We start from the raw sequence: 72,089 nt of genomic DNA on the forward strand, positions 1-72,089 counted from the left end.
CGCTACGGGACCCGCGGAGCGGCCCGCGAACAACAACACAACGGGAGAGGACGGACAGGACCAACGAAGGACCTTATGACACAACAAGAACGGACAATAGAGTTACGAGAACCAAACAAGACAACCACGTCCACTCGTAAAGAAAACACGAAATTCAATACGCTGTCTAACGCGAGGCGATATGTCCTGAGACGTACGCAAGGTTAGACTGGTGGACTGAGCGACAGGCAGGCGCTCAAGTACTCGATCGGGGACGCCGCTATTGGCCGCTGCAACGACGTGTTCCACTGTGGCGCCCTCACTCTAAATGCGGGCCAGGTGGCGCGCGCCGCAGCAGCTTACGGCGCGGTGGTACAGAGACCACTATGAATCTTCGTCGTCCGGGGATTCAAATTCCGCGGCGCGCGGTACCAGAGACATAAATGGTACAGAGGGAAAAAGCCAGATGAGGGAGGAAAAGGCGAACTGCTACAGCTTGAAGGTGGGTAATCAGGGAGATAGGCTGACTATGAATGTCATCCCATATGAGCAGCATGACGCCCCAATGAGATGAAATGCCGACCTCAGGGGGAAGGTCAAAACGAAACGGTAAGAAACGTGAAAGCTCAAAGCAGTCGTGAGGGCGCAATTCCGTTTCCTGAAGGCGGCGAACAAGGGGACGCTGCGATGGTAAAAGCAGCCATAAATCCTCTTTGTGGACCGAAGGCCGAGAACATACCATTGGAGAAGAGTTATGGTGACGGAGCTATGTAGGGGTGTCACCTCGGCGGCTGCCGTGTGACAGCCTGTGAAAAGTCGCTACTACAGGGCATAGAAGCATCAGGATCCTGATCCATGAGGTCCACAGAAGCATCGGCTTACTTGTGCTGTCGGTCTGAGGATCCAACGCTGAAAAACGGTTGGTGGTGCGCACAGGCGACACGGAGGCTATCTGCGCTATCACGTGGCGACACCGTCTAATAGGATCTTCCAGTTGGTGAAGAGGACCGTTTGCCTTTGGTGGACTTCTTTGAGCCTTTCCGGTTAGAGGAAGACTCGGGTGTTGGTTGGCTGGAGGGACGTAGGAAGTCCTCACGGGCGTACTCCTTCTGTCCTGTCCGGACTACAGGTAATGTAGCTGGTGGCTTCGCCTCTTGAGGCGAGAGTTTGATGGCTTGTTGCACAGCTGGATCGGGCGATGGCGATGCTGCCTTGGCGCTGGGCGATTTCGCAACCTCAGAGCTGAAATGGAGGTCGCATGTCTGTGTGGTCATGTCCTTCATGGAGCGAGGGTATCAAGAACTATAGGTGGCAGAAGGGAGAACGCAGGGTTGCAACTAGCAATAACTTGCGGGCGACTGGCTACGGGACTTTTTCTTTTACCTGGATCTCTTGGACAGCCCACTCATCAAGATACACGGGACAATCCCGAGAGGGGGCGTCATGGCCGCCATTGTAGTTGATACATTGGGGAGAAGGATGGGGCAATCGCCCTCGTGCACATCCCTACCACAGGTAGCTGTTCTTACTTGGTTCAAACGATGACAGTGGTTGTAGTGCATCGGATTATGAATGTGGGGCCAGACTGTGATAATTTCATAGCCTGTTTTGATCATGGACATAAGCGCCACTCTATCAAATGTGAGGAAGAGTGTGGGTGGGCAATAAGGAGGAATCTACCTATTTCACTACCTGGTGGACAGCAACGGCACCCTGATCAGAGAAGTAAAATTGATTTCGGCCACAGTTAGATCATTGAGCAGCCTAGTGTAAACAACACCACGGGCGGAATTCGAAGTTCTATTGGCCTCAACACGAACAGGGTAGCCATGGAGAAGCGAGGCGGCAGGCAGTTGTACTTGAGAATCAGAAGTAGCCTCCAAAATCAAAGATCCATTCCGTAAACAAGAGCAGGGTTTCACAGGGCAACTGCAATAATACCTTTCTGAATAATAAATGGATTTACAGTGGGGAGGGACTGACCATCCTCAGTATGTGAAACCCCAAGGAACAGTGGTGCAGCGGGAAGGGTCTTTGAATCGTTTGCTTCATGTCAACGTTTCGTAGACGTTGATTGGAAGATGATTGACTCATTGCGAGGAAATCCCCATGAATGCCAGCGTCTTTGATGGCATGATCCTTCCAAATGGTTGCCCGCTTCACACGGGGGCGCACCGGTCTTACGTGATTGATCACACGTCAGGTCACACGTCACGAACACATGACAGAGGGACCAATCGGCAATTTGGGAAGGTTGCAGCTCAGGTAATTACCCATCCCTGGGCCTGGCCTGTACCAGGGGGTACGCGCAAAGCCTACCTGTCGATCTGGCGCTGGGAATTGCGCGTTACCCAGATTCCTGTTGTGCGTGAGACGCGTGAACCGATCTTCGGGAGCGCACACGGAGGAAGAAGAGAAAGAGGAACCTCAAACGCCAAAGCGCAGGAACGAGAGAAGGGAAACAAAGAAAGGAAAATGGAACGAAAGACAGTGGTGAGGCTGTTCTTACGTCAGTGACAGATAGTGCAGAACATTCCCAGTAACACCCCAGACACCTTCCCCAAAGGAGGGAAAAAGTAGCAAGAGAATAGTCATGCAGACGGAAGGGAAACGATGCTGCAAAGGCTGCTGCCCCATGGTAGCCAAGCACGAACCTACCAAAGAGTGGCGAGCCCCCTGGGGGAATCTATCCAAGGGGACTGTACAATCCTATAAGCAGCTTGTTTTTCCTCGACACGATGGCATCTATCACCAGGGCGATGCCACCTGTCACACGGCTCGCAGTGTACATACGCAATTCGAAGAGCACCAGGATGAATCGCCACCAAACTTCCAGCTTTTAATCCCATTAGAGCATCTCGATCAGGCTGTTCGAGCCATGGATTCCCAACCGAGTAACCTAGCGCATCTGGCCAAGGCACAGTAATCAGCACGACTACACATCACTGTCGTTTCCTTCTTGAACCTCATTGACCTTCTCCTTACGCTCCTCGCACTGGTATGCACTGCAAAAGATGGTTATTCAGGCTTCTGATGCATGGCCGCATTAAAGTGACTGCACAGTGCACATCTTCCAGTATAACAATATCTCTGATAACCCTTTCTTTGACGAGCAAAAAATTTTTCGATGCTAGTTAGGCACATAATCTGTCCGTCCACTTATCGTACCTGGTTAACTTCCGCAACATCTTCACTTATTGCATTTTTATATTTTCTCCTTTCATCAGTTAAATTCAATATTCCTTCTGTTACCCAAAGATTTCTACTAGCCCTCGTCTTTTTACCTACTTGATCCTCTGCTGCCTTCCCTACTTCATCCCTCAAAGCTACCCATTCTTCTTGTACTGTATTTCTTTCCCCCATTCTTGTCAATTGTTCCGTTATGCTCTCTCTGAAACTCTGTAGAACCTCTGGTTTACTCAGTTTATCCAAGTCCCATCTCCTTAAATTTCCATCTCTTTGCACTTTCTTCAGTTTTAATCTATAGTACATAACCAATAGATTATCGTCAGAGTCCACATCTGCAACTGGAAAAGTCTTACAATTTAAAACTTGGTTCTTGAATCTCTGTCTTACAATTATATCAGCTATCTGATGCCTTCTAGTATCTCCAGGGTTCTTCCATGCACACAACTTCTATCATGATTCTTGAACCAAGTGTTAGCTATGTTTAAGTTATGCTCTGTGCAAAATTCTACCAGGCGGCTTCCTCTTTCATTTCTTACCCCAAATCCATAATCATCTATTACGTTTCCTTCTCTTGCTTTTCCTACTATCGAATTCCAGTCAGCCATGACTATTAAACTGTCGTCTCCCTTCACTATCTGAATAATTTCTTTTAATTCATCATACATTTCTTCAATTTCTTCGTCATCAGCAGAGCTAGTTGGCTTATAAACTTGTACTACTGTAGTAGGCGTGGGCTTCGTGTCTATCTTGGCCACAATAAGGCGTTCACTATGCTGTTTGTAGTAGCTTACCCGCACTCCCAATAGAACGCAGTCTTTGGTTAGTCTTGCCCACAGCATTTTCTGTGTGTTCTTTCCAACTTACGTTGTTCATAATTGTAATGTCTAGGTATTTAGTTGAATTTACGGCGTTTAGAGTTGACTGATTTATCGTGTAACCGAAGTATAACGGGTTCCTTTTAGCACTTATATGGATGACATCACACTTTTCGCTATTTGGGGCCAGTTTCCAATTTTCGCACCATACAGATATCTTTTGAAAATCGTTTTGCAATTTGTTTTGATCTACTGATCAAATAAACGACAGCGTCATCTGCAAACAACCTAAGACGGTTGCTCATATTGTCTCCCAAATCGTTTGTATAGACAAGGAACAGCGGAAGGAATATAACACTACCTCGGGACGCGCCAGATATCATTTCTGTTTTACTCGATGACTTTCCGTCAATTACTTCGAATTGCGACCTCTCAAACAGAAAATCATGAATCCAGTCACATAGCTGAGACGATATTCAATAAGCACGCAATTTCACTTCAAGGCGCTTGTGTGGTACAATGTCAAAAGACTCCCGGAAGTCAAGAAATACGGAATCAATTTGAAATCCCCTGTCAACAACACTAAACACTTCGTGCGACTAAAGAGCTAGTTGTTTTTCACTAGAACAATGTTTTATAAATCGGAGTTGGCTGTGCATCAGTTGACCGTTTTCTTCGGGGTAGTTCATAATGTTCGAACACAATATGTGTTCCAAAATTCTGCTGCAAATCTAAGTTAATAATATAGGCCTGTAATTTAGTATGTTACTCCTAGTACCTTTCTCTAATATTGGTGTGACCTGTGCAAATTTCCAGTCTTTGGGTACGGATCTTTCGCTGAACGACAGGTTGCATGTTAAGTACGGAGCTATTGTATCAGCATACTCTGAAACGAACCTAACTAGTATACAATCTGGACCGGAAGACTTGCTTTTGATAAGTGATTTAAGTTGTTTCACTACACCGAGTATATCTACTTCTATGTTACTCATGTTGGCAGCTGTTCTTGATTCCATATTATGTAATATTTAGGAAGTCTGTGTTTAGTAACTCTGCTTTGGAATCACTGTCTTCGATAGTATCTCCATTGCTGTCGCTCAGAGAAGGCATTGATTGTGTCTTACCGCTAGCGTACTTCACATACGGCAAGAATCTCTTTGGAAGTTCTGCCAGGTTCCGAGGCAAAGTTTCGTTGTGGAAACTATTATAAGCATCTCGACTGAAGTTCCTGATAAATTTCGAGCTTCTATAAAAGATCACGAATCTTTGAGATTTTGCATCTGTTTAAATTCGGCATGTTTTTTTCGATGTTTCTGCAACAATGTTCTGACCCGTTTCGCGTACCATGTAGGATCAGCTGCGTCATTTGTTAATTTATTTGGTGTAAATCTTTTAATTTCAGGAGGTACTATTTCTTTGAATTCAAGTTAATTTGGAAGGCATCAAGTGGATTTTTTTCTGTTTATTTGCAAAGATACATTTTACGTTTGTCTTTGGAGGTTTTCGGACATACAATATTCAGTCTCACTACGACTATCTTCATTAATCCCATTTTCCCATTTTATTCTAGTTAAGAGCTCAGGATAATTTGTTGCTAAGAGGTTAAGTGTGTTTTCACAACCGTTTACTATTCGTTTGGGTTCATGAACTAACTGCTCGAAATAATTTTAAGAATCGTCGTTTAGCAAAGTGTCTGATGGTGTTTTATGTGTTCCTCTGGATTGAAACCTGTATTTTTGCCAACATATCGAGGTTAAAATAAAGTCACAACCAACTATAGTTTTATGACACGGTTACGTGTTTGAAATCAAACTCATGGTTTTTTTTTGTTTGTTTGTTTTTGTTCCTTCCAGCAATTGTATCATCTGAATTGGGAGGTCGGTAAAAGGTTCCAATTATTATTTCATTCTGGTTGCCAAGAATGACCTCTGCCCATACTAACTCAGTGTAACCATCCTCTTCAATTTCGCGACAAGGTAAAATACTTGTAACAGCAAGAAACACGCAACCGACAACTACGTTTATACCTTCCTCGGGAACCACCGTTAGGTTCTTCGTAAAAATTTCGGCTGAACTTATATCCGGCATTAGCCGGCTTTCAGAGCCTATAACTACACTACTGGCCATTAAAATCGCTACACCAAGAAGAAATGCAGATGATAAACGGGTATTTATTGGAAAAATATATTATACTGGAACTGGCATGTTATTTAATTTTCACTCAATTTGGGTACATAGATACTGAGAAACCAGTACCCAGAACAACCATCTCTAGCCGTAATAACGGCCTTGATACGCCTGGGCATATAGTCAAACAGAGCTTGGATGGCGTGTACAAGTACAGCTGCCCATGCAGCTTCAACACGATACCACAGTTCATCAAGAGTAGTGACTGGCGTATTGTGACGAGCCAGTTGCTTGGCCACCATTGAACAGACGTTTTAAATTGGGGAGAGATCTGGAGAATGTGCTGGCCAGGACAGCATTCGAACATTTTCTGTATCCAGAAAGGCCCGTACAGGACCTGCAACATGCGGTCGTGCATTATCCTGCTGAAATGTAAGGTGTCGCAGGGCTCGAATGAAGGGAAGAGCCACGGGTCGTAACACATCTGAAATGTAACGTCCACTGTTCAAAGTGCCGTCAATGCGAACAAGAGGTGACCGAGACGTGTAACCAATGGCACCCCGTACCATCACGCCGCGTGATACGCCAGTATGGCGATGACGAATACACGCTTGCATTGAGCGATCACCGCGATGTCGCCAAACACGGATGCGACCATCATGATGCTGTAAGCAGAATCTGGATTCATCCAAGAAAATAACGTTCTGCCATTCGTGCACCCAGGTTCGCCGTTGAGTACACCATCGCAGGCGCTCCTGTCTGTGATGCAGCGTCAAGGGTAACCGCAGCCATAGTCCAAATTGCTGCTAACGTCGTCGAACTGCTCCTGCAGATGGTTGTTGTCTTTCATTCGCCCCCATGTGCTGACTTAGGGAACGAGACGTGGCTGCACGTTCCGTTACAGCCATGCGGACAAAATGCCTGTCATCTCCACTGCTAGTGAAAGGAGACCGTTGGGATCAAGCACGGAGTTCCGTATTACCCTCCTGAACCCACCGATTCCATATTCTGCTAACAGTCATTGGATCTCGAACAACGCGAGCAGCAATGTCACGATACGATATACCGCAATCGCGATAGGCTACAATCCGACCTTTATCAAAGTCGAAAACGTGATGGTACGCATTTCTCCTCGTTACACGAGGTATCACAACAACGTTTCACCACGCAACGCCGGTCAACTGCTGTTTGTGTATGATAAATCGGTTGGAAACTTTCTTCACGTCAGCACGTTGTAGGTGTCGCCACCGGCGCCAACCTTGTGTGAATACTCTAAAAGGAGAATTATTTGCATATCACAACATCTTCTTCCTGTCGGTTAAATTTCGCGTCTGTAGCACGTCATCTTCGTGGTGTAGCAATTTTAATGGCCAGTAGTGTATTTGATCATCATAAGTTTTGTAATGTCTATCCATTCTCTGTTTTATTTACGGTTTTTGTTTTCTTTACACTGATTTGCGTCCGATAGTTCTTTCTTTTAGGTTTGAAGTCATCCACAGTGTCGTGCAATTCTTTTTCATCCGTTACAGAACATGTCGACGGCAAACATCAAACCCAATACCCTTCTTTCCTTCAGCATTTAGCCTTTGTCGTATGGTGGGCAGTGCTAAACCGTACTGTTGCTGAAAGGGGTGAGTGGCAGGTAGCAGCCTTGTGTTATTCTTCTTAGTAATTCAGTCGGATTGGTGCTTTGTATTCCCACTGACGCTTTTTGCTATAAATGTTGTGAGATTATAAGTTGATTTATTTTCGAGCCACTTTCTTATCCCTCATAATATCGGAAAACATACTCCATTTCTCAATATAAAATGCTTTTCGCGAAAGTTATAAAAAGTATGTATAATTCTTCTCCGTTCGCTGCAGATCTCTGTCCCAAAATTCGCAAAAATTATTTTGCATCTCTGTGCCCATAATCAAGTGAAACCGAACTGGAAGGTCCAACCCTTTTCTACGCTGATGGAAAAAAAAAAAAAAAAAAAAAAACCTCAACACCAAGATACAATCAATTTGTGCCTGCGACACTTCGGGAAAACATTTGTCTAGGAAAAATTCTTAAGTTATTAACGTTCTAAGATCAGAGGTTAATGTAGGCTCTAGGAAAGCCATTGTAAATGTAAGATGCTGCAACACTAATAACCGGTATCACAGCCAGAGCGTTAAATGCAAACGTACAAACCTGCACGCACTGTGTCGTACAGGAGCCGAATGTCAGTCTGTGGGGAGTTCTAGGCCTGTTGCATCAATACAGGGACCGTTAGTGCTAGTTGTGGATGACGCTAAGTTGTTTCTGGTTTTCTAATGGCATTTCAACTAAGAAAGACCGCAGATCAAAAGGGTGTCGTCGAACATTTCTTAAGATGTTGACCCCAGTAACCATGCACAGGATGATAGGGGTCAGAAACATCAAGAAAAGTGACTCTCATGCCCTGTAGAATCCCGAGGTGGAAATCAGATCTAGATCCAATTTGATCCACTTAGGGAAGTGGTGAAGACCTTCATTTGAAGTCTAATTTACTATGAATCGTATTATTACAGAGAAAAAACGTCCCTTTTTATCTGCCTACAGAACTCAGCATCAGCAAACTAAGGAGAATGTTCAGTACAGAAAGAGCGACACACACAATTTAACATCGGATTATCTTGCCCAAGTAGAGATGAGTTTAGCAACTGTATTGAACTAAGAAACAGAATACCAGCAGTACTAAATGAAAATGAGAAGTCTGGATTGCAAATTAAACTGGAGCTACGCAAGAAGAAATCAGAAGCTTTCTTCCTGCACTTGCATATGAAAACCAACAGTTTGTTTTGTCTTGAGCTCCTACCGTTAAAAGAGCATTCTTGTCCTTAAGGTAGAGACCAAAGTGTCTCCTACGTCAAATAATTTTTTTGCTACAACCTTCCAGTTTTTCAGGACTTGTCAAGTGCTAATGTGTTAATAAACAGCTCAATGGAAGATGGAGGCGAGAAATCCTCGAAGCAGGTGGCTTCCATCACATGCTCACATGCAATAAGATGAAAGCTGTTGGATCTGGCGGATGGATGTGCAGGCCAAATGTTTACCGATTTCCTGGCTAGCTGAGCAGCTGCAAACATAATGAATACTGAAATAGTTCTTCTAGTTACTGGGTAAATGGTTCAAATGACTCTGAGCACTATGGGACTTAACTTCTGAGGTCATCAGTCGTCTAGAACTTCGAACTAATTAAATCTAACTAACGTATGGACATCACACACATCCATGTCCGAGACAGGATTCGAACCTGGGACCGTAGCGGAGCGCGGTTTCAGACTGTAGCGCCTAGAAACGCTCGGCCACCGCGGCCGGCAATTACTGGCCAAACTTTCCTAAGTTAACAGAGTATTTGGTTTAATAGAAAGAGATCTAAGGAAAAAGTTACCATATTTAATGAAGCTGTGTATCACATAGTTTTTAGAAGTATGGAATTCTGGAACAATTTGAGGAAGTTGGGTATCTCAAGATTGGAAAAGAGCAAACCAAGGGGCATACGAAGTCAGTATGTCAGCTCTACTTCAAGCTGTCAGCAAGCAAGCGCAAAATTTTCCAGAAAACGAAGACTGGAAAAAATGGGGATCAAAGGAAATTTTGCTTACAACATAGATATTGGAGCAGTGAAACTAGTTCCAAAGGTCAACAGTAAACTGGAAAACATAAACTGTTTCAACATTCACATTGGTTTACTAGTCAAGACAGAAAAACTTCGAGATGTTGATAGGTTGCTACTCAAGTATTTTGGAGAAAACTGGAGGAATCTTCCCACTCATGAGTGGTGCAAAAATGTACTACAGAGACCAGCTCGAGAATTAGATCTGCCTCACGATCAATGTGAAACATACACAGCCCTATGAAGTTAATTGGTGTGCAGTGGATATCTACACATTCTGGTTTAAAAGGCGGACACCTGTGTTTTCAAACATAATTTTAAGGGGTTTATTTAATTAAAATGGTATTGGGTACTTTGCAGATACAATTCCTGCAGTACTAAAGTTAATTTTGCTAAATCATCATAAAAATGTATCAACTGCAAATTTCGTAAGAAAAAATGACGTTTATCTAAATTTCTTGCAGTTGACAGACTTCCATCTTTGCTGTCATGCTACCCTCAGTAGATGTTTATGTAAATATAATCGCCATTTATGATCACATTGTACACTAGGTAATGAACACCGACGGAAGATACTGACTGAATAATCGACATTCAAGCAGTACGAATATATATTAAAACGCAGATCTGGCCATGTAGGCAAACATGCTGTTATGGTAGATGATGTTACGCTTCTTTTAGTAACCAGTCCATATTTTAATGATACGGAGAGAATTCTCTTCCACAACTGTAAAAGTTCGTTTTGGCGGACTGTAATCACTTTAACAATTTCGTTTTTGTACTAAATGTTCTACACTCATACCAGAAGAGAAAAAGACTCTTTCGCGCTCGACAAAATGCGTCGAGAATGTGTTGCGTTTAGAGGAAACATTTCATCGTGGTGCTCTCTCAAACCGCCGGTTCTATTACAGGGCTGTTTGCTGTGGGGCAATTCTTGCTCACCGCTTCCACGGCAAGATTGCAAGCAGAGTCAGGGAGCACAGAGCCAGATGAATACTTTTCAAACCGCAGAAAAATGCGAGCCGACAGCCGACCCACTAGCTGAAGGCTGCTTCCTCGCGGCGCATAAATTCAAATATGCGCAGGCGCTTTCATCTTGATGCGGAACGCTGGGAATTTGAATAACGGCGCGTGTCACTGCAGCCGCGGTGGCAGCCCGAGTCCCGGCTGACCACGTTGACATGCAAATCCCCCCTGCCTGGCGTGCCTGATCGACAGCAAGTTAACTCTGCTAAGTTTATCGCCGCTCAGGGGCATCCGAGATGTGCGTCGCGTTTCTTTCTTTTTTAACATTTAACACGCAAAGATATCACAAAGTTTTCTTTTAATGAAACATTTACGTATGAAGAAGGCAATACTGTCTCTTACTTGCTGTTAAAAAGACGCCGTTTATCTAACGTGGTCATGAAGATCGAATGCTTCAACTGGAGAAGCATTTATAGAGGACTAAATACATTCAAACAATTACATAAAAGGAAACAACTATGCCAACGCCAAGAACGTGTCGTGAGAGATAAACGAAATTTGGTAGGCGTGTTTCTACAGTTGGAAGTCTACCCAAATTTCCAGTCACATAAGAGAAGCGTTAGAAGTGCCACTATGAGGATGTACGAGTATATCAGGATTTTTCTAAATACGGACTGTAAGCACTACCAGAAGGGAAGACCGTCGTGTTCAGTGTTTAGTGGATGTCTGTGGCGCTTCGTACCGCGTCTGCAGCAGCAACTCGAGGAGAAATCGACAGGCCAGAGACACAACGAACTTTTACAAATCGGTTAATTCAAGTAGACAAACAGCCTGAAGCGTGCATTCCACTGACCCCAGACACAGCCGTTGGCGAATTCAGTGGTATCAAGCAGGAGCTTATTAGAGGGCAGTGTGGAGATCTGTTGCGTTCCCTGACGAAAGCCGGTTCTGCCTCCGTGCCAGCGATAACCGTGTGTTGATTAGAAGGACGTAAGGTGAGCACCTGCAACCGATATGTCTGTCGCCTAAACACACTTGACCTACACCTGGAGTTATAGCCGGAACGCGATTTCGTTTGATAGCAGGGCCACTGTCGTAGTTATACAACGCACCCTGACTGCAAACCCTACTGTGCTGCCATTCATGACAGTATTTCAGGGGTGCTTTTCAATAGGAAAACGCTTGCCCATGTACCACTGTTGTAACCCAAAAAGCTCTTGAAAGTATCGACATGTTACCTTGGCCTGCTCGATCATAAGATCTGCCTCCAATCGAGCACATATGGGATATGATTGGAGGACAGCTTCAGCGTCATCCACACCTAGCATTAACTGTCCCTGTATTGACAAAGTGCAACAGGCCTAGAACTCCTTCCCACAGACTGACAAAAATGGTTCAAATGGCTCTAAGCAGTATGGGACTCAACATCTGATGTCATCAGTCCCCTAGACAGAACTACTTAAACCTAACTAACCTAAGGACATCACACACATCCATTCCCGAGGCAGGATTCGAACCTGCAACCGTAGCAGCAGCGCGTTTCCGGACTGAAGCGTCTAGAACAGCTCGGCACCTGTACGAGGCATTGCATGCAGGGTTGTACGATTGCATTCAACGCTCTAGCTGTGTTAACGGTTATTGGTGTTCCAGCATCTTGCATTTACAATGGCTTTCGTCGAGCCTACATTAACCTCTGATCTTGGAACGTTAATATCTTAAGAATTTTTCCTAGACAAATGTTTTCCCGAAGTGTCGTAGCCACACATTGATTATATGTTGGTGTTGGGATTGTTTTTTACTATTTTTTTATTTTAATTTTTTTTCATCAGCATAGAAAAGCTTTGGACCTTCCATTTCGGTTTTATTTGATTATGGACATAGAGATGAAAAATAATTTTTGCGAATTTTGATACAGAGATCTGCGGCGAATGGAGAAGAATTATACATACCTTTTATAAATTTCGGAAACGGCCTTGCCGCAGTAGATACACTGGTTCCCGTGAGATCACCGAAATTAAGCGCTGTCGGGCGTGGTCGGCGCTTGGATGGGTGTCCATGCAGGCCGCCATTCGCTGTTGTCATTTTTCGGGGTGCACTCAGCATCGTGATGCCAATTGATGAGCTACTCGACCGAATAGTAGCGGTTTCGGTCAAGAATACCAACATAACGACCGGGAGCGGTGTGCTGACCCCACGTCCTTCCTATCCGCATCCTCCACTGAGGGTGGCACGGCGGTCGATAGTCCCGGTAGGCCACTCGTGACCTGAAAAAGGAGTGCTTTTTATAAATTTCACGAAAAGCATTTTACATTGAGAATTGGAGTATGTTTGCCAATGTTATGAGGGATAAGAGAGTGGCTGGAAAATAAATCAATTTACAATTTCGCAATATTTATAGCAAAAAGCGTCAGTAAGAATGCAAAGTACCAAACCCATTGAATTACTAAGAAGAATAACAAAGGCTGCTACCTGCCACTCACCCCTTTCAGCACAGTACGGTTTAGCACTGCTCACCATACGACAAAGGCTAAATGTTGAAGATAGATGGGTATGGTGTTTGATGTTTGCCGTTGACATGCTCTTTATAGTAACGGATGATAAAAGAATTGCACGACACAGTGGATCTCATCGAACATAAAAGAAAGAACTATCGGATGCAAATCAGTGTTAAGAAAAAAAAACTATAAATACAACAGAGAATGGATAGACATTAGAAAACTTGCGAAGCGTAAATAGTTGTAGGCACTAAAAGCTGGCTAAAGCCGGAGATAAGTTCAGCCGAAATTTTTGCGGAGAACCTAACGGTGATCTGGGCGGATGGGCTAAATGCAGTTGACGGTTATGTGTTTTTTGCTGTTACAAGTATGTTACAAGTAGTTTACCTTGTTGCGAAAGTGAAGTAGATAGTTAACGTAAGTTAGAATGGGCAGAGGTCAATCTTGGCAACCGGAATAAAATAATAATTGGATCCCTTTAGCGACCTCTCAATTCAGAAGATGCAATTGCTGAAAGTGTCAAAGAAAACATGAGTTTGATTTCAAACACGTAACTGTCTCATACAATTATAGTTGGTGGTGACTTTAAATTAACCTCGACATGTTGGCAAAAATACATGTTGAAATCTGGAGGAACGCATAAAACATCATCAGAAATTGTGTTAAGCACCGTCTCTGAAAATTATTTCGAGCTGCCAGTTCATGAGCACAAGCGAATAGTAAACGGTTGTGAAAACACACTTGACCTCTTAGCAACAAATTATCCTGAGCTATTAACTAGAACAAAAATGGAAGCAACGATTAATCAAGATAGGGATGTCAGAGCGAGACTGAATATTGTAAGTTCAAAATCCTCCAAAGACAAACGTAAAATACACAGTTGCAAATAAAGAGATAAAATCCACTTAACGCCTTCCAAATTTAACTTGAATTCAAAGAAATAGCATTGGCAACAACTAAGAGATTTTTCCAAATAATTTAACAAACGACGAAGATGATCCCCCTTGGTACACAAAACGGGTCAGAATACCGTTGCAGAAACGTTGCAAAAAAAAACATGCCAAATTTAAACGGACGCAATATGTCCCAAATTGGTGATCTTGGACGGAAGCTCGAATTTCAGTGCGAGATGCTTATAATAGTTTCCACAACGAAACTTTGTACCGAAACTTGGCTGAAATTCCAAAGATTCTAGCCTTATGTGAAGTGTGCTAGCGCCAAGAATCAGTCAATGCCTTCTCTGAACGATAGCAATGGAGATACTATCGAAGACAGTGATTCCAAAGCAGAGTTACTATACACAGGCTTCAGAAATTCCTTCACCAAAGAAGAAAAGGAAATATTCCAGAATTGTAAGTAAGATCAGCTTCATCCATGAGTAACGTAGACGTAGGTATCCTTGTTGTAGTGAAACACTAACAAAAGCTCTTCCGGTCCAGATGGTATACCAGTTAATTTTAATTTTAATAACTAACAGCCTCAGTTGCACCGTTTACCTAGAATTTACCTTCTTCAGAATAACAGTAACTACCGTTTGTCCACAGTGGACATCGTCAAGCTAAAACTACAAATCCATAAATTATCGTCAGACTGTAAAAACGTATCTGAAACTGCCTCGGCCCCACTTCGCGACCGCGATGCGGCAGTCACGACTGCTGTACTGGACAGTTGGAGACTACTAGATGTGAATGTGGCGGAGATTTCGTCACAACTGAATGTGCAGATTTTAAGAGTTATACATCGAACAAGTTAGCCAATTTACATGCTACGTCACACGATAATATATCGTGAAATAACTGTCTGATAGACGTTTTGATAATCAGTAATCCTAATATTTATTCCTTTTCTCAAATGTAGCATTGTTCCAGTATTTTTTTTCTGGTATTGCCAATTTTATCCGTGGAACTCGTCTTCGTTTCCTCTTCATCCAGAATTAGACGGGATTTGGGACATTTGTGGTATTTCCGTGCTTCACTTTGTTTTCTTCTACAGCTGTTTTGTTCCAGACCAAATTGGTTCTTCCTAAACAGGTTTTGATCTTGTCAATATCTATTGCTTCGGGTCTTCATCTTGTAGTGTAGCCCTCAAACGTGGCCTCTTCATTCTCTTTGGTATATTTCGTTCTCTTAACGGATACGAGCCATTTCAACCTACTCCTCTCAAAAATATTATTCACTTTTTCTAGTTAGGTTTCCTTCAAATCTTCATAATATTTTGGAATAAAGAAATTCGCTTTTTTCTTTTTTTTTTTTTTTTTTTTTGCGAACGACTTGTTGTCGTCACTAACTTTGTCAACATAACTTGAAGTTCATATATCAACAAACAGAAGCTAACTGGAACACAGCCTGCTCGCTAAAGGGGCAAAAGGTCATACGCTGTATGTGTAAGAATACAAAATTAATCGAGAAAAATAATTAATTTTCTTTCAAATAATGCTTTATCCCGAAGATATTCAGCTGCACTTCAAAGGGTGACATAGAACATTAAGTAAAATAAACTCACTTTAACCTTTTTTTCTTGTTAGGAATTGGATTACTAGTTTCAGTTAACGATCTAGCCGTCTTCAGATCAGAAAACTTTCTTGATTTTAGCTTCTATTACGGCGTCGCACATCTTTCTTAACATGCCAGTATCAATACATGATATAACTAAAAACCTCTTTTAATTGGTCGTGGCCAATGTAATTGAGCGATGGTCATAAAACTGAATATATTTATATTAACAGAGAGGAGAGGCTGTGAATATGAAACAATATTTGCATATTGAATTAGTCACTAAAATGATTAAATGTAAAAGATATCGTCTTACCAAAGGCATTACGCCATTACAACTGACACAATCAGAAAGTAAATAATTTCGTAACAGAGATCACAATTTTTACGTTGCAGTGGTGTGGCACACGTCAGCTAGTATGGCAGCTGATTCTCATTAAAAAGTTTAGAACGCAACATTTGGCGTATACGTAGTATAATTATGTGAGACCGGTGCCATACTGGGGGACTAAATGCAGCTTACTGAGAAAATTAAAAGTCGTTCGAATACAAAACAACGTCTGATATCCAATGGCTAACTACTCTGATATAAATAAATTTCATTATAGTACAAGTAATTTCCTTCACGTTTAAGGTACGCTTATTAATTCGGCATATAACTAAAGATGCTGCGAACAGCATGATATCTTCTCCAGCAATCATTTGTTAGAAAGACCTTTAAATTGCAGCAGCGCATTCTGAGAGCTAAATAAATTTGTCATCGGTTTGCATTAACAATAGGATTCTCGAAGCTCGAAGTGCCATTTAATTTTGTTGTGTGTGTAAGTTTTACAATATTTACTTCATTTTAATGTGTACCAAACAGCAGCGATCTTTTCCATTTTGTATGAAATGTGTCAAATAAAATATACAGGCATTAACGGTATCTGCGTTAGAGGTAAATAAATACCATCCGCATTGCAGAGGCCGTACCGTTCGGTGAAAAATAAATGGGAACAGAGACAAGTGGTCCAAGCTTGTGTGACCCGATTTGGAAATCATAGCTCCAACATGTTCGATCACTGAGTAGTTCACAGGGCTCACAGGCCTGTCTGATGTAGTGGGTGATTCCGTGTCATTGATGCAAACCTTCAGGTAGAATTTAATAGGATACCTGTAACAATTTGAGGTATAGAACTACTGTCCGGAAACATTCTAAGTGAATATCGTTCTGATATGTCTGACATTGGACCTCTTCTACTGGAAGCTCTGTCCCTTCTATATTTTAGGAGGAGATAGTGTGGGCTCTACAGTGCATACTTTAAGAACAACGGCCACTCGTTCACCTTTGCTGCTACGGAAACACATCCCTTCTACTGAATAAGCGTTCAAAGCTCTTAAGGTATGCGCTTTCTTAGAGTCGACGTTTACTGGAAAATTTTGTTTTGTTTTGGTCCATACTACCTCCTCCGACAACATGGAAAACGAAAAGGTTGCAGTTATGAAAGATCGACTATCGGATGTATGACTACTATTTTCACTTATAACTTTCGAATCGATCCTTTCCGCATCAGGGTCCCTTACATGATATTGATGCTTTTACCATTTTTTTCGTTCCACAACCTGCGACACAGTCGCGAATTGGACAGTGACCCTAACATAGAATAAATTTCCTTTACTTCACGCCTATGGTCACAATTTTCTTTTTGTCATCAGGCTGCCGGTTTCCGTCTATAAAGATCAACTTCAGATCTGTTAAAATTTTTTTAAAAAAACATGTCCAGTATATTAGGACACGTTTTCATAAGAAAGAGCAGGAGATGGTCTTTACAGACCAAAACCGGTAGTCTCATGACAAAAAGTTTGTGACCATAGACCTGAAACAAAGGAAATTTATTTTTCATCATCCCTTAAAGTTTGTGACGTCTTCGCGGGATCACCATGTATGCAAAACTAACAGTTTGTGGTTGGTGGTTAGAGAATTTCATTATACGACCTTTTGGAAAGTTTTCAAGTAGTAAAGTAATGTGACTATCAGGGCACCGAGAATTTGTAGAGTATGGAAATAATTTTCATTAGTCGCATCGTTAAATGAAAGAACCGACTTTTGTCCAGAATTTCACCACCAAGCCTTCTGAATATAGGAGTATGACATAAATTATACCCAATGTCATATATCGTGTAAAATAGAAAACTTATTGCTTGGAAAGGCGATCCTGGATCGATAACGTTTTTAGTATAAGAAAAATAAAAGGAATGCGAGCTTCATAAGAAAGGCAGTCGTATTCACAAATGAGTCAAAGGCTTTCGGCAACGTGCAGCGAAGAAATACATAGAAAGTAGGGAACATATGTGATACACCACTGCACTCGATTCATACAAAGTATTCATATAGAGTGTAAAAAAGCCACGTGCACTGAATTTTACAGGCTTACAGGAGACAAACAGGAATATTTCTTTAGATAAAAATGTCACAGGTGGAACGTTAACTCCGCTGGTGGTCATTGAAGGGTTTGACTCTAGTGTTGTTGAGAGACGGTGTTCAGATTTCTGTGTGATGACAAATGTTTTGGAGATGTTGCTGAAAATGTCGTCCGCGTATATTAATACACAACTGACATCTTCATCTAATGTTTGTCCGTCACACTAGAAGCAACGAGTTGCATCTCGAATAATTGCTGCAGGTTCAGCCAAAAGGACAGCCGACTCTTCTTTAGTGTCTATCGCCGTCTCACGCACCAGACACTTCAGCTTCCCGCACCGGAAGAAATCCGCAGGAGTGTGGTCGGCAGAACGTGAAGTTCACTGTACTGGCCCACATCACCCAGGTCAAGAATTGGGGATCGTCTAAATGTTCTCCGGCGTAGTAGTTTCCTGACTGCTGACAGGACATTCTCCAATAGGTACACGCCCCAAAAGAGCTCGTTGCCCGCTCTGGTGAATGCTCAGCCATTATTCGTGAAACACTGGCAGTTGTGAACCTATTAGGTAATCATCAGTGCAATGATGCCAGTTTAGCATGAATGTAAACGGACGGCATTTTCAGCAACATATCGAAAGCAATATTCTTCACACGGTACTTAGAGCACTGTCCTTGAAGATCACTAGCGTAAAAACCCTCATTTTCTTCATGCAGTAAAAACTGTTCCTGCATGCTCTAAACACACTAAAATTTAGTACACTTGTTTCTTGAGCCCTGTGTAATGCAGGGCATAAACGAAGATACAGGAAACTACACGCAGACGTAAGGCTGGACCAAGTTAATATCTGAAACTAACACCTTGATTCACAAGTACGTGAATTATCTCAAACACAGTATCATTTAATCTTTAACTATGCTGCGTCCGTTCTAAGGCTGAGCGCGATCGGTGTGTCCTACAATTATGTGAAAGACCAGCGTTCAGCTCTTACTTTGGCCGGAGAATGTTTCCTATAGGGATGGCTGGAGTGGGATGTTTCAATGTGCCTCATGAGGGCAGTTGACGTGCTACATGAATGAGAAGCAAGGATTGTACGGTATGTAAGGTGACGAGGGGTACTGATTCCATGCCCTCCATACAGGACCAAAATGACGCCGAAAACAGCAGGAGTCGGCCACCGTTCCGCTACGCTTCGCGCCTCATTGCGTATTTGCTCTTTAAAATAATGCTGTGAAGAAGACACGTAAAATCAGTATTATTAAAGTGGAGTAAATATTGTTGCAAGTGATAGTATTTCTTTCATTAATTTACAGTGAGGTGAGAAAAGTCGTGGGATATCTCTTAATGTCGTGTCGGAGCTTTTTCAGTCAGGCGTGGTGAAGCAATCCGACGTGATGTGTACTCAACATGTCGTTGGCAGTCCCGCGCGAAATTTTGAGCCTTCCTATTTCTATAGCCGTCCATAATTGAGAAAGTGTTGTTAGAGCAGGATTTTGTGCATGAACTGACCTCTAGATTATATGCCACTAATGTTCGATGGGATTAATGTTGGGCTACCTAGGTGGTCAAATCATTCATTCGAATTGTCCATAATGCTCTTCAAACCAATCGCGAACAGCTGGGGTTTGGTGACACGCTGCGATGTCGTCCATAAAATTCCATCCGTGTTTGGAAACATAAGGTCCATGAATGGTTGCAGTGTTCTCCAAGTAGCAGAATACACCCATTTGTAGTCAATACTCGGTTCAGTGGGACCAGAAGTCCCAGCCCTTTTCCACGTACAGCCCACACCATTATGGAGCCACCGCCAGCCTGAGCAGTGCTTTGTAGACAACTTTGGTGTACGGCTTCGTGCGGTGTGCGCCACACCCGATCCCTACCGTCAGCTCTTTTAACGCCAAATTTCGCCACACTGCCCTAACGGATACGTTCGTCATTTGTCCCCCATTTATTTCTCTGGTTATTTCACGCAACACCGCCAATTCTGTGGAAACGTCGCTGCTCTGGATCGTTAAGCGAAGGCCGTCGTCCACTGCATTATCCACGGTTAAACGTAATGCGTGAAATTTGGTATTCTCGGCACACTCATGACACTGTGGATCCTGGAATACTGAATTCCCTAACGATTTCCTAAATGGAATGTCCCATGCGTCTAGCTCCAACTATCATTCCGCGTTAAAAGCCAGTTAATTCCCGTCCACTTCCCATAATCACATCGGAAACCTTTTCGTGTGAATCAGCTGAGTACAAACAACAGCTCCGATAACGTACTGAACTTTCATAATTTGTGAAACCGATAGTACCGCCATCTCTCTTTATGGGCATACCGCTATCCGACGACTAGCTTCAGTGTAAAAGCTTTATGCCACTCTCTTGCCAGACTGACGTCCACAATCGGAAGCTAGACGACCAGAAGGCTCCCATGACCTTCAACAACCAAAAGCTGGAAAAACGCTGAGCTGTTGCGAAAAAACTCTTAAACTAATGTAGCCATTCTACAACGAGTAATTAGTGTTACAAGCGACAATTTTCAAGATATTCTATTCATTTGCAATTTTACTTTTGGGTCACAGTATTTTTTATTTCCTTCAGTCACGAATTATCTTCGCAGTGTTTTGCGTGTTTCTGCTATAGTCAGTTTCTATTAGTACAAATATGCTCAATGAGCAATCTCCTCCTGTAGAAAAGCAGGTTTTAAATGTTCTTACATTGTCAAGAACTGCTGTGGAGTCAGCTGTGAAAACGTGCCGTAATTTTTATGCTAAGAAAGAAGATACGAAGTAGATTTTATGGAAATTATTGAGGAAATGGACGTCCAATGTGACCAACGTTTATACTCATATAACATAATTAGTAAACGGTGCAGTTTTATAAATAAGCATCAGTCACGACTGAAGTATTCTGGAGCTTAATTTCGTCTAGTGATATACGAATCACAATAGATGCATGCTCAGAATCACCTGATAGCACGCATAGTCATTGAATACTGCGAATCGAGACGTTCAGTTGCAATGTATACTATTACACATAATATAACAGACCTATACAATCAGGAACTGAAATAAAAGTGCTCAAAAACTTGCTATACTGTCATTTAGCGCTAGATCAGTTAACTTAGTTATTTTTGACGAACTGTAGTACCCATGGTATTGGGTGCTGAATAAAAGTTGTCATTATCACATTTTGTGCTCTTTTAAAAAAGGAAGTGGACGCCAAAGCGCTAAGAGCACAAGAAACAAAATTTTTGGAAGTTCCTTAAAAAAGTTCCAAAATTTGAATGATTCTTGACTACAGCAACCTTAGCGGCCTAGTTCTCTTAGTAAAACTTGGTTTCCCAATAATTCCAACCATATGACCGAGCTAGAAAAGTATAATCTTCTACCCCACCTAATCCAAGCAATATTTCATACCTTACTGGACCACTGGCACTTGCTAAGTTAGTGCTCGAGTACGCTGTTATGGTCTGTGGAAACACCACTGCAGGCACAATCAAGTCGCTGCAAACAGTTGCGAAACAAAGGCTTCAAGCATGCTTTGCCAATTCAAAGGGATTTCCCGACAAAGCAACTAGACCATATCGTTTAAAGATTCCGGCACGTGCAAGAGAACCCTACGCGTCAGTGTGTGAATCAGCAGTCTGGGAAACCACATCCAATGTCGGCCACGTACAAGATAGCAGGAAGCCTCAACAAAGTCAGAAGCGCGCATAAATCGTGACCGTCAGTTGCTCCTGAAGGAGAAGTTGGTGGTAATCGTCGAAAGCTTGAGGCCTTACCCAAACTTAACGCGGCAAGACGCCCAAGGCTGTTTATCGCCACCTATTTTTCACCGTCCTGAATTTTATTAAGGAGATGAGACAAATAATCACCTGTTTCGTGATAATATTCAACAGGTTATTGTTCATAATAAATCCAATACTTATTCACCCATCTACCAATGGAAACTATCATAAAAAACTCCGTACTTAGTGGCTTCCCCCTAATCGGCGATGTATATTTCGGTATTAGACACACTATTATCTAGCATAGTGACGTACAACACATTTTTCCGTGAGTACGTGGTTTTCGTTATATTAAATGTATGATGTATGACTTATACGTTTACATTTCTTGTTTATTCCGATTGATGATACTAATAGACCTACAGAATACACTTCGTGATTTATTTTTTTTTTTTAAATGGCTCTGAGCACTATGAGACTCAACTTCTGAGGTCATTATTCCCCTAGAACTTAGAACTAGTTAAACCTAACTAACCTAAAGACATCACAAACATCCATGCCCGAGGCAGGATTCGAACCTGTGACCGTAGCGGTCTTGCGGTTCCAGACTGCAGCGCCTTTAACCGCACGGCCACTTCGGCCGGCCACTTCGTGATGTGAGCGGAATGTCTTTACAAAGAGAATTTTCGTGTGACATCTCGTTATTCTTTGCTGGCAATAGGAATATCCGTAAACTTTCAGATTCGAAAGTTGGCTTTCGGACTTGTGTATTGAGTAAACCTATTGAATCTTATTGTGGGAACCATAGCATCCGCACAGCGATTTTTACATTGCTGCGCGGCAGGATTAGTGGAAATTGTAAGTTGGTGGTGACGGTGAGTGCCTGGATTGGCTGGAAATGGAAGACGGTGTGGAAGTTAGGGCGTTTGTGGGGAGGCGTGCAGTGAGAGAGCTCTTCTGATCCGACTCCATTCCCTGAGCCTTACGTCTGGTCTACCTTCTGCGGCACCAGCGAAAAATCTCGCACGCCTTTGGCGTGTTTGCATAGCCTTATCCACACCCGCTATTCATCGGCAGCCGGCGAGATCTTGCTCCTGTTGGATTTCACAGCGTCAACATGAGATGCGTCTCGTCAGAAGTAGAGGAGGCCAGTGAAAAAGTTAGTCTTCGGTGAGCCACTGTTCCTTTCGGTTTTTCACGGAATTTGCCTCACACTATTTACGGAAATGACGGAGAACCTAAATTAGGACAGCTGGTAGGGGGACTGAACCGACGTCCTCCCGAATGCGAGTCCTCTGTGCTGGCTACTGTATTACCTCTCTCGGGACTTGTATGAAAGTTTTAAGTGATATATTTGAAAATAAGTGACGAAATATAGAAAACAATTATAACCCGGCGAAAAATAAGACTCTGAAACTAAGATGAGAGAGGTGCGAATTGAAAACTGTCTCTTTTATTTGGTAATAGCAGCAGCAGAAAAAAGGACAAACTATACTTGCAGCCAGTGATCCCAATATGCAAACTGTTTACGGAAGAACTTAAGTTTCGTATATAGTTACAGATTAAAACATTAAAGAACTATGGAAAAAAAAGATAAGCAGCAATACAGTCGAAAGACAAATAAATCCGAATACAAAGTTCGCTCCTGTCCTAGATTGATTATTCATATATTTCTACAAATACTGATCAATACTATTTGATTACCGACGCACAGTGAGGTAAATATTTCCAAATGTTGAGCTGGAAAAGCGAAGCTGTCTGAATCATCTTATTGCTGTTTTTGGGAAATAATTTTTCTGGCTAATGTTTATAGAATGATTCATTTTGCTCAATTTATTTTATTTCATTCTATTTATTTTATGTCATTTATCCCAAAGAACCACAGAATAAATTAAGCACTGTATTTTTAAGCAGAAACTAGAGGTAAATAAATGCAATACCATATAAATTTAAAAGAAAAAAAGAGCGTAGACTCGGAAAAAGAAAGAGATACTAGCCTGCTGAAATGTGCGAATGTTTGCAGTAACAATTGACATTACAGCTGGCTGTGCAAGAAGGCAGTGAGACAGAATATCAAAAACTTGTTCTTTCAATACAGTCAATCAGGTTAACTTTTTACCAGTCAGGGTATCCTTCGACCACTCAGCAATTTTGTTTCAAATGGCTGCTGCTCCACCTACTTGCCATATTTAGCTCTGTGCTTTCTAGTAAGCATATCAGTAGTCCTTCCAACTTCCTACAACCTCTCAGGCTTGTTATTATGCTTGAATTTCTTTGGCTGTGAAGGGAGTTTCTGCGACAGTGGTTTAAGTTGAGCAATGCACATTTATACAAATATCCTGATACTTCAAAGTAAGCATGCGTTACGGAATTAACACTGTTTACGTTTACTTCTTATTAACGCTTGATATCCTTTTGAAATGACATAAATACTCCAAGAGCTTTAGATATAACAAAAATTGTACCTTTTTAAGACTGGTCCAAATTCACACTGAATGTTATCTTAAACAGTGTCTGTTGCAATGTGTAACTTCTTTTGCGTCCAGTATTTTCAAAAACTGGAAAAATGCGATACAATATTGACCTGATTTAGTGCGGACAAATCGTTCGCTAATATTTCTGAAATTGAGTATCTATTCCTATATTATACGACTAAGCACTGTAAATAGGACTTGGTGTAAAATGTTGTCAGTTAAAGGGGCGGGAATTAACTAGGATAAAAGCGTCTATATTTTACGACTGATGTTGGGTGGTATTAATCTTAGGGAGGCACTGACTACTTACGACTTGCATAGCATGCTGTTAGATGGCGTAATGCGGTCATACAGTACAGTATGGAGAGTATAACTCTTATACAGCAGTCTCGAGTGACGCCAGCCAGAAGCAACTTGTTGCTAATTAAATACAGCTGTCATAAATTAGCTGAATGTATGCAGCACGAGAACTTGAAGCTTTTTGCTCCGGATGGAAACTTATTGGAGCCTTGAAAGGCAAGGACCGGCGCTGTAGCTTGAGAAGCATATCGAATGTGCTTTTCTTTGTGAGTTGCTTTTAATATATTGTGGAGTAGGATTTCAGTACTTTTGGCACGTTCGTGTGGAGGCAGGTTTTCCAAGTCGTTTCTAAGTTAAGTCGTAATTTTTTTTTGCTAACATCACACTTAGAAACAAGGTGGAGATTTTTCTAAACTCTGGCATTTCTAAAGCTACAGTTAGCACATACAGGACTCTAATTCAATTATATATCCTAAAACTACCGGTTCGCTGTCCTTGAAGTGGTACAACGATGGGAGTGGAAAGCTATTAATTTGAATGCAGCCGAAAAGAACGAATAAGGTACAGGCCTTCAACTATAAAGGCCCATGACGTTTCTTGCACATAGATGTATATTTTGCAGAGATTTATGAATGTGAAAAAACGTACGAGAATAAATTTCCGTCGCAGTTCACACATTTAGAACTATGACTCGTTTCACTGTTTCTTTTTCTGTCCTAAGTACTTCTATTTTAGTTTTTGAGGCCCAATGATTAATGTAATTCTTATGTGGTGCAGCACATACGTGACTTTTTTTATCATCAGTTTTGCCACCTCGGCACACACTAAAACTGATAGGCATTATAACAGTATTACCTTCTGTTAAGTCATCACTAAATTTTACACCACTGTTCAGCATGGTCTTCCCTTCAGTTAAGCCTTCACCAAATTTTACACCGCTGATAAAGATAAATTTCAATTTAAACTTCACGTTCTTTCCCGTCACTGGCATTTGATTAGTTTCGCTGACTGACGATGCATGTATTTCTAAAAATGATTCAGTAACTGTAAAATTCACATTAACAATCTCCAATCGCTCTGATTTACTTTGAACTCGTTGCTAAATGCAACTGAGGGCTGGTTTCCCAGATTAACTCTGTACAGACCAAAAACAAAATTTTTTCCTCGCGTGCGTTTAAAGGGCTTAATTTACGTGATTCGAAATCACACCTAATTGTATGGCAGAGCTTTCATAGAATAACTTTCAGGCTATTTATTTAACGTTCGAAAATGAACAGCTAACTATTTCCTTGCGAGCTCTGAATACTCTTTTCTTTATTACGGCGGTCATTTGCCTCTAGCTTGGCGCTCCGAGGAGAGAGTTGGTGCTCGAAATTGAGATTGCTTCCTTTCTTTGGACCTTATTGATGATACGGCGCAGTAATTATACTGAGGAGGACGGAAAAGCATGGTATAGGCACTCCCTTAGGTCTGTATGTGTCATGTCAATAAAACGTAGTCATTTTCTTTGCCCTCCAAACAATATTCTCCCCTCATGTTTCATTTTCATTTGTTCATAATGCCTAGGTTTCTTGCCGTCGGCGACTATTAAACTCTGTGATTTACCTTACAACCGAAATTTAAACACTTGTACAACTAACAAGTTACATTACGTGGCATGCTTTTCGTTTCTTACGTATCTCTACATGGTTTCGTCAGGATGTGTGTGTTCAAAACTGAAACTAGGACAGAGCCACTTAAGGGGGAGTAGGACGTCAAACAGACCGACTTGGAGCAGGAGAGGCATCTCAGGACAATTTAATTTCCAGTGTCTATACTTTTACAAATAAATTCATAAAACTTTGTCAGCATCGCCAGGAAGGATTCAGGATTCACACTCATCGCAGTGGAAGTTCGACAACATTAGAAAATAATTTATTTTTTTTTTTTTACGTGAGAAATTTCATCATGTTTTCACTTACTAATGGCTGCATTTGATGCTATAGGTGCACTTTTCTTCATAAGTTAGAGAGATTCTTCGATGAATTTTGCACAGCATACATACCATACTCATAGGTGTATGAAACTCTAGAATTTATTTAATTTATGGAAAAACGAATGAACTGTTGTATTTTAAACTTCATGTTTAGAAAAAAACACAAATTTTATAGTTAATTACCTCAATTTTTACCACAGTTTTTAATAGATTTGGATAATTCTAGAGTTTCATACTTCTTTAAGTATGGTCTGTAGGCTGCGCAAAATTCATGGAAGAATCTCTCTTATGAAGAAATGTGTACCTACAGCAACAAATGCTGCTATTAGTAACTGACAAAATGATGAAATTTCAGAAGTTAAATAATTAATTCGTTATGTTTTAGAACTTCCACTGCTATTACTGTAAATTATGAATCCTTCCTGGTCATGCTGAGAAACTTTTATGAATTTATTTGTAAAAGTATAGACAGTGGAAATGTAAATGTCCTGTGGTGCCTCTCCTGCTCCAAGCCGGCCCGTTTGACGTCCTATCCCCCTTAAATTGGGATGCCGGACAGTTCTGCGTATGGCTTCTTCCAGAGCATAAGAATACAGTGAAAGTTAAGTTTTGTTTGGAACAAGTTTTATGTATCAATTAATTTTATGTCGTTGAACTGGGGGATCCATTTTCTTTCCCAAGTATAAAAAGATCGCAAAAATATATTCTGAGGTACTCATATTGTGCTTTCTGCATAGTGTCATACCGAATTATGAAGTAGCCAGCTACAAATTTTAACAGACTGTTCGCAATGGACACGTTCGTCTCACATCGCCAAGCCGTGAAATGTGTAGTAGCTGTGGTGAAGTAGGTGTAGGGAATTAGCGCAGCACTTAACTCATTGAGGTCGGCAGCTGTATCGGAAGGCACGAACAGGCGAGCCTGGCCATTCATCGCGCAACGAGTGCCCTCCATCCAGACAGCCAGCACTTCCTCCCAAGCGGCGGCAGAGGATTTAGAGCGTCTGCGGGTGAAACCTCTCGATGTTGATCCAGTCGTCGCGAGGCGCCTGACAGAGGGCGGCGGACGGGGAACCGTCGGGCCGGCCTGGGTCGTCAGTCAACACGGGGGAGGCCTGCCCCTGCCGCCTCTCCCTTTTGATACCGCCCCACCCACCCCAACCACCCAACCCCAGCTCCTCCCCGTTGCCAGAATATTTGACGTCAGCAGCGATGCCTCGCCTCGGTTTCTGAAATACTGCCGCGCCATTCAGTCGTCGGCGAACACAAAGCTGGTGCTGACGCCATTGTGGGTCCTTGATCTGAACTAGCAAGAGAAAAGGCTAGATTTCTAGTCCAAGAGACCTCACTGTTTTCTGAAAATGGTATAACTTAAATATAATTTACGAATAGCATCAAGGACACTTCAACTACCTCTTTACGTATTGTAACAGATTTGTATTCGGCACTAACATTACAGCCTACAATAGTCAATGTAAGTAGGATAAGTGAGGTGACTTTAATGATCTTCCAAGATAAGTTACACGATACAAAAAAATCAATTGATGAAAAAATTTTCGACTTTTGTTTAATTGGGGTTCTGAAATACTGCCGACAGACGAAAATTTGTGCCAAACTTGAATTCGAAACCGGATTTCTTGCTTCTCACGAATGGTCATCTTAACCGCTTCGGCTATCCGAACACCTCTCCCTACTGACCCAAATCTCCACATGCCACGCACTACAGAGTAAAGTGCGCTGACTATTTCTCCCGTAGCGCTACTGCTTTCGTACGAGAGGGTGGACATTATTGTGCATCTGCACTGGAAAATCTATATACCGTGAAGGGGACTTATTATACAGAGTGTTACAAAAAGGTACGGCCAAACTTTCAGGAAACATTCCTCACACACAAATAAAGAAAAGATGTTATGTGGACATGTGTCCGGAAACGCTTAATTTCCATGTTAGAGCTCATTTTATTTTCGTCAGTATGTACTGTACTTCCTCTATTCACCGCCATGATTTCATACGGGATACTCTACCTGTGCTGCTAGAACGTGTGCCTTTACAAGTACGACACAACATGTGGTTCATGCACGATGGAGATCCTGCACATTTCAGTCGAAGTGTTCGTAAGCGTCTCAACAACAGATTCGGTGACCAATGGATTGGTAGAGGCGGACCAATTCCATGGCCTCCACGCTCTCCTGACCTCAACCCTCTTGACTTTCATTTATGGGGGCATTTGAAAGATCTTGTCTACGCAACCCCGGTACCAAATGTGGAGACTCTTCGTGCTCGTATTGTGGACGGCTGTGATACGATACGCCATTCTCCAGGGCTGCATCAGCGCATCAGGGATTCCATGCGACGGAGGGTGGATGCATGTATCATCGCTAACGGAGGACATTTTGAACATTTCCTGTAACAATGAAGTCACGCTGGTACGTTCTGTTGCTGTGTGTTTCCATTCCATGATTAATGTGATTCGAAGAGAAGTAATAAAATGAGCTCTAACATGGAAAGTAATCATTTCCGGACACATGTCCACAGAACATATTTTCTTTCTTTGTGTGTGAGGAATGTTTCCTGAAAGTTTGACCGTGCCTTTTTGTAACACCCTGTATAGGTTCTTGGTCTGTTCTTTCGAACGTGGGTGTCCGAAAGAACAAACATCAGATTTATATAACAAAAAGACTAATAACACAGCTGTATATTATATCTGGATTTCTCCGAAACTAAAAGAAGTATACAATGTAATTTAACACACGTAATAAACACTCCCAGAGGACAAATCAGGCTAATGCCGTGTAATGCTGCTTCTAGCCATTAAAATGCCCTCATAAGGAGATGTAGAGAGTCCACAGGTTTCGTCAGCTATGCCAAATCGAGTAGGAAGAACAGCGCTTGTAAAACCAAAACCGTGTTCATGTTCACTGTAACAAGAACGAGTTTGCCCAAGTCTCTTACCACAGAGCAGCCAAAGAACGGAAAATGTTGTGTATTATTAACTTCTGTAACTGTATTACGCACAAATTTTTTTTAAGAAAACGTAAAAACAGTTTGAACAGTAAAACGAAACCAAAGCAGCCCTCTTCATGCATAATCTATACTTTTTTTTCATAATTTCCAGTTCCTTACCTCGAAAGTAGGTGAAGTCGCGAAGACAACCCGGAATTTAAATCCTGACACAGTTGTCAATTATACCATAACAAAGTACAATGTACATCCTCCTCCTCCTTCGTGTTCATCGTCCTGCTGATTATAAACGGTTAGCGCTGCTTCTCCGCCCCCAGTCGCCGTCTTCTTCTGTCTCGGCTATTATCAACGTTCTTATTCCTTGCTTTAATCGGTTCCTCCACATCATTTTGTCAGATGCTTTGCGGGCGACCCTTCTTCTTCCACTGGGATGGTATTCTGTCGTCATCAATCCTATTCACATGCTCAAACCACATCATCTGTTTTTGTTGGAAGTCGTCACAGATCATCTTCATCCTCCGCAGATCGGTTTTTTTCCTGTCTTTTTCTTGTTTTCTTCACTAGGCTGCTGCTGCGTACACAACTACACTCTAGACGCACATCTGAATATCATTACTATTTAACAATTACGAAGCATTTCTGCGTTCACTAACATTCTATAATATCCGCCTATCCCTACAGCTTACTTCTGTTTGACTAAAGATTTCGAACGTCTTATGGAACTGGTTTTCCATGCCGACAGATCTTCTGAATGCGTCTTTGAACTTGCTTCCATTATAAATCGCAACGTCAGATTTGTCTCAAATGGTTCAAATGGCTCTGAGCACTTTGGAACTTAACATCTGAGGTCATCAGTCCCCTAGAACTAAGAACTACTCAAACCTAAATAACCTAAGAACATCACACACATTCATGCCCGAGGCAGGATTCGAGCCTGCGACCATACCAGTCGCACGGTTCCGGACTGAAGCGCCTAGAACCGCCCGGCCACAGCGACCGGCCAGATCTGTCTCTCTTGTGCACTTACCTTTCCTAACGCCAAACTGAGCGTCATGTAACACGTCCACAACATCTACCGTACATGGAATTGAAAATAATGCACATAGAAGAAGTTGCAAAATCGTGAACTCTTCAGACTGTGTTTATGAAGAAGAATGGTAAGATATTGCGAACAGTGTGATTTAACCCAACAATAGAACATCAATATCGCAACGTCAAACAATCGAAATCGTCGCTCACATCACATAGAAGTAACTCCACGCATTTCCACCAGAACTAAAAAAGCGAAAGTAGCAGGAAATGGAATAATCTCGTGACGTTTCTGGTTAGGGTCCACTACTTTCAATGAAAGTGGATGTAGACTGTAATAGCTAGACGGAGAGCTTCATTCAACCAATTTTAGAACCTAACAGCATATCAACAACAAAGACAACAACAACAGCAATAAAGACCACCTTGAAACTGCCCTTTCACTAATTTTTTAATATGTTCGTTCAGGATAATACTACTAAGCGAGAATTGCTAACTGCAAAAGTAACATCATTCCTTACGAAAGATAACACAGCATATATTTTCACTAGTCAAGAGATATATAGTCACTTTTAGCATTCCTGCCTAGCGAGTACTTTGTTAACTCCAATAAGGCATTTCTCCGACCTGATACTCTTCTGTCACCGTTCATCCTGACAAACGAATACCTATATTCGGTATTTTCTAGCCACCCTAGACTGAAGCATTTTTAATCAATTTCAAATATCAGGACTAAGTGTACAGAATTCTAGAACGTACATTAGTGGCCATTGAAAGTGCTACACCACGAAGATGACGTGCTACAGACGCGAAATTTAACCGACAGGAAGAAGATGCTGTGATATGCAAATGATTAGCTTTTCACAGCATCCACACAAGGTTGGCTCCGGTGACGACACATACAACGTGCTGAAATGAGGAAAGTTTCCAACCGATTTCTCATACACAAACAACAGCTGACCGGCGTTGCCTGGTGAAACGTTGTTGCGATGCCTCGTGTAAGGAGGAGAAACACGTACCATCACATTTTCGACTTTGATAAAGGTCGGATTGTAGCCTATCGCGATTGCGCTTTATCGTATCGCGACATTGCTGCTCGAGTTGGTCGAGATCCAATGACTGTTAGCAGAATATGAAATCGGTGGGTTCAGGAGGGTAATACGGAACGCCGAGCTGGATCCCAACGGCCTCTTATCACTAGCAGTCGAAATGACAAGTATCTTATCCGCACGGCTGTAACGGATCGTGCAGCCGCGTCTCGACCCCTGAGTCAACAGATGGGGACATTTGCAACACAACAACAATCTGCACGAACAGTTCGACGACGTTTGCAGCAGCATGGACTATCAGCACGGAGACCATGGCTGCGGTTACCATTGACGCTGCATCACAGACAGGAGCGCCTGCGATGGCGTACTCAACGACGAACCTGGAGGCACGAATGGCAAAACGTCATGTTTTCGGATGGCAACATCGCGATGAACGCACATTGGAAGCGTGTATTCGCCATCGCCGTACTGGCGGATCACCCGGAGTGATGGTATGTGGTGCCATTGGTTACACATCTCGGTCACCTCTTGTTCTCATTGACGGCACTTTGAACAGTGGACGTTAAATTTCAGATGTGTTACGACTCGTGGATCTACCCTTAATTCGATCTCTATGAAACTCTACATTTCAGCAGGATAATACACGACCGCATGTTGCAGGTCCAGTACGGGCCTTTCTGGATACAGAAAATGTTCGACTGCTGTCCTGGCCAGCACATTCTCCAGATCTCTCACCAACTGAAAACGTCTGGTCAATAATGGCCGAGCAAGTGTCTCGTCACAATACGTCAGTTACTACTCTTGATGAACTGTGGTATTGTGTTGAAGCTGCATGGGCAGCTGTACCTGTACCCGACATCCAAGCTCTGTTTGACTCAATGCCCATGCGTATCAAGGCTGTTACTACGGCCGGAGGTGGTTGTTTTGGGTACTGATTTCTCAGGATGTATGCACCCAAATTGCGTGAAAATGTAATCACATGTCAGTTATAGTAAAATATATTTGTCCAATGAATAACCGTTTGTTGTTGTTGTTGTTGTTGTTGTTGTGGTCTTCAGTACTGAGACTGATCTCATGCAGCTCTCCATGCTACCCTGTCCTGTGCAAGCTTCTTCATCTCCCAGTACTTACTGCAACCTACATCCTTCTGAATCTGCTTAGTGTATTCATCTCTTGGTCTCCCCCTACGATTTTTACCCTCCACGCTGCCCCCCAATGCTAAATTTGTGATCCCTTGATGCCTCAAAACATCTCCTACCAACCGATCCCTCCTTCTAGTCAAGTTGTGGCACAAACTTCTCTTCTCCCCAATCCTATTCAATACCTCATTAGTTAAGTGATCTACCCACCTTATCTTCAGCATTTTTCTGTAGCACCACATTTCGAAAGCTTCTATTCTCTTCTTGTCCAAACTAGTTATCGTCCATTTTTCACTTCCATACATGGCTTCACTCCATAGAAATTCTTTCAGAAACGACTTCCTGACACTTAAATCTGTACTCGATGTTAACAAACTTCTCTTCTTCAGAAACGATTTCCTTGCCATTGCCAGTCTACATTTTATATCCTCTCTACTTCGACCATCATCAGTTATTTTACTCCCTAAATACCAAAACTCCTTTACTACTTTAAGTGTCTCATTTCCTAATCTAATACCCTCAGTATCACCCGATTTAATTTGACTACATTCCATTATCCTCGTTTTGCTTTTGTTGATGTTCATCTTATATCCTCCTTTCGAGACACTGTCCATTCTGTTCAACTGCTCTTCCAAGTCCTTTGCTGTCTCTGACAGAATTTCAATATCATCGGGGAACCTCAAAGTTTTTACTTCTTCTCCATGAATTTTAATACCTACTCCGAATGTTTCTTTTGTTTCCTTTACTGCTTGTTCATTATACAGATTGAATAGAATCGGGGAGAGGCTACAACCCTGTCTCACTCCTTTCCCAACCACTGCTTCCCTTTCATGTCCCTCGACTCTTATAATTGCCATCTAGTTTATGTACAAATTGTAAATAGCCTTTCGCTCCCTGTATTTTACCCCTGCCACCTTCAGAATTTGAAAGAGAGTATTCCAGTTAACATTGTCAAAAGCTTTCTCTAAGTCTACAAATGCTAGAAACGTGGGTTTGCCTTTTCTTAATCTTTCTCCTAAGATAAGTCGTATGGTTAGTATTGCCTCACGTGTTCCAACATTTCTACGGAATCCTAACTGATCTTCCCCGAGGTCGGCTTCTAGCATTTTTTCCATTCGTCTGTAAAGAATTCGCGTTAGTATTTTGCAGCTGTGACTTATTAAACTGATAGTTCGGTAATTTTTACATCTGTCAACACCTGCTTTCTTTGGGGTTGGAATTATTACATTCTTCTTGAAGTCTGAGGATATTTCGCCTGTGTCATACATCTTGCTCACCAGATGGTAGAGTTTTGTCATGACTGGCTCTCCCAAGGCCATCAGTAGTTCTAATGGAATGTTTTCTATTCCCGGGGTCTTGTTTCGACTCAGGTCTTTCAGTGCTCTGTCAAACTCTTCACGCAGTGTCTTATCTCCCATTTCGTCTTCATCTACATCCTATTCCATTTCCATAATATTGTCCTCAAGTACATCGCCCTTGTATAAACCCTCTATATACTCCTTCCACCTTTCTGCCTTCTCTTCTTTGCTTAGAACTGGGTTGCCATCTGAGCTCTTGATATTCATACAAGTGGTTCTCTTCTCTCCAAAGGTCTCTTTAATTTTCCTGTAGGCAGTATCTATCTTACAACTAGTGAGACAATCCTCTACATCCTTACATTTGTCCTCTAGCCATCCCTGCTTAGCCATTTTGCACTTCCTGTCGATCTCATTTTTGAGACGTTTGTATTCCTTTTTGCCTGCTTCATTTACTGCATTTTTATATTTTCTCCTTTCATCAATTAAATTCAATATTTATTCTGTTACCCAAGGATTTCTATTGGCCCTCGTCTTTTTACCTACTTGATCGTCTGCTGCCTTCACTACTTCATCCCTCAGAGCTACCCATTCTTCTCCTACTGTATTTCCTTCCCCCATTCCTGTCAATTGTTCCCTTATACTCTCCCTGAAACTCTGTACAACCTCTGGTTCTTTCAGTTTATCCAGGTCTCATCTCCTTAAATTCCCACCTTTTTGCAGTTTCTTCAGTTTCAATCTGCAGTTCATAACCAATAGATTGTGGTCAGAGTCCACATCTGCCCCTGGAAATGTCTTACAATTTAAAACTTGGTTCCTAAATCTCTGTCTTACCATTATATAATCTATCTGATACCTTTTAGTATCTCCAGGGTTCTTCCATGTATACAACCTTCTTTCATGATTCTTAAACCAAGTGTTAGTTATGATTATGTTGTGCTCTGTGCAAAATTCGACCAGGCGGCTTCCTCTTTCATTTCTGTCCCCCAATCCATATTCACCTACTATGTTTCCTTCTCTCCCATTTCCTACACTCGAATTCCAGTCACCCATGACTATTAAATTTTCGTCTCCCTTCACAATCTGAATAATTTCTTTTATTTCATTATACATTTCTTCAATTTCTTCGGCATCTGCAGAGCTAGTTGGCATATAAACTTGTACTACTGTAGTAGGCGTGGGCTTCGTATCTATCTTGGCCACAATAATGCGTTCACTATGCTGTTTGTAGTAGCTTACCCGCATTCCTATTTTCCTATTCATTATTAAACCTACTCCTGCATTACCCCTATTTGATTTTGTGTTTATAACCCTGTAGTCACCTGACCAGAAGTCTTGTTCCTCCTGCCACCGAACTTCACTAATTCCCACTATATCTAACTTCAACCTATACATTTCCCTTTTTAAATTTTCTAACCTACCTGCCCGATTAAGGGATCTGACATTCCACGCTCCGATCCGTAGGACGCCAGTTTTCTTTCTCCTGATAACGACATCCTCTTGAGTAGTCCCCGCCCGGAGATCCGAATGAAGGAATATTTTACCCAAGAGGACGCCATCATCACTTAATCATACAGTAAAGCTGTATGTCCTCGGGAAAAATTACGGCTGTAGTTTCACCTTGCTTTCAGCCGTTCGCAGTACCAGCACAGCAAGGCCGTTTTGGTTAATGTTACAAGGCCAGAACAGTCAATCATCCAGACTGTTGCCCCTGCAACTACTGAAAAGGCTGCTGCCCCTCTTGAGGAAGCACATGTTTGTCTGGCCTCTTAACAGATACCCCTCCGTTGTGGTTGCACCTACGGTACGGCCATCTGTATCGCTGAGGCACGCAAGCCTCCCCACCAACGGCAAGGTCCATGGTTCATGGGGGGGAATAACCGTTTATCATCTGCATTTCTTCGTGGTGTAGCAATTTTAATGGCCAGTAGTGTAATTAAAATATTGGGGTCGACAAAATTATGAAATAACCTAAAACACCACATATTACCATGCCTAAAATGATGTAGGAAACCTGTTTTCATCCTAAACAAGCTTCAATCGTCTGGGAATGGATAAATACAGATCCTGTATGCTTCCCTATATAAGTTAGTGGGAAGGTCACGTAACGATAAAGGAGTTGGATAGCGATCACGTACCCTTTCCTCCAAACGTGAGCAAAGGGATCAACAATACTGGTGACTGTGGTGGCCAGGTCAGACACGATAGTTCATTCTTGTACTAAAAAAAGACAGCCCTCGATGAAGCAAACAGTTGAACAGTGGCCATTTCGCCTTGGAATATAGCATGAGCATTGGGGAAAACAATGAACCTGATCAGCCAAATTAGTGACATTATCCTTAGCAGTAATGGGACGTTGCAGAATAATCTTGGGGTCCATAAAATACCATGATATTGTTGCACGGATAGTCACCGATATCCGACCATGTTGCACACTTGGGACGTGAAGTGGATCAAATTCAGTGTGAAACTAAGCTCATCCGACCAAATAACATCTTCCGTAGCTATTTAGTGCAGGTTTTATGGCCTCGACACCACATTTTCCTGTTCCGGACATTGACATCACCGACGAGTGGTTTTGGAGTTCCTGCTCTCCCTGCACTTATTCCGTACTTTTGGAGCATTCCTGTTTTTATTTTAGTGCTGACAGTGTTTGCGAGTGCGACGTAAATGTTCTGCAGTGATTTTGCACGAGTCGTCCTCTTTTTTTCCTCACTATTCTCTTCAATGATTTCCATCACGATAGTGAACATACGTTTTGTCACTTTGTGACCTAGTGGATGACGTTTTCCTCTTTCCCTGTGTGCGGAGGAAATCTCGACGTTAAAGTGATCGCTGTCTCAAAAATCTACAGATTTCAGTCATTGAATGCTGGACCAAAGACGGGAATCTTCGTAAACGTCAGCCAGGTGGTATAAAGATGGCGTAGTATATCGCCGAAACTGTTAAGCCAATAAAATAACAATATGGAAATTTAGGCGTCTGAAAGGAGTTTGACTTGACATTCTGTACTGAACAGTCGAGATCCCTTAAACCATCTGCGGAAAGATGGATATACAGAGACAAAACACTTTGGCGCCGTTGGTTGCGGAAGCACATACCTTAAGAAAGTCCCTCAATTTACCCACGTTCGAATTCACTTAGCTCCGACACAATGCACTCGAAACTTCCCATAACACAGTTCTGACCACGACTGGTGCTTGAAACGTATCAAGGACATTGGATAGGTACTCCTAGTGGCCAAAATGGGAACACTTAACTTCTGAGGTCATCAGTCCCCTAGAACATAGAACTACTTAAACCTAACTAACCTAAGGACATCACAAACATCCATGCTCTGGGCAGGGTTCCAACCTGCGACTGTAGCGGTCGCGCGGTTCCAGACTGTAGCGCCTAGAACCGCTCGGCCACCCCGACCGCCTCCTCGTGGTCAAATACAGCACTGAAACCTGCAGGCTTCGCTGGCACCAGCGTTTTTGTTCTAACATACACTTCTCGTGGTGATTCCGTACTTCTATGCAAAGTGTAACGTCTAGTAAGAAACAAAAACAACATATTATGTAGTAACGAGAAAATTATATGTATCATATTGTGTTATTGTATAAAATTATGTATTTTTTTATTATTTATTTGTGAGAATATCTGCGTCGGCGAGTAATGAAACCGCAACAGACGATAAATGTCGAACAAAGATTAAAATAAGTAACTAGTATATAATACGTGACGAACATCAATTTCTTTGTCTTCTTCTTCATCTGGGAGTCGAGCGAGTAAGTTATCCTGTGTCGTAGTAGCGAACGCTAGTGTAGCATTCTTTTGTCGAGACTAAGAGATGTACGCCATTACGTGTGAATTCATAAAGGTGTGTAACAATTGAAATATTTAAATGTTTTAATAGAGATATGTAAATGAAAACTTGCATTATTAATTGTTAAAGCTTGCTTGCCTATTATCCCATCCTGTTGAGACATTTTTCAGTTATATAAATATAATCTGTGGTGCTGAGTTGCGTGGGGAACGAAAGAGCCGCTATCGCGGCGTATTCAAACGACTTCCAATATAGTCTATCATACCGCAAGGAAGCGGTAAAGTAACAGTAAAATTATATTATTTCTTTTAGCTCCCAGACTTGCAGTGCAGATCAGCAGATTTTATGATGTGTTGCAGGTTGACGCGGGCTGCTGATAGTATATAACTCACAGTACAAATAAGTTAATGTACCGTCAAAATCTAATAGGAATCCTGCTGTGCTCCGTTCTGGTCTGGCAAACTTTATAGTGAAAACGTATTTTTTTAATAAGAGTCTCATGTTCTTGTGCTAGTCGTGGTATTGAATGGTGTTTTGCCGAGAAACAAAATCCACTGCAAAATTTTGTTGTTGAACAATCATACGAACTGTAACATCAGTGTTCATAACCAAGTAATTTCAATTTTCAATAACTATAAAGTAGGGAAGATATGTTGATTTTTAGAATGAGTTACAGTCACGAAAAAACGTTCCTTTAATTGTAGGCCAGATACAGAACAATAAGATCTCAATATATACATTTTGCTTTGTTAAAAGGTAATGATGATAAAGAAATTCAAAGCACGGCATTACTAACAGATATTTCGCGGCTCTTTTCGTATATGCGTTATTACGCGAGCAATAACAAAAACAAGACCAAAAATAAACAGAAAAGAGTATATATATATATATATATATATATATATATATATATATATAGATTTTACGCAGACAAAAAAAACGCGAAACTGTCGCCCAAAAACGCGGGGCCCGAATTTGCAGTGGCCACAAAATTTTTGTGTATTTTCCTTTCAGTGTCTATTGTTATATATATATATATATATATATATATATATATATATATATATATATATATAGTGATAAATGTATGTATGTGTATCATGATTAATGCAATGTATTAATGAATGTGCAACCACTCTTTCATGAAAAAACGTACTACTGCAAGCGAGTCAGAGAAGACGATCCTGATAGTACTGAGAAACTGTAACGACTACGTAATCCGGGGGCAGCCGAACCCCGAGATCAGATAAACTAAAGGTAAGACTACAGTGTAGTTGTCCTGTTTGTAGAAGCTGAGCTCCAGTGAAGTGATCTCATATCGCTAGTGGTGTGCATATTGTGCGTAGTTTGATGTTAGTGTTATGACAGGACAAAGTTGATGGTAAATAGTAATTTTTAGTGGGCAGTGTAGTGTAGATAAATTAACGTATTTTGTGTGCAAGTGGCAAAACTGTCAGATTTTGTGTTTGAGTAAGCAATTTAGGAATATGGTTAAGTTGCGTAGTCAACGTCCGAGCAATATGGATACTGTGGAACAGCCATTAGTTAGTGCAGGAAATGTAGAACCGGGTACCTTAAGCAGTACAAGTACTCTTTTTGAGGATATAACATGCGAAAATGTGGGGGCAGGGGCACAGGAAGTGATGCCACCGCCCACTAGTGTTCAAGGAGATGTAGATAAAGAAATTACACCACCTCCAGAAAAGCAGGAACCAGAGAGTGGCAATCTTCCTGGCGGGTATTCACTTCAGGCTATATTAGAGCGTGTGCTAAATTACCAGGCAGAATTTGCCCAACAGCAAGCGGAGCGAGATCGCAAGCAAGCTGAGCGAGACCAGCAACTTGTGCAATCGTTAGAAAATATGAAAAAAGAGATTGCAGATATGAAACAGAATTATGAGTCGATACCTAAGGCCGTGCAGGAGTTGACGGTACAGGTCAATAACCTGTAAGTAGCAAACACTAACAGGGTAGACGAAATAGGTGTATTAGCCAACCGAGTAGAAAAGCTAGAAATAGATTCCACACAGCTTGTAGAGCAGAAGTGGAACGAACAAGCAACTAAAATTGAAACCGAATTCAACTCATGGCTAGAAGTGAAGGAGAGTGAGATTGACAAAAATATTAATTCTAAAGTACAAGCATCCATAGCAGATAGAAATTCCGAATCGTTCAGTACCGCAGTAAATAGTCGGGTACAGAACGACGTGCAAACCATCAAACAAATACTCAGTGAGGACATTCCGCAGTGGCAAGTGAGTATTAACAAACGGATATCCGACTTGGAAAAGGGTTTAGCACAAAGCAGAAAACATCTGGAACCTGAAACTGTGTCGCCAACAGCCAATGTTTTTGGCAACGCACAAACTTATACGCGACACAACGATGGTGAATCTGTAGTCGATAATGCGAAGAGCTGTAGCTTCGGTTCGGAGCAGACAGCATATGTCCCAGGAGCAAATCCATATAGTTCAAAAATATTAGTTGAAGAAAGTTTAATCAAAAATAGGCAGTTTCAAACGTTTACTACTGAACGGAAGTCAGTACACCCAGTAGTATTCATAAAAAGCTTTAAAAATATCTTGCCTAGAGTGTGGAATGAAGCACAGAAAATTCAATACGTAATGTCATACATTCAGGGTGATGCAGCGTTGTGGGCTACGGAAGTAGCAGACAGCTGCATGACATACGAACAGTTCGAAAGGGCGTTTCTGTCGAAATATTGGTCACCTTGTATACAAGAGCGTCTAAGAAAAGAAGTACATAATCCCGAACCGTACTCACCCCGTCTTGGGAATTTGAGACGGTATTTTGAAAAGTATATAAACAAAACGCGCTACTGGGACGAGCCTATATCACCAAGAGACATAATAAGACTACTAAAATCACATTTACCCATTCATATCAAAGAGAAATTAATACACGTACCAGAAAGCGACATGGAAAACTTCCTGTCTGTTCTAGATTCAATAGACTTGATCCAGGAAGACGCAAAATCAGCGTGCGATCACTCACGGAATAATGGATCAGGGTGTAAACATGACAGAAATAATAGTGCATAAAACCACAACCATGGAAATGGTGGGGGTGGCAACAAGCGGCAAGAGCATTCGCAAAATGGTAGTAATGGTAGAAACCAGAACGGGTATGGGCAACCAACTTATAACAAAAAGCGTCGATTTGACGACCGGTACGAATCCGGAATGTCAGGGACCAACCGCTGGAAAAATGCGCGAGGTCAGTGGCATAGCAATTATAGTGATAGTTATCGAAATTGGCATCAGAATCAGAGAACAAGCCCAGAGCGACAGGGTAATGACCGGTATGACAACAATAGACCACCACCGCAAAACGCGCCTATTGCGCAGCCGTGGCGGCCTACAAATCAGAATGTACACATAGTGGAGGTCACGGACAACAGCCGTCCAAGTACCTCACAAGTAAGCAATCCAACAAACTAGGATCGGCCTCGATATGCTCTCCATCGCTGGCCGAGGGGTGGAGTGAGAGCAACACGAATGATAATAATATACCTGGAATATGTATGCTGCGATACAACGACGGTATCAGTATGGATAAAGATCTACCGAACGAACCGCACGAATGTAAGAAAGATAATAACGAAAATGTGCAAGCCATAATAGAAGCGAATATCAATGATGTTGCCGTGAATATAATCATCGACACAGGTGCCTCAGTCAGTGTAATGAGCATAGAGTTATTTAAAGCACTGGGAAAAGGACGTAGCATACCGACTTTCCCGGTTAATAATTGTAAGGTGTCTGGAGCCATAAGTGCACACAGCCAATTAGTTAAATACCAGGTGCAGGCAGAGATTTGTAAGGAGGGCGAAGCCATAGTGAGCTCGTTCCTCATTGTTAAAGGACTAAAGGTGGCCTGCATTCTGGGAGTAGATTTTCTCCGTGAGAGGGACGCAGTGATCGACCTCTCCTTGGGGAAACTAAGCATAGTTAATAAAAGTAGGAGGATTGAGTTGTCTATGATGAAATCGAAGGAGGTACTTGTGCCATGTTGTAATCGAATTAATATCAAATGTAGGAACCCCTGGGTACTACACCTCGATGATTTTTCACATGTAGCAGACCTCTATTACCCGAATTTAGAGGATCGAAATTTTGAAACAAATGTTGAGGCATTTCAAACCAAAGTGCAGGAATCTGAAGGTTTAAGCGATATCCAAAAGCAACATTTGACGCAGCTGCTATCGGAATATACTATGGTATTTACCGACCGACCAGGAATAGTCAAAGGGTACCAATATCACATAGAGGTGATGCCCCACAAAACATACTGTCGCGCAACTTACTCCATCCCTTGGTCGAGGAGGGAAGTAGTGGCTAAAGAGATTCGGAAGATGTTGCCACACTAATGTAGCTATTTGTTAGCACATCCACAGACGGGGAAAATAAAAGGACTGTATCCACGTAAAGATGTAAAGTTATTTATTCAGTGACATATCTGATGTAAATAGTAGTGGTAAGAAGATTTCAATTGTGTTTTCGAGTATAAGTATGTCAGTTTTAAGAAAGAATTTATGTATAGTTACAATTTTGAGGAAGTAGAATCAGTAAACTGAGCAATAATATGCAAATGGAAGACTTGGTTTACAGACAATTAGTGTCATTAAAATACTACATGCTCTTCAAGCAATGAATAATCTTTTGTTGATAAAATAAGGATTAATTTCTTGAATCATTTTGTAGTAAGTAAGTACAATTAATGATGAAATCTCATATAAATATGTAGCAGATGTAATTGTGTTAGAATCAAGGAACCCTGAGAGAGAGTCTATACTAGCCAACAATTGACTTTGTAGTACGAAATAATTATGTGATGTAATGTTTACTGCCAATAGTGATCTGAGAACGACACTGGAGCAGAATCCAGTAAAAAACAAAACCGTTCCGTGTAACCTATGCTTTGTATGTATGCATGCTTCAATTGAAGCCTGTGTACTTGGCACACGTTCTTGAATATTAATTACGCGGTACGCGAATCAAGTTACGCGGAAACTACACTGTAGTCCTGTAGGACGGACCGTTAAAAATAATACTAGTACTAAATGAAGTATTTATTGAACAATATGCCCTAGTCAAGCTGTCATGCACATGGTAAAATCTGTTTGCTAGATGGGTGATAACCTGGCAAGCTACACTAAAAGAGGAAAAGAAAGCTATGTACAAAAAAAAATCACACACCTTTAAATAATTACAAAAAAGCAATATATGCCTAGTAATAGTATTAAAAGTGTGTAATGAGAAGGTAACACAATGGACTCAATATAGATGAGAGTGATTATGCTAAGAACAGTTGTTATGCATCAAAAATAAACTGTGTGCATAAACAACCTAGGAAAGGACGGAATATTGTGTGTAGTAGGGACAGAAAATGACTGTTGTATCTGCACCAATATATACGTCGGTATAAGTTAAGTGTTGAGTGACTAACTGTCATAGTGCAGTGCTCAACGAACAGTAGTACACTGTGAGTAAAAACGGTAGTTAGTGATCCGTTCGGAGTCGATTCAAACAAACATCGCTCGACGGAGACATTTAGTATGTGTGTACCGAAATATTTCCGCGTGTTGAAAGACGCTCTGGCAGTGTATCAACTGTGAGAACAAGTGAAAGTGTGTAGTACAATGTGCGTGTGACGAACCCTGTATACCAGTGTCACAATGCCACAAGAAACCTGTTATCGCCGGCCGAAGTGGCCGTGCGGTTAAAGGCGCTGCAGTCTGGAACCGCAAGACCGCTACGGTCGCAGGTTCGAATCCTGCCTCGGGCATGGATGTTTGTGATGTCCTTAGGTTAGTTAGGTTTAACTAGTTCTAAGTTCTAGGGGACTAATAACCTCAGCAGTTGAGTCCCATAGTGCTCAGAGCCATTTGAACCATTTTTGAAACCTGTTATCATGCCAAAACATCCTGTGCATACCAGCGAAGCGACGGCGTAATGAACAATAAACACTTTTAAACAAGTTGCATTTTCTTCCACAGCTAGTAATCTGTGTCCTTAGAGACGGTACACCGTTGTGGAATGTTTGTTTCATGCACTACGACGTGGAGCCATGCGGAGAAGCAGAGACGAGTGTCTTGCCGCCAGCCGGCCGGTCGCGGTAAACCACGGCAACTCGCCGACATCGGCGAATGGTTCGGCGCGGTTCACGACTGCTTGCGCCCCGTCAGCACGACGTCGCTGTTACTGAGAGCCGGTCGTCGAACCCAGCGGCCGTCGGCACGCGGCGTTCCAAACGACGCGACTCAACAATTGCTTCGCGCCACCCGCCCCGTACAACATTGTTGTCATTCAAATGAACTATCAACTATGTGGTTAATGCACTGATATGAAAACGGTATATTGGACACGAAATGACGTGACAAACATTGTGTTTTTCTTTAGTTACTCGATGCAGACTCAAAGTAGTCATCGGTTCAGTGATGTTTAGATATAATATGTTTTCGTCATGTTAATGAAGTAAACTTGCACGAATGCTAGAACATTTTGAAACAATTGTCGTGAGTAAGTGCAGAGACGATTCATTATACCACTGTAAAACTGTTTAATGAGTGACTTTCATTGCAATACAGAACACAAATGCGAAAAAGGGTAGAAGGTATATTGGTAACAAAGAGACTAAAAGTTTAACATGTTGTCATAAATAGCCTTTGTTATCTGTGAACATTGGATAGAGTCTGAACTTTTTGTGATCAAACTGGGTATTAAAACAAACCAGGCGAGATGACTATGGCTCCGGCGCAGTTTTCCCAGGTTTTCCGATCGCACGTAGCCCGAATGGGGGAGCCAGATAAATGTAATGACCCTGGAACTAGGTTTATGGTCACCTCGCAAAGTGTAAGTACAGTATAAAAAGTGTAATTAAACCTACAGTGTAAAAGAACTAAGAAGTTTAAAGTGAATGTTCCAACCAAGGTAACAGACAATAACCAAACAGACGTTAGTGGCAGCATATTGCCGAACATTCTTAACGTTAGTCAATTGCTGCCAGGGGGCATTGTAACGTCTAGTAAGAAACAAAAACAACGTATTATGTAGTAACGAGAAAATTATATGTATCATATTGTGTTATTGTATAAAATTATGTATTTTTTTAATTATTTATTTGTGAGAATATCTGCGTCGGCGAGTAATGAAACCGCAACAGACGATAAATGTCGAACAAAGATTAAAATAGGTAACTAGTATATAATACGTGACGAACATCAATTTCTTTGTCTTCTTCTTCATCTGGGAGTCGAGCGAGTAAGATATCCTGTGTCGTAGTAGCGAACGCTAGTGTAGCATTCTTTTGTCGAGACTAAGAGATGTACGCCATTACGTGTGAATTCATAAAGGTGTGTAACAATTGAAATATTTAAATGTTTTAATAGAGATATGTAAATGAAAACTTGCATTATTAATTGTTAAAGCTTGCTTGCCTATTATCCCATCCTGTTGAGACATTTTTCAGTTATATAAATATTATCTGTGGTGCTGAGTTGCGTGGCGAACGAAAGAGCCGCTGCCGCGGCGTATTCAAACGACTTCCAATATAGTCTATCATACCGCAAGGAAGCGGTAAAGTAACAGTAAAATTATATTATTTCTTTTAGCTCCCAGACTTGCAGTGCAGGCCAGCAGATTTTGTGATGTGTTGCAGGTTGACGCGGGCTGCTGATAGTATATAACTCACAGTACAAATAAGTTAATGTACCGTCAAAATCTAATAGGAATCTTGCTGTGCTCCGTTCTGGTCTGGCAAACTTTATAGTGAAAACGTATTTTTTTAATAAGAGTCTCATGTTCTTGTGCTAGTCGTGGTATTGAATGGTGTTTTGCCGAGAAACAAAATCCACTGCAAAATTTTGTTGTTGAACGATCATACGAACTGTAACATCAGTGTTCATAACCAAGTAATTTCAATTTTCAATAACTATAAAGTAGGGAAGATATGTTGATTTTTAGAATGAGTTACAGTCACGAAAAAACGTTCCTTTAATTGTAGGCCAGATACAGAACAATAAGATCTCAATATATACATTTTGCTTTGTTAAAAGGTAATGATGATAAAGAAATTCAAAGCACGGCATTACTAACAGATATTTCGCGGCTCTTTTCGTATATGCGTTATTACGCGAGCAATAACAAAAACAAGACCAAAAATAAATAGAAAAGAGTATATATATATATATATATATATATATATATATATATATATATATATATATTACGACAAAAAAACGCGAAAAAAACCTGTGCACATAAATCATTTCTTTTCCATAAGTTTATCATACTCCAAGATTCAACGCAATCAGACTTCATGACACTATTTCTGTGGCAATAAACATCATTATATCACTAATTAAGTTTAATAAAAGATAAAAAGCATATTAACCCCTTCATATTAATGAATCTCTTCAGAGTATAGCATTAATGCTTTGACAGAAACGGAACACTAGCAAACAGACACTTATTTAGGTGCGTTAGAGTTTGTGATGTTGCGTTCGATAATGGAACCTAAACTTAAGAAAAATCCTAACACTATCACACGATTTTTCGACGCAGAAAGCGCTTATGACAACAGAAAATGATGCAATATCACGAATCTGGAGTGCCTCAGCAAAATCGGAGAGGATAAGAACATGTGGAATACACTAGGAACCGAGCGATACGACGTGCATTAAAAATTAAGGAATTCCTTCGACGATATTCGAGGGAGATTTGAGGGTAAGAACTATGAGGAAAGACAGAGATTGCAGTATGTACAACTGGAAAACCTAGGGGACACGCCAGAAGCAGCATCATTTTCTCTTTATACACAGAATTTCATTTAAATTACTTTCTGTTGTTCTCCAGTGAAAAAGTAAATTTTTTTCTATGTATTTTGCTGTGTTGACTAGTTTATGTTCGCTTATTCTCAGTTGTTGCATAAATCTTAGCACATTTTACATCTGTGGCTTCCTTTGGACTGTTGCACAGAGCAGCGTAACAAGCGTGGTCTAGTGGCAGTCGGCATTAGGCTTTGGTGAGGGGCGCACGCCTTGTTTGCGTTTCGACTGTTGTGCTGCTTGCGAGCGAGCGCGCGTTTGTTTACTTCCGCGTAGCGGCTTGTCTCGGAGTCCATCGTCATCAACTATCATGGCGTTTTCTTATTGCCAAGCCACAATCAAATTAATTTTTCCTTTGGATCACGAACGACCGAAGGCGTATGAAGTAGAGCGTTTTATACGGGACGAAATGCGTCTCCCGGCACAAGATGTTCTTGAAGTTCATTTTTCGATTCTCAATACTACTATGTACATAAAACTGGCGAATGACGAGCTGTGCGCCGACGTCGTGCAACGCCACGCTAACTATCTCAAGTTCCGATAGTCTGACGGGCTTAAGGGACTGTCGCGACGGATCACGCTAGTTTTGGCCTCCGAACGTTGCGGGTTTTCGAACTCCCGTTTGAGGTCCATCGTACGTTGTGGTGGCCGTCTTTAAACCTTATGGCAAGGTCACCAGTCACGTGGCTGAAAGATGGAAGACGTTCGAAACGTACCGCAACCTCAATGGTATCCAATAAAAATGTTTCATTTCAGTCTTTGATCGCTATTTTTTATTTTCAATGACCGGTTTCGGGCTATCTGCCCATCTTCCGATCTGTTAGATAAAGTTAAATAAGTATAATTAACAAGAGAGATACAGTTTATGATAGAAATATCTTAGTTTACAAAAAGACATTTTGGAACGTATTAAATGCCAACGTAACATCTTGTGTCCTCTATACATTAGCTGCAGTTACTTGCTTAATAGTACCTAGTTCTTTCTGCAACTCATCTTCCTTTAGTGGCAATGTCAGGGCTCTGTTGCACATTGCATGAAAGTACGGTCTTTTATGCTGTGTCGGGTGGTGCGACGTCGCTTCTATGATGTTGTCGGAGCAAGTGTCTTTTCTATAGACGCCGAAAACGTGCCTACCTCCCTCCATTCTGACGGTCAAATCTAAATAGTTAATGGCCCCATTGTTCTCCATTTCTAGCGTTAATCGAATTTTTGGATGCTGCTCGTTTAAAACTTTAGTCATTTCCTCTACTTCTTCTTTTTTCTCTTTTAATAATAAATTAGTGTCGTCAACATACCGTCTGTTAACTTTGTCTAACAGATCTGAAGATGGGCAGCTAGCCAGAAACCGGTCATTGAAAATAAAAAATAGTGATCAAAGACTGAAATGAAATATTTTTATTTAATGAACGATCGCGGAAATCCCATTAAGACAATCATGTCTAGTTTTGATAAAATCAATGGTAGGCGTTAGATAAAAACTGAACTACGGAAACACGTGCCATCCTTATTTATTTATTTATTGTTCCGTGGGACCAAATTAAGGAGAAGTCTCCATGATCATGGAACGAGTCAACACATGAAATTTTAACACGATATTATAAACAGATAAAACGAAATGTAAAAAAAACATATTCAGGAGACAAGTCGTAAGTTTAAATAAAGAAAATCAACAATGTAACACTGGAATTTGCTTAATTTTTTAGCTCTTCCAGGAGCTACTTCCTACTTGTTTATTTCCGGCTGCAAGGCTGTCGCCATGTATGATGGCCAGCCGCGCACCTGTTCAGGTTGTGGCCGGGAAGGCCCTGTCCGTTCTGAATGTCTCAGACGTAGACGATCAGAGACGTTGCTCTTCCTGCAGCGCCCTTTGTGTTTCCTCTATCTCATGCGTCTGCGGCGGTGCTGCCCGCTGCTCCCCCTCTGAATCAGTCGGTACCGGCGTCAACTCCTCTCGACGATGCGATGTAAGATCTGCCTGTCTCTCCTACACCCCCGCCGGAGCCAATACAAATGAACGATTACCGTCAGCAGGCGCAAGCTGTCTCTCCCGATCCCAATGTTATTGACCTTGGAGCTGTACCAACCTCCGATTTGCTGCCATCTGGAAACATATTCGACGATAGCCGTCCGCCATCCGACATGGAGCAGCATGTTAGGAAGCAAGGGTCGCCAAGGAAACGGATGAGAGAACGCTGTACCCCTTCCGATGACTGTCTCCATCGAATGTCTGCACAGGAAGACGACCCTGCTACTGAAAGTGCGCTGTCCTCTGGCGCCCTGCCACCTGACGACGTGACGTCCTTACCCGCCTCCATATCCGGTCAGCGTCCACCTCTGGACACCGACCTTTACCCGCCTGCGTCTGATGCGGATGCCTCCCTTTCTCTGTGTGACGCTACCTATGGGCGTACCTCTGGTAGTGTTCCTCTGAACCCGCCCAATGATATGCATGTCTCCTAGGCGGACGACGATGCTGAGGATGGTGGGGTCAGCTCCCTCCCCGTGATGTCCCCTTCCACAGGGACCTAACAGGGAATTCCCTGTGATTCCCCCGTGTCTGAATCGCCCATCCTTCTGTCGATGGCAGCTCTCCAGACTTATCGCATAGCCACCGTGAGTGTCAACACCATTCGCGTACGCCTCAAACTTGCTTTACTCCATGACATAGGAGGTGCATTCAAGTTATAAGGCCTCCGATTTTTTTTCTCCGGACTGGAAATAGATAGAAACATGTGCATTGTTTTAAAATGAGGCAGCGTTCATTGTCAATACGTCCCAGAGATGGCAGCATCGTACGGCAGATGGAATTTTACCGCTAGTGGCGAGAATGAGAACTGTTTTAAATACTTAAAATGGCAACGTTTTCCTTACTTGAACAGAGTGCAATCATTCGTTTTCTGAATTTGTGTGGTGTGAAACCAAATGAAATTCATCGACAGTTGAAGGAGACATGCAGTGATGGAGCTATGGATGTGTCGAAAGTGCGTTCGTGGGTGCGACAGTTTAATGAAGGCAGAACATCGTGTGGCAACAAACCGAAACAACCTCGGGCTCGGACAAGCCGGTCTGACGACATGATCGGGAAAGTGGAGAGAATTGTTTTGGGGGATCACCGAATGACTGTTGAACAGATCGCCTCCAGAGTTGGCATTTCTGTTGGTTCTGTGCACACAATCCTGCATGACGACCTGAAAATGCGAAAAGTGTCATCCAGGTGGGTGCCACGAATGCTGACGGACGACCACATGGCTGCCCATGTTGCATGTTGCCAAGCAATGTTGACGCCCAACGACAGGATGAATGGGACTTTCTTTTCGACGGTTGTGACAATGGATGATACGTGGATGCCATTTTTCAATCCAGAAACAAAGCGCCAGTCAGCTCAATGGAAGCACACAGATTCACCGCCACCAAAAATATTTCGGGTAACCGCCAGTGCTGAAGAAATGATGGTGTCCATGTTCTGGGACAGCGAGGGCGTAATCCTTACCCATTGCGTTCTAAAGGGCACTACGGTAACAGGTGGATCCTACGAAAATGTTTTGAAGAACAAATTCCTTCCTGCACAGCAACAAAAACGTCCAGGAAGGGCTGCACGTGTTCTGCTTCACCAAGACAACGCATCGAGCTAACGTTACGCAACAGTTTCTTCGTGATAACAACTTTGAAGTGATTCCTCATGCTCCCTACTCACCTGACCTGGCTCCTAGTTACTTTTGGGTTTTTACGACAATGAAAGACACTCTCCGTTGCCGCACATTCACCAGCCGTGCTGCTATTGCCAAGCGATTTTCCAGTGGTCAAAACAGACTCCTAAAGAAGCCTTCGCCGCTGCCATGGAATCATGGCGTCAGCGTTGTGAAAAATGTATACGTCTGCAGGGCAATTACGTCGAGAAGTAACGCCAGTTTCATCAATTTCGCGTGAGTAGTTAATTAGGAAAAAAATCGGAGGCCTTAGAACTTGAATGCACCTCGTACATTATACCACGGACGTTGACGTTGCTCTTCTTCAAGAGGTGCACATTGCAATTTTCTATGCTTTCCATCGTTTTACGTCACATGTTTGTCATCCTTACCTACTGATAGTGGGGTGGCGATCCTCTTACGTGACGGTATCCTCGCTGATGCAATTGCCTAACTCCCTGACGCAAAAGGTATGGCTCTCACGTTTAGTGGCGTCAGGATCGTCGATGTCTATGCTCCATCTGTCTATGCCTGAGTGCATTGATCAACTGCCCCCAGGCACCCGAAAACCAACTACCACCTCATTCTCTGTGCACGGCGCTAGCGACAATTCTCCAGCACCTCAGCCTAGTGGATTCTTGGGAGTGTATTCACGGCGATCGTCGGGTGTTTACGCATTTCACTAGCCATTCTTCCAGTCGACTCGACCGCGTTTACATCTACCGCGATAATGTCAGTGTGGTATAGGCTGCTGAAGTTCAGCCCATTGCATTCTTTGACTGTGAAGTATATATCTTCGCCACCAGTGGTGTGGCGGGGCCGTGGACCATGGAAAGTGAACACGATGCACCTTACTTCACCCGACTGCAAGCAGATCATCGAGATGACATGGACAGCTTGTCGTCAACGCCCTGATGCCTATTAGTTGCCCTGGTGAGTGCTCTGTGCAAAGCCTGCTCTCCACAAGGCCTTGATTGGTTATGGAAGGGAGCCTGCGGCCTGGCGGCGATGGACTCAGGAATTCTATTTCACCATTCTCCAGGGATGTACTATGAGGCCGTATTCGCCAGAGAGTCAGGTGATGGTGAATCGTGCCAAGGCACAACTCATACCCCCCTCCGGCCGCAATCTTGAAGGAGCAAAGGTGAGGGCGCGAACACACGATGGGTTAAAGCAAGAGCGCCCATCTGTGTATCATGTCATAGCGGAACGACGCTTTGATTAATGTTCTTACTACCGATGATGTGCAGAGTTTTGATACCCAATGGGATATCAGGTCTGTCCTCCACGCACGTTATTTTATGCTGTACGCTGAACAACGTCACCACCCAGTCAACTTTACTGCGGGCTTCAGGCTCCCTTTTGGCTCCGTTCTCTTGGATGCGACCATGGATCTGCTTGCTAACGTCACAGAGGACGAAGTACAATATGTATTCACGGGGTTCTACGAACAGGTTGTGGGGCTCTCACAGCCTCCCACAGGAGTTTTATCGGACATTTCATCCTCTTCTGGAGCCAGCTGCTGTGCTTATGCTGACGATCTCGTCAACGTTCTTCGTGGCGGTGCTGAGATCACGGAGTCACTGACATCGGCTAAGCTTCTGTTACCTGCCATAATGTCCTCAAGCCGAACGCCATGGCTAGAGGTTCGGTCTTCCTGCAGATAGCGCTGCTCCTTTCCGTATAGCTAATTTTGCTTGGGACTCCATTTCGCGAGCGATCTGCCGCACACAAATGTCCTCAACTGCCGGGCCTACTTTCCCAACTAAGAGCTAGGCTCTTAGATCATCGTTTACGACCACTTGATCTTCAGCAACGGACGACAATTTGTAAACGTATACTAGGCGACACATAACCCCCCCCCCTCGTGGTATAGACATTTCCTACTGCATCAAACACGGCCCATTTCATGCTGACGACATTAGGTTCATTTGTTTGCCACAGCTTGCTGTTCAAGATGAGTACGAGATCTTGAGGTCATCGGCCCCTAGGCGTACACATTGCTTAATCTAAGGCTGACTTACGCTAAGGACAACACACACACCCATGCCCGAGGGACGATTCGTACCTCTGACGGAGGCAGCCGCGTGAACCGTGGCAAGGCGACCAAGACCGCGCAGCTACCCCGACGGTTCATTGGCTTTCACTTGGCGTTGTGGCTCCATTGCCCTACGTGCCTTACTTGCCTATTTCTGGAGGCCCTTACACTACTCTCTCTCTCTCTCTCTCTCTCTCTCTCTCTCTCTCAGCACCGAGCCACGTTGCGGAAGTCCCATCGCCCTTCCTTTACTTCCCCCACATTTTCCTTGCACTCAGCTACGTCCGTACCGTAGTACGTCCAGCACTTGCCATCCACGAAGGCGATCCATGGTTGCCATCAGCAGCACAGGTCACCGAATGTAGTTGAGGGGAATCATCCCCACGTCGACTGGAGTGCCGTTTGGTGATCGGTGTGCCCTCCATATCTTGACACTGATGTCTAGTCTGCATGGTACCTTACTGTCACGCCTACACAGGATTCACCTCGCCGACACCCCGCTGTGTGTCGCCTGTGATGTTCTGAACACAGACGAGCATCGCCTTGTGTGCAGATCGGCAATAAGTGTCTGGCTCTTGGTGCGACAGATATTGCCCCTAATTACGCGTACGACTCGTCATCAGATACCTACTCAACTGCTCCTCTTTCCGAAGACAGAATACTTCCCGCAAGCGAAAACGAACTCTGTGAAGTGGATTTGTGGACACGCAGCTCCCTACCTGTTTGCTAATGGCGGAGAAAGTATCGTCAAATTTTGGCACTTCCTTGATGAATACCATTGTGCTGTTGTCCGCAATCATAAATACATACAATTTTTATCCAGTTTCCCTTGCATTGTCCTCCTTAACGCATCCCATAGATGGTGTGTTCCTGTCGTGAAGAGCTGATCCCCGGTTCTTCTACATTTAGAACCGATATATTCTCAGGTCAACGGAATGTTCTTCTCGAAAAAAAACTATCTGTCGATAGTCTCAATGAGTCTGACGACTTGCTGTGCCCTCCTCCTTGCGGTGCCAGTTTCCTGCTATTCTCGGTGGTATTGATGTTGAAAACAATAAATAAGTAAATAAACAAATAAAATGAAAAAATAAATAAATGAAGTTCATTGTATCTCTACTCCACGTTCCCTACGGTTTCTTGGTGCCTGGAGGATGCGAACGGGTCACTGAGGCCAGGCCAGGCCACTTTGCACCGACCCCTCTTTTTTGGCGCCAGTAAGGTTCCCACGGAAAGAAAGGGGTAGAGTCGATCATTAACAAACAAAACATCCTCGGTAGCGGATTCCAACCACGCCATGTTGTAGGAAACGTAGAAAATCTGAAAAAGGAAATCTTAAGGCTCATTTAGATATGGTATTGGGTCAATGAGGTGAAATGGAAAGAAGACAATGATTTCCGGACAGCCGGCCGCGGTGCCCGAGCGGTTCTAGGCAGTTCAGTCCGGAGCCGCGCGACTGCTACGGTCGCAGGTTCGAATCCTAGCTCGGGCATGGATGTGTGTGATGTCCTTAGGTTAGTTAGGTTTAAGTAGTTCTACGTTCTAGGGGACTGATGACCTCAGATGTTAAGTCCCATAGCGCTCAGAGCCATTTGAACCAATTTTGATTTCCGGACAGATGAATATAGGATAATACAACATCAGAAGAACATGGTCTAGCTCGCGTGGAATTCGTCATGAATAGGAAACTAGGTCAGAGAGTGTGTTAATGTGAACAGTTCAGTGACGGGATTGTTCTCATCAGAATCGACAGCAAATCAACACCGACAGTGAAAGTTCAGGTATACATGCTGACGTCGCAGTCTGCATATGAGGAGATACAAAAAGCATATGAGGATATTGAACTGGTAATTCAGAAAGTAAAGGGAGATGAAAATCTTATAGTCATCCGGGACTGGAATGCTGTTATAGGGGAAGGAGTAGGGGAAAGGGTTACTGGAGAACCGGGACTTGGTAGTAAAAATGGGAGAACAGTTAGACTAACTGAGTTGTGCAAAGAATTTCAAATATTAATAGCGAATACTCCGTCAAGAATCACAAGACGATGAAGTATAGTTGGAAAAGGTTGGTGGATACGGGAAGATTTCATTTAGAAATGGTCAGTCAGAGATTCCGAAGGGGAAACTGGGTTGTAAGGCATACCCAGGAACAGATATAGGTTCAGATCACAATTTATCAGTGTTGAAGAGAAGGCTGAAGCTTAAGAGACTAATCTCGACTAATCAGTCCGCAGAGAAGTGGCGTACAGAAGTCCTAAGGAAAGATGATATACGCTTGAAGTTCTATAGATACTGCCGTAATGAGTAACTCAGTAGGCAGTTCAGTTGAAGAGAAATGGGCACCTCTAAAAAGGGTAAACACGGAAGTTGGATAGAAAATTATAGGTACGAAAAAGGTAACTGCAAAAAAAAAAAACACAAATTACTTAGTTGTGAAATAAATAGGTAGTGCTGGGAAGATAGCGCGAAATGGCTACATGAAGAATGTTAATAAACTGAAAAAGGAAACAATTGTCGGATGGACTGACTCAGAACACATAAAACCATAATCAGACCAGCATTACTATATGGGCAGAAATATGGAGAACAGATAGATACACGGAGAGAGAGCTAAAGGTTTCTGAAAATAAAATACCGCGAAAGATATTTGGCCCAATCTATGACGGAGAAGAATGACGAAGAAGAAAGAACAAGGAGCTCAGGAGCTATACAATGAACCTGATGTAGTTGCGGAAGCCAAGACATGAAGACTAAGACGGGCTGGCCACGTCTGTAGAAGAGTGCAGCGATCTCTACTGAGAGAAGTATCAGAGAATAAACCGGAAGGACGAAGACCTCTAGCCAAGCCGAAAATTAGATGGAGATACCTTGTTGCCAAGGATCTCCAGGTATTGGGAGCAAGGAAAGAAGATGCGAAAGAAAGAGTACTGTGGAAGAGGCTACTTGACAAGGTCAGAAGCCGACTGCGATTTGTGGGGACAGGAGAGTAAGAGTAAATAAGTATGTATTCCAATCTCTAGAGCTTTTACCCTTTGCAGCTCCCTCAAGTACCATGGATGTTATTTCCTGATGTCTTAAAAGTTGTCCTAACATCCTGTCGCATCTTCTTGTCAGTGTTTCCCCTATAATCCTTCCTTCTCCGATTCTGCTCTGAACCTTACCTTATCAGTTCATGTAATTTTCAACATTTGTCCGTAGCATCACATCTCAAATGTTTCTAATCTCGTCTGTTCCGGTTTTTCCACAGTCCATGTTTCACTGCCATACAGTGCTCTCCTCCAAACAGAAATTCTCAAACATTTCTTCCTCTAATTAAGGCATATGTTTGATACCAGTAGAATTCTCTTGGCCAGTAGTCCCCCTTTTACCATTGCTAGTCTGCTTCAAATGTCCTCCGTGCTCGATCCATCATGGATTATTTTGCTACCTAGGTAGCTGACAGCCTCAATTTGGTCTATTTCGTGACCATCAAGCCCGACGTTAAGTTTCTCGCTGTTCTCGTTTCTGCTATTTTCCACTACTTTCGTCTTTCTTCGATTTACTCTCAAGCCATATTCTATTGTCATTTGCCTGCACACTCCTTTCAGCAGATCCTGTAATTATTCTTCACTTTTACTGAGGACAGAATTACGCTCAGCGAATCTTATCATTGATATTCTTTCACTTTTAATTTTAATTTTACCCTTGAATCTCTCATTTACTTCCATCGTTGTTTGTTCGTTGTACGGATCGAACAATATGGACGAAGGACTACAGCCCTGTCTTGCACACTGTTTAATCCGTGCACTTCATTCTTAGTTCCTCCTTGGTTCTTACACAAGTTGTATATGACCCATCTCTCCCTGTAGCTTATCCAAATGTTCCCACAATTTCGAACACCTTGCACATTTTACATTGTCAAACGCGCTTGTTTTGATTTTTCTTTAGTTTCACTTCCATTATCAACCACAAGGTCAGAACTGCCTCTCTGGTGCCTTTACCTTTCCTAAACCATAATGACCGTCATCTACCACACGTTCAGTTTTCTTTTCCATTCTTCTGTATATTATTCGTGTAAGCAAGTTGGATGCATGATTTGTTCAGTTGATTTTGCGATAATTTTCGGATTTGGCAGATGTTGCAGTCTTTGGAGCCGTGTGGATGAAATTTTTCCGAAAGGCAAATGGTATATAGGCAGACTGACGCATTCTACACACCATCGTGTATAATGGTTTTGTTGCAACTTCCCCAGAGACTGCAGAAGTTCTGATGCAAAGTTATTTATCCCTTTTGCCTTAGTTGCCTCAAGTCTTCCAACGCTCTTTTAGATGCTGATTCTAATCCTGGATCCCTTATTCGTTCTATATAGTTTTGTGTCTCCCTACAGCAAACCATACAAGTCTTCCCATTCATAGGGGCCTGTAATGTACTATTTTCACCTATCCGCTCTCTCCTCTACATTTGACGGTGGTATTCCTATTCCACACTTAATGATACCACCTTTCCTTTTAATTTCACCTAAGGTAGTTTATATATTCTTACTTTTGTTCTTCTTGAAAAAATTTTTAGATGTCAGGAGTTTGTTGAGTGAGTATGACGTTCTGGATGGAGCTTTCATCCTCGCCTCAGTTTCTTGCTTCTCATCGTTTTTGTTGTTTTACACTACCCCAAATATTTTTAGAGACCGATGAGCTCGCAGTTTGGTCTCCTCCCCAGATCAACGGAACCCACATATTTTTACTGATCTACTCCTTGAAACATGTGGTTATCGATCTGAAGAGTTTCCCGTCGTTTGGTTCTGTAGTTTTTTTCTACCCTCATGAATTTTGTTTTATCATCGTTTAGTTATAATCGAGTAGGCTTTGATTTTTAAAAGAGTCTTTCTGCCACATTTTAAGGTCATTTCAACGATTGGTACAACGTTATCTGCAAAGGTCAGTACATTTATTTCTGTTGCTACTTTAAGTACCTCTCCTGCTTCACTTGCTGCGTCCAGCGCTTCCTGTATTACCATGTTGAACAAGAGAAGTGTTATTCCATCTCCTTACATGACTACTGTTTTGTACATCAAACGCCTTGGAATATTCTCCACCCATTTTCACTACCATTTCGAGCCTTTCAGTGTCACATTGACATGATTTATAATCTCCTACGGTTTGGATTCCGTAGAAATGTTGGAACATGTGAGGCAATACTGACCCTACGACTTAGCTTAGAAGAAAGATTAAGGAAAGGAAGACCTACGTTTCTAGCATTTGTAGACTTAGAGAAAGCTTTTGACAATGTTGACTGGAATACTGTCTTTCAAATTCTGAAGGTGACAGGGGTAAAATACAGGAAGCGAAAGGCTATTTACAATTTGTACAGAAACCAGGTGGCAGTTGCAAGAGTCGAGGGACATGAAAGGGGAGCAGTGGTTGGGAATGGAGTGAGACGGTGTTGTATCCTCTCCCCGATACTATTCAATCTGTATATTGAGCAAGCAATAAAGGAAACAAAACAAAAGTTCGGAGTAGGTATTAAAATCCATGGAGAAGAAATAAGAACTTTGAGGTTCGCCGATAACATTGTAATTCTATCAGAAACAGCAAAGGACTTGGAAGAGCAATTGAACGAAATGGACAGTGTCTTCAAAGGAGGGTATAAGATGAACATCAACAAAAGCAAAACAAGGATAATGGAATGTAATCGAGTTAAGTCGGGTGATGCTGAGGGAATTAGATTAGGTAATGAGACACTCAAAGTCGTAAAGGAGTTTTGCTATTTGGGGATCAAAATAACTGATGATGGTCGAAGTAGAGAGGATATAAAATGTAGACTGGCAATGGCAAGGAAGGCGTTTCTGAAGAAGAGGAAATTGTTAACATTGAGTATTGATATAGGTGCTAGGGTTTCTAAGAGTATTTGTATGGGGTGTTACCATGTATGGAAGTGAAACGTGGGCGATAAATAGTTTAGACAAAAAGAGAATAGAAGCTTACGAAATGTGGTGCTACAGAAGAATGCTGAAAATTAGATGGATAGATCACATAACTAATGAGGAGGTATTGAATAGAATTGGCGAAAAGAGGAGTTTGTAGCACAAGTTAACTAGAAGAAGGGATCGGTTGGTAGGACATGTTCTGAGGCATCAAGGGATCACCAATTTAGTACTGGAGGGCGGCGTGGAGGGTAAAAATCGTAGAGGGATACCAAGAGAGATAAGCACACTAAGCAGATTCAGAAGGATGTAGGTTGCAGTAGGTACTGGGAGATGAAGCAGCTTGCACAGGATAGAGTAGCATGGAGAGCTGCATCAAACGAGTCTCAGGACTGAAGACCACAACAACAACAACACCCACAACATTCGGTATTCAGAATCTCCCATTTTCTTCCACAACCATCTCTGGATATACTGTCATGGCCGTTCTTAAAATCAGCAAATAGTATTGTCATTGTTTTGTTATTTATTGGAATTCACGCAGCAAATAATTGAGCACACAGGTTGCAAGTGCTACTCTGACACGAAGAGGTTGGCACATGTGAGGAATTCGTGGCGTACGAATCAAACCAGTCAGATGGTTGTGACTCCAGAGAAATAAATAAATAAACCAGAAGCAGCGCAGCAGAAGTACTTGATTGTATACAGCGACTACATGCGGTAGTCTTATATTATTTGTGTAGACGAATATCTTTTAAAGGTGGATAGGAATTCAGCCTGTTCTGTACGGGTGCAAAGGGATTTGACCACTGCCTGTAGCATATATAGCGTCGTTTCCAGTTCAGTGGTCCTGGCATGTCGAATCTCTCTTCATATTGAACAATGAACAGTGTCAGGGAGTGAATGTATGGGTGGAAGGCGTAAGGTGGTACTGGACACACAGCTGCCCCTTATTCCTTGTTGACAGGCTGGAGGTACTGTCAACTGCAAAAAGTACATGTAAGCAAACATGCAATGCTTCGCCTGTTGGGACGTGGGCGTCTCCCTGAAAGTTACGAAAAAGCGCAAATGGTGAAATGTTTTGCCACTGGGCACTCCGAAGTTAGATGTATGAAGGAGTGCCTTAGGGGAATAGGGGCAGGTTGCTGAGGAATGCCAGATTCCACTCTGTTTTCTTGTAGGAGGTTCAAGCCCGAGATTTTGAGGAGGCTTTGCGGACAGCAATACCACCACACTTGGTGCACCCAGCTGCGAAGGCCGGCTAATATGAACTCGAATGGAGATCCCTACCTGGGTTCCTACAGGCAACTGGTCGCTTTCCTGAAGACAGCTAGACTCGCCCATTGCGTGGAAGCAGAGATAGCGTCTGGCACCATTGTCCCCAGAGCCGATCGCTGTCGTCTGGCTTGGAGCTAGGCACGAAGCTGAATTAAACCCGAAACTCAGACAACTGTTTTAAGATCTTGGACGTGGGTTTCTCGACCTCTGTTACCGGGTGGAGAATTTTAGGACCCGCCAGTAATAACTTAGGCGTGCACTACACGCAAGAAGTAGCTAGTAAAGTAGAGTACGTTTGTGTGCCTCAAATGGTTTTTTAGGATACATTAATCCTTCCACAGATCCCATTAGACACCTTATTTTTTCAGACGGAGGAGAACAGTAACTCACAACTAATCTCGCTTGTAACCGATGGCAATGCCCACATAGTACTAGAAACACAAAAATGGCTGCAGTATGAAATCGATATCAGTGAAACCATAAAGTCCGTTTTGAATCTATATCGTGAAGATAGGTTGAAGGATGGTGGCAGAAGGTGTTTATTGCTGAATTACGATAACATCTAGTGAGGTTAGAACACACTACTAATTTGTATGGGTATAAGGGTTAACAGAGGATAAAACATGGTCGTCGAATGCTTGTATAGATATTCTGCCTCAGGAGCAGTAGTGGCCGAACATATCAGGGAAAACATGGAGCACATTTTGCGTAATTCAACCTACCATCTATAGACTGAATTAAGGTGGATTGTAGGTGGGAGAATCGTGTGATATTGTTCGAAACGCTTTATCCAAAAATTACTTGAGGATCCTGTTAGAGAACCGACTGAAGAAGACCCAAACCATCTCAGCGCAGAAAAGAGAATAATTTTTCATGAAATAGATACACTACCACTGAATAAGTTTGGAAATAGGAATTAAAGATAGGTAGGAAAGTATTTTCGCTTATCAAGAGGGACAAAAAGCAGATTTAGGATTACTTCAGTGGTCAAAATGAAGAATTCAGCTGCAGAACCTAAAACGTAAAACATCAAAGTATAAAGTTCAACAGTATTGCACAATATGTCTTAGACAGGAATCTGCAGAACAACGTTATGACAGAAAACACACACACCGTGGTTCGACAACCATGTTAAAAAATAGCACGAAAGTAGAGAAACCTTCACTGCAAATTTACATGCAGCCGAAACCTGACAGCTTAACGCAACCAAAGCTGACCTACAGGTAGCCTTTCGTGAAGCGTTCAATGACTTCGAAAGTAAAAGAACATCCTAACCTGTTTTGATCATGTGTTAAATTAATAAACGCCATTTGTCCGAACAGTCTGCGACCGTATTGGCATCGAAACTAAAAATGGCGGAGGCAAAAATACGGAAATAACAAACGATTTTCTCCGAAACCGTTCCACACAGTAATTACTTACTATTGCTCTTCCTTTGCATCGTCACACACCATGGTAAGGTGGCCTGTGGATAAGATGTAGCTGTAGGTGTAGATGTTACGGGAAAGTAATTCGAGACGGGTTGCTTCAAACTAGTCAGAAGATTGAAGACCCACAGAAAAGTGCAAAGCATTAGTAGGTGTCAATTGGACTTAGGTAAGGTCTAATGTACTATCAGTGCTACACCGTTGTGTGCTTCCACAATCAACGCAGACGTCAAGATGTTCACCAAACTCCAAGCAAAAAAGTTTTACTTATTCAACACATCTCGCTCCAAATTATACGTATCGTTTGTTACGCGTGATTCTATAAATCAAACTATCCAGCTGCAACCTATCCTCCAATAGATAAAAATATTTCTTGGCCATTATATTTGCTGTTGCGTAAGCACTCTGTTACCGTGATGATCTAAATACACGCATACCAATAACATTCCTCCCTAATATGAACCCTGCGTAATTTTGTGGACAGCTATCTGATATCTAAAGAACGCTATTGCCCTATCTCCTTGTGACACAACATGCAGATGTTGAATACCGATTTTCGTAAAAAAATTTTTAGCTTTTCTGTTTACATGTTAAGAACTGTATTGGTTTTGCTAACCAGATGAAAATACCGAAATCGCGAGCAGCAGTTGTTACGTTTTAGTAAGTCAGTTGACACAATTTCTTCGCGATGGTAATCAGTTCCCTCATAAAAGCTTTAATTCTACGATGCAGAAAAGATGTTTTTGTGGTTTTCACTGAAGAAATGTAAAGGGATTTACAAGAAGAGACGCTTACGAATATTACCCTCCACCAGTTAATGACTTCCTAACTATTTTATACCCAACAAACGCACGCATGTAGTGGTACAAAGTGCCAACTGACCATGGACGGTAGATTTTCCTACTCTAATATAAGCAGCGATTAAAAAGTTTTCGTTATAAGGCTGTACAACACAGAACCGACACGCCAGTCAAGCAAAATCGCAGTGAGCTTTAAGCAGTTATCCCACCGATGGACCAGGTTGAAGGATAACCACCTGGTAGAGTGCCTTCTGCTGCTGCTTGAAGAAAACGTAACTACCTGCTGCAAGTCCTCGTTCTACTGGTATCGTGAACCCTTCAAGGCCTTTTCTTAGGAGACCGAAGGTCTGATAATCACATTGAGAGATATAAGGGCTGTAGGACGAATGTCTGTAAGTTGAGTTGGCGTAACCTCTGAGTGACAACATTTGCGATATGGGACGTGCGTTATCGTAAAGCAACAGTACCCTTGTCGCTCTATTCCACAACTGTGGTTTCCGACAGATAAATATCTACTGCTGTTTATCCTTTGGCATCCAAGAAGAGAGTAACAGCACGTTGGTCCTTTCTGGATGCATTTGGTAACAACGTCGCTATAGTCACCAAGAATATAGCAACAGCATTCGGTATTGTTTGGACTCATGTGGAAGTAACCTAGCCACAGGTCACGTTTTCATATTTATCACACAAACGTCCGAAAGACATAAATGCACTAATTCCTTGCCTGCATATCGGGGCTTTATACAGGCATACACGCATCCTAGTCAACTTAACGGTGCATATACGCTGCAGCAACGACCTCGAAATTTTTGATCGTCCCTTACATCCTGATGAATAAAAACACATTCCTAATCGTACGAACAGATAATTTAGTTTCTAACCATCGCTTATGTATGAATGTCTTTGCCACTAAACTCGAGTGGATGTATAACAATGTAGAAATAACGAGCTACGCGCTATGTAGGGTTGTTGCCAGTTTCATTTTTCTAATTTACTTTATACGCAGGCAAAAACAAATTTCTTTCCAGAATTGTTTCCCAAAACGGACATTAATGTAGACGAATTGATTTTATCTACAGCAATAGAAAAGTCCTGAACTGACTGAAAAGTTATTCAGTTCCTACATTTAAATAACGAGAATCTCACATTTAACTACCCAGGAAGTTAAAAAAATCTGTAATCATCTCATAAAAATAATACGTGATTTTCGTTACCTAAGGAAAGAAAGGAATAACTTTAGAAGGTATTTCATCAATTCTTCCTCTGCGCATAAAATCACTTCGCCTATTTTAACCTACGTTATGAATAGCGATTAGCGACCTGTCACCCCAGTAACGACTCAAATTCGATAGAATAGTTTACATGCAGCGACAACAGATTGTGGAAAGAGCGATCTTGTAGCCAAGCCTGCTTATCTGGAGTCGATAACGAAGTGTTTACCAGACAAATCAGAAGCGTCATTAGAAAGCGGTTTATGAAAAGCGGATTTGGTGGCTCATGTAAACGTCGCGCGTGTCATATTGACTCGTAATTTATTGTCAAAATCTCTTCGACTGCAACCTCCATTTTATCATTGTATTATACCTCTGAGCCTAGGAAGCCAATAACATGCACCGACTCATACCGTAACACGTAAAATGGATCTCCAGGTATCGTGGACTGTCGTGGTCTAAAGAAAATGCTTTTTGCTGTATACAGTGTACTGGCTTTCATGCTTCGTTGTAATTTAGTTGTTGTTTAGCTTTGGGTGACTTTCCAATTGCAAAAAAACGAATTCTGCCTGATAATGCTGTTCATGAAATGGACCCTGTACGTTAATAATTTTCGTAGTAAACTATTCCTGAAGTAAAAATATCTTGCTTCGCAATGTTGTTTTTGTTGTTGTGGTCTTCAATCCTGAAACTGATTTGATGCAGCTCTCCATGTTACCCTATCTTGTGCAAGCTTCTTCATCTCCCAGTACTTACTGCAACCTACATCCTTCTGAATCTGCTTAGTGTACTCATCTCTTGGTCTCCCTCTACGATTTTTGCCCTTCACGCCGCCCTCCAATGTTAAATTTGTGATCCCTTGTTGCCTCACATCATGTCCTACTAACCATTAGTTATGTGATCTACCCATCTAATCTTCAGCATTCTTCTGTAGCACCACATTTTGAAAGCTTCTATTCTCTTCTTGTCCAAACTATTTATCGTCCATGTTTCAATTCTATACATGGCTACACTCCATACAAATACATTCAGAAACGACTTCCTGGCACTTAAATCTATACTCGATCTTAACAAATTTCTCTTCTTCAGAAATGCTTTCCTTGCCATTGCCAGTCTACATTTTATATCATCTCTACTTCTACCATCATCAGTTATTTTGCTCCCCAAATAGCAAAACCCCTTTACTACTTTAAGTGTCTTATTTCCCTCAGCATCACCCGACTTAATTCGACTACATACCATTATCCTCGTTTTGCTTTTCTTGATGTTCATCTTATACCCTCCTATCAAGACACTGTCCATTCCGTTCAACTGCTCTCCCAATTCCTTTGCTGTCTCTGACTGAATTACAATGTCATCGGCGAACCTAAAAAGTTTTTATTTGTTCTTCATGGATTTTAATACCTACTCCGAATTTTTCTCTTCTTTCCTTTACAGATTGAATAACATGGGGGAGAGGCTACAACCCTGTCTCACTCCCTTCCCAACCACTGCTTCCCTTTCATGCCCCTCGACTCTTAAAACTGCCATCTGGCTTCTGTACACATTGTAAAAAGCCTTTCGCTCCCTGTACTTTACCCCTGCCACCTTTACAATTTGAAAGAGAGTATCCCAGTCAACATTGTCAAAAGTTTTCTCTAAGTCTAGCAATGCTAGAAACGTAGGTTTGCCTTTCCTTAATCTTTCTGCTAAGATAAGTCCTAAGGTCAGTATTGCCTCACGTGTTCCAATATTTCTACGGAATCCAAACTGATCTTCTCCGAGATCGGCTTCTACCAGTTATTCCATTCGTCTGTAAAGAATTCGTGTTAGTATTCTGCAGCTGTGACTTATTAAATTGATAGTTCGGTAAATTACACATCTTTCAACACCTGATTTCTTTGGGATTGGAATTATTATATTCGTCTTGAAGCCTGAGGGTATTTCGCCTGTCTCATACATCTTTGCTCGCCAGATGGTATAGTTTTGTCAGGATTGGCTCTCCTAAAACCGTCAGTAGTTCTAATGGAATGTTGTCTACTCCGGGGGACTTGTTTCGACTCTGTAATTGATTGGAAATGCGAGGCTTTCTGCCCTCTGTGTGCAAGTTGCAAATTTATAACTACAATGGCTGAGTGACTACTGCAATGCTCCAGACTAAAAGTGAACTATTTTATACGTATCATTGAGTGAGACGCTGTCTAAATAGAAACGGCTTAGAACGAGGATGTCGACAATTCTCTTACGTAAAATATTTCTTTAAAAAGCTGTTTTTTTAAATTAGCTGATATATTAATATTTGTATTAAATTCATGATGCAACACTCATTAACATTGGCAAAGTGCAATGCTGATAGCAAACTCTTACTCTACCAAATGTTAGACAAATAATTACCAAATATGAAAAGTTACTCAGTCTTCAATGAAAAATCTAAAGTTCCCTGATGTCGATGTGTGATTCAAAAATGGATCAAAACTGAGCGCGACTAATTAACAAAATATTACCTTCATTCTTCTTTATATGCTTTTCTAATCTTATTACATTCTAAACCACTAATCGAATCTTCCTCCTCTGTTTCTCAGCATTCAAACACACACATACATCATTATACCTATACACAGATACACTTAACTTTACGTCTACCCTGACAAGAGTATTCTGCTCGGAGTGTTTGTTACTCACTACTCCTCTAACGACAGAACTCCTGCGCTTTTCCCTGGCAAGCAGCGATGACAAAGCAAGCACGTCTTTCAACGACACAGATCTCTGACCAAAGACTGCGCGCAAATAATCAACAACTTCAAAATTCTTACCTAGCGTTTGAGACATACATAATATGTGCAGATTTCAGAAAAGCAAACAAAAAACTCCGAACAGACCTGTTTCAGGAGAAACATCACACTTCTCCAGATGTCTAACATGAAAACCTTAGCGCACCTAGATATTATTGTGCTTGTGTTGCAGTGGTCCTAAATAATATCCTGTATTTTGTATTAGAATACCATATGTATTTTCTTCAAGTGTCTAAGCGACACCTAATTTGTCTCAAACTGATTGCGGTTAATGCATTATTTCTCGAAAACTGTGAATTTATTGTGTGCTCAGTACCTTACCACTCTATGTGCACATGGGCACAGAAGAATATAGTTAGGCGTGTTCGCCCTCGGATGTGTTCCAGTTCCATTTCTGGTATTGAGCCTTTCACTTATCACATCCTTGTAGTAAGCTGCGTTCATTCAGAAGTACTATACATTTGGTGTCTCTGGAAATGTACAAATACGAGATATCTGCGCAGTCTCTTGTCTCACCACGTAGTTTAAATTTGGTTTTCGTGTAGAAACTCTCTTTGAAAGCTTCCGTCTCATTGTATCTTACGCTTTGCCTCTTCCTAGCAGCTTTTCTCATAATCTACTCATGAACCTTTTTATCGACCTCTGAAAGGTATTCACATTCTTTCTTGGTAAGCATCCTCATCTGATTAATAGCTACTTTAGCGGCAGATGAAATTAATGATTTTATTTTTTGGGTAATCACTTTTCTACATAGTTTCCTTGTGCCTTGACACTGGACTCGCATTCGGGAGGACGACGGTTCAATCCCGCGTCCGTCCATCCTGATTTAGGTTTTCCGTGATTTCCCTAAATCGCTCCAGGCAAATGCCGGAATGGTTTCTTTCAAAGGGCACGGCCGACTTCCTTCCCCGTCCTTCCCTAATCCGATGAGACCGATGACCTCGCTGTCTGTCTCCTTCCCCAAAGCAACCCAACCTAACCCCCAACCCTTGTGCCTTGTAAGGACAATTTAGTTACGAGTGTTCCAGTTCTCATTCTGATGTAGATGGCTCTCCTCTTAACTTCGCCCAGGTTGCATCGTTCAATTATTCCAGTGCCATATCTCTGTGTAGTACTTACTCAATTAGTGTTTCCAAAGTCTGCCGATATTTCTCATTGACTTTCCCCAACCAACTGGTCCTTTTACACAATGCCTTTTGCTTCAACTCACTATATAATATATCTTCATTCATCTTTGAGATTGATTCCCTTTCAGATTGTCATAATTCGATTTGGGTCGCAAATTACCTACTCCGAATCTCGCGGTGAAACTGTAGGTTAAGTGCGATTTGAGGTCATTCGTCTCGAACACGCGGGAGGCTACATAGAGGGGGCGAGACAGCGACAGAATCAGGCTACGATTTTTCATGTCTGTGTGGTGGGAGACAGCAAGAAATTAGTGGAGATAGATGTTGTATTAGTAAGGAATTGCAGCACTAGGAATATTTTCGAGCTTTTAATGCTTCTTCACATATTTACTTAAACAAGCAGGAAAGCAGAGACACTAGGATATCATTTGAGTCCTAAGATTGTCTTAACGAACCTGTAGAAACACAGCCGAAGCTTGTGTTAACCAGTTAATACAACAAACGGCCACACCGTATAAAGACAACTCCTCTATCATTACCATAACAATCATCATCATCGTCATCTGCATCACCATCATTTCCATCTATTTCATGATAATTGTTGCCTTAGATATGTGAAGCTTTGCCAGCCGTAGTTAGACTGTATTCTGTATTATTAACATACGAGAAAGTACAAATAGATGACGTCGTTATTAGATGGTCATGGAATGATATTTTGTAGGAATCATTAGGCATAAAGCTGTATTTTAACTTATATAAAGTCAGCAGTCGAAGGGTGTGTGTGTTTTTCCTGTGTTGTTATTTGCAGAAAGAAGTGATCTTCCAGACACTTTGTCTCAGTGGAGGGATCCAAATCATTATTTGGTGCTATGGAAAATTGGTAGGGTATGCAATAAGAGCATAGAGTCTTGCATATTAACTCATAATCTGGATGAAAATATGGAAAAAAGAGAATACGAGAAAATTTGGAAAAAATTAAATTTTTGGGAAAATATGGAAAACTACGGGAAATCATGATAATATGTATTTATACAGAGGGGCTAATCGAAATTTGGTGGCGTAAAACTGGATATATAGGAGGCGAGTCACACCACACATACACTGAGGAAAAGCATTATACAGAACGGGCAATTCGAAATTATGGTAGGAATTGTTATGTAACCACGAGACAGAGATAGGGGAGAGATGTGGTATGTGTTTTAATTGGTGAAATTCGAGAGGAACATAGTGCCATGACAAAACTACTATATTCCTCTACAAATGAATCATATGCAACATCTGTAGGTATATAGGATGACTTTTGGCAGGGAAGCGCTGAAAACCATGACCAGTAAAATATAAAAATAGCCTGCAGCTACGTCAACATCAAATGCATGTTCTAATGGATCAAGTGCCTTGACTATTGCGTCAGCTTCATGGATATAAGGCCAGACTTCGACTGAAATTTCTGTATCGATATGGTGCTGTGTGACTGCTAAACATCAAACCACGACTTCTTGAACAAGAGGAAGACTACCAGTGCAAAGATAATGTTATTCCGTATTTACCCTCAAAATAGGAACAAGTTGTTAATACACGCTCTAACAGAATTGCACACAAGGCCTACTACATATTATTTCAAATTAGATATCAGTATTTACAATACGTTCCCTGCCATAAGATTCTATTTGGATGCAAGGTGGGAGGCATCTACTCGTTTTCTAAACAGCAATCTCCTTACGTATATATGGAGAAAATAAAAGTTATTAACATGTGCTAAGTATAATTATTTCGAGTCGTTTTAATACTGATGTTAGATTGATTTAAGACTATCTTTACTTGGACTCTGAATGCTGTGGTCTTCTCTCCAAATACACGCGGGCTGTGTCATGTATTTTGAATCGGAAGATATTTGACGCAAACTAAAGTGGAATGAATTCATAAGAACGAATAGAAATAGACACATTGGTCACATATTGACGTCACTACTGCCAAACTCACAAGACCTTTGCTGATAGAGGAGATAAGTGCTCAGTGTCCAACGCGAGTAGCAGACATTTAATAGTGAAGCGTTTGCCTAATTTTACAACATTTATCGCAGTTTTTACTCTTTTTATACTTGTTCTCTCTGGCAGCACCAGTGATGGAACCCTCGCCGCTTTCGACACATACAACTGACTGATTTCGATTTGAAATTGACCAATTTTTCGGAGAAGATTGACTGCGAGATTTTGTTCGCGCGATTCCTGTCCATATCACATATCCATGCATTAGGTTAGCACTGTTTCTGGTGCATCGAGAGAGCTGACGATCAACGCTATCTATCTAGGCGCCAGCGACAGCCTATCGGCATCTTATGGTTACAATGTTTGACAGTTAGATACACTTTTGTTACAAACGGGAACTGGTCGTGACCTAGCTCCACTCGAGTATAAAACACACGTGGCGCTGTTGTCCAGAAATAATATGATGAACACACGGACATAGGCTGTCTAGAAGTACATATCTCTGGACAGTCATGATTCAGCACAATTTATAATCTGTGCTCTGGCTGCCTATAGATTTTTAGTTATTTGCAAATAAAGTATGTGGCAGTCTAAGTTATGCATCCAATCACATTGCTCTGCTGGAGTGCTGGGAATTCTTTGTAAACTAATTGCATTTCAAATTCAGAAGGGAGAATGTATATAATAGAACATTTTAATCCTTTTATGGAAATTTTTTTAATAGTGGCAGGGGGTATGGCGCACAACATTACCGTGTTTGAAATTCGTTGTGCTTAAAATTTGTTAATGGCGGGAGGTAATACTGCGCACAATAGTACTAGGTGGAGAAGCATACGAGTATTTTCCTGAGTGCGGGACACTCAGCTCCATAATACTGTAAATCAACATCCAAAAGTTCGTCCCTCTTGGACGACTTTTGAAATAACCTGTAGGCAAAGTCACTAAGGCCCAGATCACATTATAGAGTCGCTGACGGAAAACTATGTACGAGAGTTGGAACTTTAATAGTGGCAACTATTTATTTTTTGCAACTCGTACTAAATAGATAAGTGTTTCAAAGTTTTATTGACCTTCAAAGTAGTCACCAGCTTTGTATATAACCCGTTGCCAGCGATGTGGAAATCGTAGGATAGTTATGTTGACAGTTCGAGCGGCGCTGTCTATTGTCCGACGAATCTGTAGCAGTTCGGAAGCGAATGCTGTGAAGTGTTTCCTACCGTTTAGAAATCGAGCTGAACCCACGAGGGCTTCAGTCAGGGGAGTGCAGTAGTTCGTATAGCACTTAGCAGCCCCATCAGTCAAACAAATCGTCAATAGTAAGTGTACGGGCTTGAACACTGACCTGCAAAATGATGGTCAGGTCCTGCAGAGAGTGTCATCATTTCTGTCTCTATGATGTTCATTTTTGGAAGTCAACCTACGACCGGCTTGGAGACAGAAGTGATGACACTTTCTGGAGGACCTGACCATTATTTTGCCGGACAATGCTCAAGCCCTTACAGTGCAAGATATTACTGATTTGTTTGACTGATGGGGCTGCTAAGTGCTATACCACCTACTGCACTCCCCTGATTTAAGACCTTGTAAGTTCAACTCGATTTCTAAACTGAAGGAAACACTTCACGGCATTCGCTTCAGAACTGCTACAGATTCGTCAGGCAATAGACCACACCACTCGAATTGACAGCACAACTGGCACTGCTGAGAGTATCTACGACTTCCACGTCGCTGGCAACGGGTTATACACAATGCTGGTGACCATTTTGAAGGTCAGTAAAACTTTGAAACAAGCATCTATTTTGTACAAGCTGTATGTAAATAGTTACCACTATTAAAGTTCCAAACCTCGTATCACGACGCCTTGGATGTACAGCGTATAAACGTGGAGAGTGTGGATAATTTCGGTGTTTATGGAGTAAGCGTAGGTTAGGTGTTAGGGTAGCTGTGTTAGACAGGCCAAGCAGGGATTGTAGCCAGAAGCAAAGCTTCTGTATATATCTCGTGAAGGGGAAATTTAGGAAATTACAGCAAAAATATAGGTTTGCGGAGAGTCATTCGTTAGGTTAGTTGCCGAGTTACTGCAGACGTGTGTAATAATAATATTTAAACAGAATTGGCTTTGGTAGGATCGTGAACTACATCGAAATTAATATATTTCGGCAGCCAAGTACCTGGGGTCGGATGATTACCGAATAAATCAAGATTGTGCGTAATATGCTTTTTATTTGCTGTGATTCACTGGCTACAGCTCCTTCTTACAATGGTTTCTTGCTTCTGCTATGGACAATCGTCATCAACAAGAAGCATTTCCTGATGGTACACAGAGTCATCGTGTTTCTATACATCCAAGCATGGGATGATGCTTAGGCGAATAGAGCAAAAGTCAAAGACAGTATGCTGCAGGCAGTACACAAACACGATACTTGAAACATGAGGGACAGCACGTATATTCTTGTGTATATATGCATAGAAAATTGATAGAAATTTGGAAAAATCTGTAAAAATGTGCGATCGAAAACAGCAGCCTTCGATGCTTAGCCGGGCGTAGTTAAACGTGCTGTGTCACGTATTAGTCCAAAAAAATGTTCTAATTTGTGTGAAATCTTGTGGGACTTAACAGCTAAGGTCATCAGTCCCCAAGCTTACACAATGCTTAACCTAAATTATCATAAAGACAAACACACACACCCATTCCCGAGGGAGGACTCGAACCTCTGCCGGGATCAGCCACACGGTCCATGACTGCAGCGCACAGACCGCTCGGCTAATCCCGCGCAGCATATTAGTCTAGTCAGGATACAAACGCAAGAGAACTAGTGTAGACGTAGCCAAGAGCTTTTGGGGAACGCCATTATTGGAATGTGAATATTGTATGTGTTTCCGTGTCATCCATTAACAGGTGCTTTGTGATGTGAGTGTATTATACCAGAGGCATCTCATACACTTTAATAACCTACTAATGACTCTTGGGGGGGGGGGGGGGGGGGAGCAGAATGTATAGGACAGAAGAAATTATATGATTTACTTAATTCGTGTAATACGCAATCTCTCCATAACGTAACATTATAAATCATTCCGTACACAGAATGTCTGCCTCCAGAAATAATTCATCAAGCAGACCGATATTAGAATATTTTTACAGTTCCCGCTTTGGTAACATGGTGCTAGAGCTAGTGGTGTACTATAT

This window comes from Schistocerca piceifrons, chromosome 6 (assembly GCF_021461385.2).
Source record: "Schistocerca piceifrons isolate TAMUIC-IGC-003096 chromosome 6, iqSchPice1.1, whole genome shotgun sequence".
In the NCBI taxonomy this organism is placed as follows: domain Eukaryota; kingdom Metazoa; phylum Arthropoda; class Insecta; order Orthoptera; family Acrididae; genus Schistocerca; species Schistocerca piceifrons.